This window comes from Sphaeramia orbicularis, chromosome 15 (assembly GCF_902148855.1).
Source record: "Sphaeramia orbicularis chromosome 15, fSphaOr1.1, whole genome shotgun sequence".
Taxonomy (NCBI): domain Eukaryota; kingdom Metazoa; phylum Chordata; class Actinopteri; order Kurtiformes; family Apogonidae; genus Sphaeramia; species Sphaeramia orbicularis.
In genome coordinates, this window is record NC_043971.1 from 41,656,927 (window position 1) to 41,729,015 (window position 72,089).

General features: G+C 39.4%; 1 protein-coding gene across 8 annotated transcripts; it reads left to right on the top strand.

Moving 5' to 3' along the window:
* Positions 1–27,633: 27,633 nt before the first annotated feature.
* On the top strand, positions 27,634–57,066 carry pax2a (paired box 2a). Of its 8 annotated transcripts, none has more exons than XM_030156892.1 (11): positions 27,634–28,180; positions 29,758–29,935; positions 31,066–31,263; positions 34,803–34,888; positions 35,052–35,171; positions 36,122–36,166; positions 44,220–44,395; positions 46,368–46,488; positions 54,287–54,388; positions 55,851–55,937; positions 56,179–57,066. In XM_030156892.1, exons 1-11 carry the CDS (start codon positions 28,138–28,140, stop codon positions 56,253–56,255), a joined length of 1,233 nt encoding a protein of 410 aa, XP_030012752.1. In that variant the 5' UTR covers positions 27,634–28,137; the 3' UTR covers positions 56,256–57,066. The 8 variants fall into 8 exon arrangements, with proteins under 8 accessions (XP_030012752.1, XP_030012750.1, XP_030012754.1 ...); XM_030156890.1 differs by having other exon boundaries at positions 56,198–57,066; XM_030156894.1 differs by having other exon boundaries at positions 29,770–29,935.
* Positions 57,067–72,089: the final 15,023 nt, after the last annotated feature.

The following is a 72,089-nucleotide window of genomic DNA, read 5'->3' on the forward strand; positions in this document are numbered from 1 at the left end:
TTTTTGGAGAAAAGAAACAAGAGAGAAATGGAAAAATATATTATCTATTACTTTCCTCAGATGCAAATATGAGCATATGGGTTTTCAGAAATCTGAAATAGAGCATGTTACAGTATGAAACTGGCACAGAATAACTCATTAGTAATTTCAGTTCCATTGCTCATGAATTTATGTTGATAAGCCACGGCCTTTGAAATGACTCCCTTTTGTTAATTTTGCTTTCTGATTCCAGCTTCTTATCAGCTTTGGGTTTCATTCAAAACTGCATTCCCAAGTCTGGGCCCAAAGCCAGCTGGTACAGTACCTCTACATCACTAAGTTTATTTTCTAGCTGTTTGTAAAGTAACAGAGCAGCTACTGCAGTTATCACTTCACAGTCCCATTTCATTCAGATAATCTAGGCCTCTCAGCACAAGGAGAGATAGCTCAAGGGATCTATCAGCAGGAGGAGCAAAAAAGAGAAGGCCATTATAATGTCATCGCAAGTTATCCAGCTGACCCCGAAAGTCACAGAGATTGAATATTGTCCTCTGTATATGACATGAAGGAGAGGAGAGGAGCGATTGCTGAAGATAGAAAAAGTGAGTGAGACAGAGACAGAAATGTTGATGGGCAGGAAATGAGATGGGGGGAAAAAAAACTTGCAAATAATAACATATTACAACAACATTTACGCAAAACTACAGTATGGTGCAGTGGAACAGATAATGTATAAGCTGCCTGTTAGATTTATACCACAGAGAATAGGCTGGTAAAGATGCACTTTATCTTCAGACATGAAAACAGCCCCTCTGCTCTGGCACTATCCCAACAGGGGCTGCTTGGAAATTGCTGTTTTTACATTTCTGTATCATTTTCCCACAAGGAATATAGATAACAAATGAAATATTCAGCCCCATTGTCTGATTTATTCTTTTTATTATCCACAAATTTCAGCCCGGCAGTCAAAAGGATGCCTTGCCTCATTCAGGGGGCTCTTCTCACTGGGGGCCTGACAACCTATCAAGTCTCCTCGCATAAACAGGTCAGGATCATGTGAACGCTCCAATATGTTATACTTTAAGGTTTCCACCATGCAGAATCTCTAAACAGAAATCGAAAATTACTGAAGAAAAACATCCCAAAGGTATTGTTGCCACCCCTCCTTGTCTCAAAAGCTTTGCGCACACACACACACTGAAATAAGATTCAAATCACCAACATTAAAACCACAAAAGCTGCAAAAAGTAATAACGTCGCCTCATCATGTCAGGCATGTGCGGAAAGGCAGTTGTTTTGATGGTTGCAAAGGAGAAGAGACAGCTGACCAGTTACTGAGACTTCTAACAAAATGAGCCTCGTCAGATATTAGTAATTGACCATTAATGAACTCCATATAATGGCCCACTGAGGAATTCACACAAGGGCCCCGGGGACCAGAGGGCAGCAGGGGAAAAGGGCCTCAAGGCATTAACATACTCCCAAGGCTACAAGCGGCTTTTAAATGGCCAATCAATAAAGAGCATTAGTTCATCGTGGCCTCTGAGGGACCCTGGAGGTGTCTGTTTTTGTGTATTCAGAGGCAACATACAAAGGATGAAAAGACACTTATTCTGTCGAAATAATGAATGTGAGAATCCAAACATAAGCTAAACCTGTTGTTTTTGGAGGTTATTGTATTTTTGACATAGAATGAATGTATGCACCCCAGATGCTGATGTGCATTTCTGCAAACCATGAATATGTCTTTGAAAGAAAAACATGTATATGTCTGCATAAGTGCATATCTGCATCGTAATGTCGAAACCCCTTATGGTGCTTTTCAACTGATTTCTCAGAAATTATATATAGAATGTGTAACTGACACCAGAGCTTTGTTTAATAGAAATGTATACAAACATGAAAAGAAAGAAAAAAAAAGATTCACAATGTGTTAATATTTAAGCAAAAGTGCAAACTGCTTTTTAATCATGAACAAATGACTGAAACCAACTAGAGTCTGAATGTACACCCCCAACCTATTTAACAAAGCTATTCGAACATTTGTTCACAATCTTGCATTTTTTTTGTTTTAAATCAACATTTCTAAACATCTATGTTGTGTTACATTACATTATGTTACATTAAAATGAGCTGTGTTGTGTTATATTGTGTTACATTACGTTACATTGCCTTACGTAACATTGGATTATGACGCACTACATCATGCTACGTTACGTTATATTAAAGTTACGTTAGCTTACATCATGTTAACTCGTGCTACTTTGTGTTGAATTTATATGTAATTTAACAAATTTTAAGGCTACATTTGAGCACTGGTAGCACTTAATTGAGTGATTTTTTAAACAACTACAGTATTAAAACCTAGAGTCAGGATGTGCATTCTTGACCCATTTAGCAGAAAAAAAAATTATTAGACTCTCTTAATATTTTTACACTGTTACATACATTTTGATGTTATAAATCAGCATTTCTTAACATCTATGTTTTGTCACAATGAGCTGCATTGTGTTAAGTTGTGTTACATTGCATTGTGATGCATTATGTCATGTTATGTTACATGACATCATGGCACATTATGTTAGATCATTTGACCTTATGCCATGTTGTGTTTATATGTAATTTAACAGTTTTTTTTTTATGGCTAGGTGTAGGCACTGGCAGATCTTGACTGGGAAAAGATACCAGGGCTTGGTTTAATGGACATTAAAAATGACTTGCATTACATTTAGTAATATTTAAACCAAACCGAAATATTTTCCCAGCCCTTAATCACTAAAAACACTTTTGTTGCCTAAACTTTAAATAAATCTTATGGGAGTCAGGATGCAAACTCTGCTCCCTGGTACCAAAGTCCTGAAATCTGCATAATCAGTATCTGCCCCAATCACCTGAAGGGACAGAAGCAACTGAGACACAAGAATATCAGACCCTTCAACAACAAATGACTGAGATCATATGGATACTGTATCTGTGACTTGCAACAATGTGCAGTGTTTTATCCTGGTTGCTGGTTTGAAAAGTTTCTATCAAATCGTATACACTCATTTTTGGATGTGAAGTCTTATTGTATTACATGTCATGCAACAAACTGTATAGCAGTGTGACATGTGACCTTTAGAAAAAAACTGAATTTACCACAAACCTCAACCTTTCCTCTGTTCTATCTGCTTCCGAAAGATCCTTTTGGTAAAGCAAGACAACATCAACATTTTAACCGCAACTGTAAAACCAGGACAAGGGCATCACAAATATCATGTGACATTTACTGTACATATCCCATTAGATAGCTATGAATAAAGCTAGACCTGCACTGCGCTGAGCAGTTTTATTCTTAATTTTCTCATTTGTGTTATATGGCACAATGAAATGGATATCATTACATAGAATAGCACTATCATACAAATACCACAGTGTGTCCTTGAAGGCGGCATAATAAATGGTTCATCACTGGGAACCAAATGGCAAGTCAAATTTATGGCTACTGATCCCTCTCATCATCAGAGTAAAGTACTCAGTAAAATTTCATTGTAACTTCCAGAGAAATAAATAAATTTGCCCCCTGACCTTGAGGAAAAATCCCCTCCCACCCATGAGATGATGGACCTCTCTGACTCTATCACTCCCTCCTCTCTCTTTCAATCACCTCCATACATCTTACCTTCTTTGATACTGTGTCCCTACATAGATTGTAGGCTAAAGATAGGTGCCCCACCTTCACTCACTCTACACCCCCACCCCATGTGATTTGTGTAGCTCCTCTTCTCCATCTCTGTTGAGACCTCAGCCCCCCTGAGGAGATATACAAAAAAGGGGAGTGAGAATAAAGGGGGAAAAAAAACATATCTCAAGGGTGGGAGGGAGGGAATAGAAAAAGTGTCTAAGTGTTGGGGGGGTGGAGGTGGGACAGGGCGAGAAATGACAGGAGGGGAATATGCAGAAAGTCTCAGTTTAAATCAAGATAAAAGACAAAAATAGAAAATAATAGAGGGAACAAACCCCTGGACGCGGGCTTTCACTAATGGAAACACATGGCTGAGGGCTGAGGTGTTGTCAGCAGTCTGCCTGCACACACTGACATTCCTGCCCGATAATCTGGCCTGCCATAAAATTAGAATAGCAAATACCCCACTGACAGAGATGCATGTCCTCCCTCTCTTGTGCCACCATAAAAAACTCCTGCCGGTGTCTCCGAACGCCACAAACTTCAATTTAAATTTACAGCGCTGCAAAAGGAGAAGTGATATGCATTCAAAAATTTTAATAACCTATTAAGTTATGACTTCAATTTCATTTTATGAATATTTTCCTTGGGGAGCGCTGCCATCACCAGAGAAAGACAGAAATTTAAAAAAGATAAATAGTGCCATTAATCTATAACATTTCTGTCCCATTATTCTTGAAAATGAGAAGTTATTTTTGCTCAGATCGTCATATAATTAGCTCCTTATACTTGACTCACAAGCCAGAAAATCACCATGCTCAAAAATGTGAGGTCTGTCATTTGGCTGAGTGTAAAATCATCATTTGTCTTAATATATTGTCTATCTGACAAGCAGTATTTGAAGTTGATTAGGTTTCAGTGGCAATATTAATAACAACTACTGGATATGAGGGAGGTACAGTACAGTCAGTGCTTTATATCTATAACACGTGACAGAGGTCAGTGAAGATGGCTTTGCTTAAAACAGATTACGGCGCTATAAATTTCCAGATGCTGTTTGGAGCATTCTTCTTTACTGCATAAACAGGTTTTAAGCCACAAAACTATTAAACAAGTCATCACAACTCCACTTTGCAGAGGGTGAATGTGGGAGTGCAGCAGGGTATAATAGCTTTAATCTGTCTGTTGTTTGTCTCATGGGCATTAAACACCATCTTGATATGAGTGAGACTACAGTGCACACAGGAGGGGGTCCTCATAATATTTAATAGGTCATCAAAGGGAATGGGGGGTAGACTGCTGACATTTGCCTGGATAGTTAGGAGAAACCCCAGGAGTTGTCATATGACTCATTACCAGAGCACAGTCGACTTGGTTGCATCATCGTTCAAAGACACTGTCTGGCAGAAAAATCATAATCCAACAGATATAACTGTTCAAGCCACAATGGCCCCATTAACTAGCATGAGATTTTGATTCTTGTTTCCTCCCTGAAAATAGAGACTAATCAGTTAATAAAACTCTATTACTGCCACTGTGAATGAGCTAGTGGCAGCCATTAGTATAAAAAAAAAAATAAAACAAAAACATGAGTACAGCAGCCTGGAAGAATAATAAACCCCAAAGTTGGCTCTGCACTGATGTTAAAATGAGATTGAGGTTTTGACACTTTCGTTCCCAGTGTAACACTCCCTCAAGTGTCTAATCACTGTCTTGACCACTACCTCTGGTCAAAGATTAAAAACTGACGCCCTAAAACCCAAAGGTGGTGATGGGATGACATTTGGAGCTGCAAGATTGTCCATAAAGTGAAAACTAAACTATGATGGTCTGACCAGCTGCTGACCTCCTGAGGCCAGCGGGGCAGCAGGTGTCAGAGCAGGGGAGTGGTACTACAGCTCAACAGGAACTCTGTAGTCTACAGATATACATGTACTGTGCATACAAATACCAGCATAATTAGAATTAGAATCAGAATACTTTATTAACCCCAGGGGGAAGTTGTACGTTACAGTTGCTCCATTCAGATATAATAAAAAGAGGCAGGAAAAGAAATGATTTATACAATATGTTCGAGACAATACACAGTCACGGAAAAATAAATTAGACCATCAAAGTCATCGAAAACAATGGTTATGCAATCGAGTACTAACTCCTGTGTGTATTATGTGACTAAAGCAGACAGAAAAGAAAACATGGAATGTCTAAAAGCACTGTTTTTGGCAGTACAATGCCATAGATATTGATGTAAGAACTGAAGTGATTTTGGTTATTATCAAGAAAACTATATAAAATTTAAGAGCTACATATCAGCTCTTAAATTCAACTCTTATGAGCTGTTTTTGTTGTTATCATTATATCTGTTCAAACAAATGTACCTTTAGTTGTACCAGGCATTAAAACGAACAAGAAATTGAAAAAAATGATGGTCGAATTTTTTCCACGACTATATTATCAATATGATAATTAAAAGAAATATACAGAAATAAGTGTGCAAAATTTGTTATGTTATTAAAATTATGTAGTTATAATTATGTAATTATATATGGAATTAACTGAAAGAATGGAATATTTTTCTTCAGTATTTACAATGTGAGCCATCGCAAACTTAATAATTACATTATGATTCATATTTCTATGGTCAAGACAGTGTGTCTACAAACAAAAACAAGAAAAGCACTCGGAGAGCGCAGACCTCCGCCAGAACAGACCTGCCTTGTGCCAGTATCAACATTTCCTGAAAATCTCATGAAAATCCGTTCGTAACTTTTTGAGTTATCTTGCTAACAAACAAACAAACAAACAAACAAACAAACAAACAACCAAAGCAAAGTGATCATAATACCTCCTGGCGGAGGTAATGAACATATTTAAAAAAAAAAAAAAAAAAACAGCAGTGTTTACAGTGGTATTTATGACCCCAATTTAACAAGTACTTCCTAGTTTTCTTTTTTCTTTTTTCTTGTCCCAGTATATCATGTTTTTGGCAGTGGTCTGTCAATCAAAACACTAACAAAAAACATAAAACATAGTATAATGTTGTGATATAGTGTGGGGTAAAAGGGGTTGTTTTTACTGCCTTTGCACATGCAGATCACAGTGTTTGTGATTCAGTCTGAAATCAAAGCTACAAATGAGCTAACATATTAAAGTTTTATTCACATTACCAACAATAGATCATTTCTTTCTGAAAAAAAAAAAAAAAAAACCCTCACATAATGTTAGCTATGAACATCAGTACACATTGGTTCAATGGTTGCATATTCCACCCGTCATATGTCATACAGTGATACAATAGATTAAAAAAAAACAATGTCATTTAAGTATCTTTCTACTACATTTCTGTGTTGCAAAACACTGAAAAAAAATCAGTCTGCCTTAAAATACTACTGTATTAGCTCCTGCTGCTAAGTGTAAGTCTAAGACATGCAATTTTATTCACTTTCATTGTTCCATCATTACAAATTTATCTTAGTGCTGCATTTATTTTTACACCAGTAATGTGTAGATTTCAACATATAGGAATAAGAACTAGACCTCAAAGTACAGCCTTAAACAAATGGCATACTGGGCAGATTTATATTGTAACGCTGCAGCAGTTTCACTGTCTCTTCGTGAGTGCTGAACCCAAATGTTCCCTTTACCTCCATCCACTGACTATACTCACCAGCCACTTCTACACAGAATTCCCAGAAAAAAAGCAAGATGGTGATCCCACCCTTTTTCCACCAATGACTGATTTCCACAGCCAAGCAAAAGAAGTAACAGAGGTGAGACAGGCTGGAATTTTACAAAGTGGACCTGCGTTCTGGAATCAAAGGGGTGGTGACGCAGCGCAGCATATAGTGTGACATATAACTTGCATGTCAGAAATACCCCGAGCATAGTGGTGTTGCTAACCTCTCCAGAGTTGGCTCGTCTTTCACCGTTCCACAAATTTTAGCATGGATAGAGTCTTCTGCCTGAAGTGACAACAGCTCGCAGATCTCAGCGTCTCTCCAGTTTGACATCCTTCTGGTCACATCGATATGTTTGTTTACTGTACACAGCCCACGCTCATTTTTAAATCCCCCCAGCGCGGGGGTCACACACGCAATACGTCATCAAAACGACACACCTTGGTTTCCTTTTATATAGCATTCTGGAATCATGATTCCACCTTTATCACGGCTCTGTTACTACCTCCAGAGGCATTACAGAGCCGTGATAAAGGTGGAACCAAATGATACCACCATTTCGTTTATACAGGCGTCATTTCGGAATAAAGGCAAAATATTCCCGTAACAGAAGTGCTGTGTAAAAGGGGCTATTCTTTAAAACAACCCTGGTGGACTGTATAGTTTTACACTGTAGCGATCTGGCTCATTTTCTTTATCGAATCTAAGAACCCACTTTCACTTGGTCATCATCTTTGTTGCTGCTGCAAGGAATTCCCATTCCCACAAATCACTTTGTGACAAAATTTTCCGAAAAGGCCCAAGTGACGTTTTGGTTTGTTACATAAACACGTGCACTGTAGTCACTTTTCCATTGACCCTCAAACTGCATTAATATAACTTACGCATAAAAATTTGCCTGACGGAAAAACGACAATTTCACAAAAACTCTTGTTTCTCGATGAAAAGTTTTTGCCCTTGCGAGAGGTGAGGTTTTTTTTTTTTTTTGGCATAGCGAAATTGGCATATGGCAGAAAACTGCAATGAAAAGACCTTTATGCGCAAGTAGAGTCACATGAACAAAAAAAAAACAGATGATGTTACAACTAGCAAAGAAGAAGAGTTTAAAAAAAACATGGTGCGGTATGTGTGGACACATGAGGAAACCCTATCGTTTTTTTATTTAGTACAGCATAGAGGGGCAACAAGCATTCTAGATTCAAAACAACAGATATTTATGTTCACTACCATGTTTAGGGAATGACTTCTCATAACATCTTGTGATAAGAAATAAACAAATCACTGCATTTATGATTTAATGAAAAAAATGACATTATGCACTTCTGTTTTTTCGACATTTAATAAATATTGGTAAAGTTTTGTGCATATGTTCAATGTGTTTATGATGGAATCATTTTTGAAGATGTTCACTATGACGGAAGTGATTCAGGTGCATAAATACAGAAAGACTAATGGATTAGTGATGATTAGGCTATCATTGGGGTTTTACAAGTTTGAAAAAAAAATTGTGATGAAAGTCATACGTTGCTTTAAAGGGGAAACAACGCCACTGGAAAGTGAATAAATTAAACAGGCTATTACATTGAATTAATTAATTAATTAATTTGAATATGAACATTGCTCAAAATATTTGATGTAAGGTAAGAACACAAATCAACAAAATATAGTGTATAATATATGCCTCATGTTTTAATGTGTAAATGTTACAGGTTAAATGTTTAGAATGTATAAACCAATTAAGACTCATTGAATGGACTCAGATCAGCAGCTCAAACCAAGAGTCCAAACCAGCTATTGAAAAGCAGTATTTAGATGTACTGCAAATAAATGGAACAAACTGTCAGTAGAGCTTAGATTTGTCACAAGTCTGGGCTGAAAACATTTGGCTTTTCTTTTTCCTGTAGGTGAACTCTAGGACTTCCACTTCATTCGTAACACACTGTAACTCTGCTGGTATGTATGCCTGGAGCTCTGCATTTCTCAAATCACATTTTTAAAGTTATTTTATTTTTTTCATTTTATGTAGTCTGTACTAAAGTGGTTCCCAACCTTTTTTGGCTTGTGACCCCATTTAAACATCACAAATTTCTGGCGACCCCAGACATTTGAAACTGAGAAATATTTTTGGTTGAAATTAATTTGTTTTTGATCACGTAATAGTTTGCTATTCTGGCAGAATAGATGGCTTTAATAGCAGGGCTCTCAGAACCACTGAAAACATCAGGTGGCCCCAGCGGGTTTCCAATGAGGTGCTTCGAGCCCGCACATGCCAGCCCAAAGCATCCAGCCTGGCCGCGCAATGTCGCACCCGCTGGTTTGGTCATGTCCTCCGCCTCCCTCCTGACCATCCAACAAGAGCCATCCTTCAGTTTGACCCAAAGGCCGCAGACTGGAAACGACCACGAGGCAAGCCCCGCACCCGATGGCTCGACGTCATTGCGGGCGACCTCCAACAACATGGAGTTACTGTGGAGGACGCAGAGCAGCTGGCACAAGGCCGCCAGCGATGGAAAACACTGGTTCGCCTGATCGGCTCAACGCACTGGGATGGGACACCCGCCCCATCGCAGGAGCCCTAGTAGTAGTAGTAGTAGTAATAGTTTGCTACACTATGTTGCAAATAAACATTAATTTTAGAGGACATTTAGTCTATATAGTGTATATTATTAGGGGCGGAGGCAGAAAAGCCAGGTGTAGATTACTGCACAAAGTGAGTATTTTATTTTCCTTGGGCAAGATATGTACAGTCAGTCCAGCTTGGATTTACAAGGCTGACAATTAATACTGAACAAACAAGAACTCAAACTATGAATTATGAAAGAGCTGCAGCATCTGAAACTGACCACAATGAACATTTGAAAGATAAACAGTACCACAGTGCTTCAGCTTCAGAGTTTGTCATGTCTTTTATGTATTGGGATTGTCTCTCTCAACTCAAATTTCAGGCAACCCCATTTGAATTCCAGGCAACCCCATGTGGGGTCCTGACCCCAAGGTTGAAAAACACTGCTGCACTGTATCTTATGTTTTGTTCTGTCATGTTTTTCATTTTAAGCATTGTGTTTTTATTTCCTTCTGGATGTTCCTATTACTTACTTATTACTTACTACCGAGCTGCAAGATTATTACAATATATCGTTAGCCTTATAGCACATTTGCCTAAGTCATATTTTTGGCCAAATTGTAATATCTGCATAAAATGAAGCAGCAGAGTTAGAAAACTTAAGTTTTTATATATATATATATATATATATATATATATATATATATATATATATATATATATATATATATACATATATATGTATATAAAGGCTTAAACCTAAACCTGTCCAGTTTTATAAAAATCCTCAAGGTTTTCAAAAGGTGTAGAAAAGCTACAAAAAAAAAAAAAAACATGTGAAGAGCGAATCCAGCTGTCAAATTCCAGACCCTCAAACTTTGGACAACCCCCAAAGCCCTCTACAAAACAACACCACAGCACTTACATGCCCCTCACACATTGATTCCTCTCCCAAGGGCCCAAACCAATTTCTCTTGTTTTCAGACGCTCTCCGTGCCTGAACCTGCAGTGGCCATCAAAGACATTCATCCATCCGCCCAGGATGACTATGACTGATCTAGCCACCAAACGATCAATTTGTATCTCTCTCTCTTTCGCCTTCATTCTTCTCCTGCTGCCTCTTTGTCTTTCTCTCCCTCTTTCGCTTCTCTTCTCTTTTTCTCTTTTTGTCTCCACTTCATTCTCTTGCTATTTTGTTGATGTGCAGAATATGATGAAAAAGTGAGAGCGTGGGTCACTTTGACACCATGGCATGTGAGAGTAACAATGCAATCAGTATTTGACCTTGGAGAACAGCTAATTTATATGTTCATCTATCTATATTTTTGACACGTGTAACTTTTCATTTCATGTGAAGCCTACAGACCATTCATACAAACAGAAAATCATAATTCTTTATACAGTAAATGCTGTAGGCCCTTCTGACAAAAGAAATCAGAGAAAAAAAAAAAAAACACTGTAAATTAATTCAGTGTGTCTGGGTTGTTCAGTAGTATGTCTCTCCTTCATTCATTAAGCTGTAATTGGACATAATTCTCATCCAGGAATGTAGCATCCTCAGATTCCTCCAAGGCATCCAAGGTGATGATGACGGTGTTAGACGAGAGCTGTTAATCCATCTTGTAATTGCACAGAGCAGACGGCAGGGTTGCTCATGTCTGTGAAAAAGCTGGAGAAAAACATTTGTCACCGGGCATCAACAATAAGAGGCATAATGTGTGTGCAACTACACCTTTTGTATGCATTTGTAATGGCAGTGGGCACATATGTGAGTCTATGTGAATGCTGTTCATGTGGTGTTCTATATGGTTCTGTTATTTTGTCTGCTGATGCTAATGCTGTTTACGTGTGTTTCTGTTCCTGGGGGAGTGGAAGTGGGGGGTCAGGTGGAGGAGGGGGGGGTTCTTTTCCTTGCTATTCACAGACAATTTGTAAGGCCGGCTGTTAAAGCCCGGCCGAAGCCCGTGGAACAGCTGGAGCCCCTCTATGATTGATAAACGTGGCAGCGCGAACTTCATCTCCCCCTGAATGAAGACAAAGGCCCCACAATGCTCAGCCAGTGTGTTACGCCTGCCTGTCGTTAAGTGTGGACTGCGGACCTGCCCCGGTCCTCAGCTGGGGGAGTCGAGGTGCCAGGAGGGAGGTCAGGACCCAAACTAATTACCATTTTATGACAAAATGGTTCTTTTGTCGTCATTATATAATTGATTTACCTTTCAGGGAGAGATCATTATGAAGTGGCTTTGGGAGATTGGGATTAAAAGGGGGCTAAAAGGATCAGCTTCACTTGTACATGTGCTTGATGATACAATAGTAGGTACAAGCATGCATGTCTAAAAAACAGAGATAAGATAGATACATGTAATTAAAAATTTTTTTTCCATTTTAATGTTTTTAAGATGGTATAAATCAAGTAAAATTGTGCTCTTCCAGACCGATCCTGATCCTGTGAGCATCTGTGTGCATCCATGATAAAAAAAGAACAGTCCAGTGAGCATCAATTGTGCATGATTAAATACATATTCCCATGTTGTATCGATCCCAGTACATATCACTATATATTCCACGGTGGGATTCAACAGAGAGATGTTCAAAGGTCTGCTGCTTCAGTGTCGTAAACTTTTGCCTAGTTTGTGACCCATGCAGGACCAGGTCAGTGCGTCATATTAGGGCCAGCTCTGTCAAAGTCAGCATATGGTGATAATTATTGTGTTTGGCTCTGCGTGTGCATCCTACCTAAGGACCTGCTTTTTTGTAACAAAATATACTTGATCCAACTGAAAGGAGACAGATTTTGCAGAAACCATGTGACTTATTTTTGCCTCATAAAACGGACTCATAGATCAATTCTATACATTATTTGCTTTTGCATATAAGCCCTTAGTTGGAGCCATTTTCCTCTCTCTCGAACAAATGATCTTTTGCAAACGTGGGCCCAACTTTCTTTGTCTGACTCAGAGAGCGGTGTAGCCTGGGAACATCCATCCTTGACCTATTTAATGGCTGGGTTCTGTTGAGGACCAGCCGCACAAATTGAAAAGTTTTCAGTCGCTAAGTGAAATGTATGGCTCTGCCTCCAGTCCAGAAAAATTGGGGATTGTTCTATTTTAATTCAAAACTCAATTCCAGACATCCTCCTCCTTGCGACAAAGTGGATTTGAGGCCCATCCATTGCGCTGTGTTTGTTGAGATTTGAGCTGCCACAACGTACAATGAATGAGTGAATATTGATGAATACAAAAGATGAAGCAGGGTCATTTTTTTCTGTTATTGTTCACATGGAGGTGGGGAAAAGAGGAGAGAGCAGGCGCCCTGTGGGTCCCCTGGGAGTGAGGAACCCCTCTCCATATTCAGAATATTCCCTGTGAAGTTCAGAAAGAGATATCAATCTCACTTTGAGGCTCTGGGCCTTCATTTGTTTGTGAGAGCTGTGGAGCGCTGCTCAGATGACTGTGCCAATTCTTCAAATCCCACTTACAGTAGAAATTCACGCAAACACACACAGACACACACCACACACAGCTGAGCATCTGCCACTTTCCCCCAGCCTCTGTGTGTCTCGGGCATCAGCATTTTCAGCAGTGGAGTCTGCACCGTGAGGTCTTGATTGAGGAAGCAGTCGCAGCTCTGTCGGCAGCTGAGAGTTAAGAATAAAAAATACACCGCGGCTGTTTGGGCAGAAGCTGCACAAGTGTATATTGGATAAATGGGTTAGTTTTTCTGTGTCAAATTCTTCTCGGGAAAAGGTGTGGATGTGTATCTGCACTTGTGTGTGCAAAAGAGAAAGAGTGGAGGTACAGCATGCTTTTCTATCCATTCAGCTTTCAGCATAGCTCAATAGTTTTACACTTTATCATGTATTATTTACCTTAAGAAGAGGAGGAAGTCAATGGAGACAGGATTACTAAAATTAAGTGAGCAGTGAAAAGTGTAGTAAGTGAAATTAAAAATAAAATAAAAATACTATTACTACTACTACTACTACTACTAATAATAATAATAATAATAATAATAATAATAATAATAATAATAATAATACTGTAATAATTAGAGGAGAAGATGACTAGGAGAAAAATTAAAGATGAAGACGCTTCATATATACGTGACATATTTTCTTTAAATTGCTTAGAAAATGATGAAAATAACATAAAATGAAACTAAATGAAATCTTACACATTAAAATTATACTGACTAAATAAATATAAAATCATTGAATGATGAAAACACAGATACTTAACCTGTAAGTTATCACTTCTGTTTTTTTCACCCAGTTGTCTGTTTCTATGAGATGGAGGAGGCCCCTGCCCTTATTTGGTGCTCTGGCTGATAATCAGGATCAGATGTAAAATAGCAATTTGAGGGGAACACATGTTCGACTGCCACAGTGGAACGTTACACTGGTGCTCCACATGTAGATGTAAGGCTCTTAGACGCTGACAGTACAGCAAGCAGGGCCAATAATGACTGTAAGAAGTGAAATAATTGCATGCATCCCCACCAGTATAACCATTCTTCACCTCAATGATCACCCCCTCTGTGGATCTGCCGCTCTCTCCCTCTCTCTCATAGTGGGTGTGATGTGTCCTTATGCAGCCTTCAACAAACAGTCACTGTTTCTAGACACAGAATTAAAATACTGAGGTGATTGTTTGCTGGATCTCATTTTATTATTACTATTTTTTGCCCCTAATATTAACTAATATATTATTATTATTATTATTATTATTATTATTATTATTATCATCATCATCATCATCATCATCATCATCATCATCATCATTATTATTATTATTATTATTATTATTATTATTATTATTATTGTTGTTGTTGTTGTTGTTGTTGTTGTTGTTGTTGTTGTTGTTCTTCAGACTACATTTACTTTTAAAACACACACTAAGCAGCTGTTTGTTTGGGGGTTTTTTTTAGAAGTTTTGTCTGAAAACATGTATTGTTACTATCCATTTCTATCTTATTTTACATGACAAATACTAACAATAAGTAAGTAGGCTGATGCTTAAAACACTGAGAAGTGAAACACTGTCATTACTAACTTAAATATTTCTGTCTTAGTAGTAAATTAATGGATTAGAATTGAGTGTTCATATTATGGTCTAAAAGTACTGAATGACAGAATGATTCATTGTTGGTTTTATTTCTTACCAAGAAAAATACATCTACAATGACTGATTGCAGCATTTTGAAGGTTACATAAAACTGTACCCTGGAACTTTACCACCACACTGCATGCAACCTCATTATTTTCAAAACCTCTGTTTTCATCGTCCACACACATAAACAGCCACAGTTTCCATAGTTTTAGACAGCCCAATCTCAAAAAGAGAGGGAAGACATTTTATTTATAAAAACCTCTAAATGCAAACTGGAATTGGCCTCAAAGCCGTTACATTCAGGTGAAAAAACCTTTGGAAAACATTAGGAAAAGGTCATACTCTGGCTTAAATATTATTCAGTATGCTGTGAACATATTTTTTTTTTTGTCAAATACTTGCTGACTTTTTCTGTATTAAGCCAAGCCCTTATTCTAACCAAGTAAGAATCAAAACCCACCTGTACAGTCAAATACTGACACGTTATTTAAATACTTAAGACTTAAATAATAACATGAATTTAATCTCAGATGTTTCAAAATTGCAAAGAAGTGGTGGAAACACTATATCTTAGACCTGTGGTTCCCAACCTTTTTTGGCTCGTGACCCCATTTTAACATCACAAATTTCTGGCGACCCCAGACATTCAAAACACAGACTTCTTTTTTTGCTAAAATGAATTTGTTTTTGATCATGTAATAGTTTGTTATACTATGTTGAAAATAAACATTATTTTTAGATGACATTTAGTTGATATAATGTATATTATTATGGACAAAACTAGAAAAGCCAGGTGTAGATTACTGCACAAAATGAGTATTTTATTTTCCTTGGTCAGGATATGTACAGTCAGTCCAGCTTGGATTTACAAGGCTGACAATTAATACTGAACAAACAAGAACTCAAACTATGAATTATGAAAGAGCTGCAGCATCTGAAACCGATCACAATGAACATTTGAAAGATAAACAGTACCACAGTGCTTCAGTTTCAGCTTCACAGTTTGTCATGTGTTTTATGTATTGGGATTGTCTCTCTCAACTCACCATATATCTTTTATTAGTAAGTTTTTGTTGTTTTTTTTTGTCAATTACTAGAAATTTCAGGTGACCCCATTTGAATTCCAGGCGACCCCACGTGGGGTCCCAGCCCCAAGGTTGAAAAACACTGTCTTAGACAAAACATTGCTGTCAAATCCATTCAAATATATGTTTTGGACCCTCACTAGCTCTATTCTACTGTTCAGAATGTCAGCAAAACATGGAGGTTTTTTGTTTTTTGTTTTTTTTTCCAGTATGAACATTCTTCCAGCATTTCTTCCAGTCTCTCTCATCATTTCCACTCTCCTGAAGACACCAATGTGTCGGGCGTCCAACCTGGCTGTGGTTTGGTTTTAGTAAGGCAATGGGCCATGCAGGCCTTTTTTTCCCACAGTGCGCTTCTGAGTGGAGTCTCTGCCCTCACATGCGTTCAGTTGGGCCTGCTTTACCCACACTATTGATTGCAGGTGATGTTCTGGACTCAGTCCAGCTGACCTCGAGAGGGAGTTAGATACATCATTGTCCGAAGAGGGACCTCTAGAGACCGAGCAGAAGCAGCAGATGAGTTAAGCAGTCTGACTTTGTGACAACGGCTGCATCTGTCAACAAACACATTGGACACTGGCATCCAGACTGCTTTGTGTAGACCCAGAGCTAGACGTTCAATAATTTCAACAGTTAAAAAGGAAATAAGCGGCCCACGGACACACATTCACATTCAGCTGCTGTGTTTCTTTGAACGGCCATCCGTGCACTGTGTCTTCCTCAGCTACTTCACCTTTTTCCGTCTGCCTGCTAATTAGAAATCTTAATATGCAATCATGTTAACATTGGGTCTAATTTGTGCACCATGCATCTTTGTTTCTTACACACCTCACAGCAATTGATGGATATCCAATGAGACGCAGAGTCCCTGCCAAAGGGAGTAGCTCTGCAGCTTGTGACACATCGCTGAGGCTGGGGGAAGTACGCCTTAAATTAATTAACATCGGACCTCTTGTAGCTGCTCACTTCTGTAAACAAACATTTTAATATGCAGTAATTAATTAAATCTGCCAAGCTACTCTGCCCCTCCCATAGATCTTCCTTCACTCTTACTTTCCCCATCTTGTTAAAGAGTTTATTACTGTATGTGCTGTACAAGATGAAGAGTAAATTCACAACTTTGTCCAACACTGTGCCTGCAAACCACAGATTTCTATATGCTCTGGTGTGTAATATTATAATCCTCGTATCTCGTTCTTGACAAGATGAGAAGCTTGTCGGCACTCAGAATTCACATTTCAGATATGGTGAAAGATGTAAGGAGCAAATGTTACTTGGCACTTGTGAGGAATGGACCAATAAATCTTACATTGCACCAGCCCTGCCCCCTTTAATAGCTTCTGGGTTCTAGCAGTGAGAGAACAAGAAGGTACCAAAGCCTCTTGGGCTCCTATGACCAACTGCAATGAATAATGTTTGGTCTGACAGATAGGCACAAATGTGTGCTTTTGACATCCAATATACTGTACTGGTCCTGTGTCTTATTTCAGGATCCCTTAAGGTGTTTCTTTAAGTCTAATTTAGCCTCTTTTATTTTGCTTAAACACTGATAAAAGGAATAACATTTAAAAGTTCAATAGGTGACAATAATGTGGTTGCGCTTGTGCTAGTGCTTGCCACTCATTTATTCTCATTAGCTAACTGCATTTCTAAGCTAACAGCAGCTAGAGTTGCAGACCAGGTGCATTTTTCTGCTGTAGAGAAGAAATGACATTTTGAAAATCGACCCAACTCCTCTACATAAAAACAATATATATTTTGCACAGGCTCTTACCATGGATGTAGGCATCCAAGACATGTGTTAGCATAGAAATGGAGCACAAAACAGTCTGCAAGCCTGCAAACATGTGCAAATGTTTTATACTAAACCTTGATATAATGCAGAACATGAATATACAAATTGCTAAATTTACCGGATAACTTCAAGTACGGTGTTGTCTGAATAAAGTAAGAGCAACATGCTAATTTTGTAAAGTAAACAGCTATTCATTTGTGCCTGCAGGCCAACTATGTTACAGTTGTACTGTGCCAAACATCTATGGATTAAGATTTATTTGGCAAGATTTCTCTTTCAAGATAAATTATTTCAAACACTTCAATAAATCCCTCAAATTATCTACAGTGGATAGTTTTGCATTAATAACAGATAGGGAAAAAAATGAGAACGATTGTACGAGTTTATGGAAATCCACATCAGCAGGGAATGGATGCGGACTCAAGGGGCATCACTGCACAGGTAAGCTGCTTTTGGAGGGTTCATGTAAATCCTAAAGTCCAAAAGTCAATTACTGGGGCATCTCAAGCGTGTGTTACTGAAAGACTCTGATGTTTTATTGAAGAGAGGCTTTAATTCATCAGGCTTCTCAGCAGCTCCCTTTCATGCAGCTTGGAGAGGGAGAGCAAGGTACCTCCTTCAGATGGCCAGTGTCATATATCACACACACACACACACAGAGGGAGAGAGAGAACACACACTAATGCCCAAAAACAACTCTCAGGTGGTCTGCTTCACTCCACTGACCAGACCATTACCCCCTACACACACACTCATGCACACACAGCCTTCTCAATGCAGACCACACAGACTAAACAAGAAATTCTAACTCATCCATTTAGCGATTTGTGCTCGTTATATTCACTAGTTTTACCATTTCTACCATTTCTTGTATACATATTTTTTAACAAGTACACACTATAAAGCATTATTTAAGCATTAACAAATACTGAATTCATGATTTATAAAGCATATTTCTGACACGAATACTCATTAGTATATGGTTTATAAGCACAGTTATAAATGTTTTCCTAATCATTCATAATCCTAATCATTCATCATTCAGTCATGCAGTTTGTTTGATAATCCCATGTGCTATGTCTTTCCTTTGTTAGAATAACTGAGACTTTTGTGAGTCTTTAGGCATTGCCAACCTTTAAATCTCATTTGTAAATGTTTTATATGACATAGATAGTGCACACTTTAGATGAGCTCACACCATATACTTAATTAATGAGTAGTAAGTGCTTTATAACTACCTGAAATAATGAATTCCTGTATTAAGAACTGTTTATAGGACACCTATTGGAAAATAAATGTGTGAGTTCGTATAAAATACACACTAACATATTCACTCACCATTAGTACATGTCTGAATACTGTATGTGCAAGCATAAATGCACATTATAACTGGTTTGAACCTTGTAAGTGATGCAATACTCAATTTTTAAATGCTGAATCCATAATTTATAAAGTATGAAAATACAATCATTAAGCACATTGTAGGTGAGCTTATTAATGATGAGTAAAACCATTATAACTATGCTTATAAACCATATACTAATGGGTATACATGTCAGAATATGCTTTATAAGTAATGAATTCAGTATTTGTTAATGCTTAGCTAATGCTTCATAGTGTGTACTTATTATAAAGTGTTACCAAAATATTTAAATTGGTAGATGATGGTTTCCTCAGTCACTCTGTTGCTGAAACTGTGCAAAAACCAGCTGTTATTACCAACAACATGAACTACATTTTGACAAAGGTGTTTCCACTTGATACTGTCCACGCAGTGACTTTTTTGGACTTCCACCAGAACAAGCTCATTTCCTCACAGCTGGTTTGATGTGGGAAGGTGGGAGTTGCTGTATTATACAGTCATTCCTGTCTGCTGATCACAGCGCATCTCTGTGCTTTACTCCCAGTGGAATATTAATAAACAAACACTCTTTGCAGCCTGACACAGTCGCATCACAGCGGAATGAGTCCTCTGTCTCTAATGTCTCCACAGCTGGAATTAAGGCTCATGGTGGCATTGCCCAGAGTGAGGCGAACAGACAGCTTATTTTTCCACTGTGATTAGCCAAACTGTGCTGCTCATATACAAATGGAAATGGGATGTGCATGAGTGTCCCCCTCTCCTTACCCTCTCTCTTTCTCTCCCTCTCTCTCCCATCTGTCAAGACAATAGATTTTAATCTTTAATCCATGAGCAGCCATTGAATACTAGGGAATTACAAATTACAGATGTTTTACTGTGTTTTTTTTCTCCCAACACCTCCTGCCCGCTGTCTGTCTCCCTGTTCAGGCCCTTCAGCTACCTACTATCAAAATGTTAACACGTAAAGGTTCACTGTGGCACGCAACAAACAAACACGTACCATAGAGAGAGAGGAAAAGAAGAAGAAAAAAAGAGCGAGAGAGCGACAGAGAGACACGCACGTGCACTACACACACTCATTCTGTGCCATCATGGTACCATATGACACTGTCATCATTTGGTAATTAAACCCTTGCTGGCTTTAAATATGAAAAGCTGGCAAGAGTTGATGATGATGATACTGGCTGTCGCTCAGCCCAGATTTCCAACAAACCATCCAGACACCAGGCAGGAAACATATTGTTCAATTGTTGTCTTAGTTTGTCCATCCATTTCTCAGAGAAAAATAAAACTTATACAATCTATGTATGACCATTTACATGCAACGTAGGAATGTGGTAATATTACAGTGTTCTATGTGCCAGAAAATTGGCTTTATCCAATATTTTTGTTATTGTTAACAAATGCCATTAAATAATCTTTTGTAAACCAAGAATAAATTGATACTACTGATACTAATGACACAACATAATCTCACTTTAATACCCTCTTTATGTCCCTCCAATTCCTTTATCAGGCATCTGAATAAGCCCAAAATAGTGGCTTATTATCATTAAGCCAAACTGTTGTTTTGTTTTGTTTTTTTTTTTACTGCATTATTGCCCATTAAATTGGAATGAAATATTTTTAACTCTTCTCATCAAATGATTGTGACAAAGTGCTTTATTCTGAATAAATAAAGTGTAACTGGGACTCATGTGTGTAATCATTGCACCAGGTCAGAGGTGATGACTGATGTGTATAAATAGGAATGAACAGAAGAATTTGACTGAAAACAAAATTGTTCCAATTTTATGAGCAGTAGTGTAGTTGGTCCTCTTTACATATATATTACAATGTTTTTCCTTGCAACAAAACACTGAAAAAAAATTTTCAGTGTATTTTTTTTTTTTAATTAAAACAAAAACCTTAAAAATATGTCTGGTGACATCTTACTGTATAATAAAGCCACAGTAATTCATCTTAAATCATCCTACTAATACAATCCTACTGGCATAAATCACATTATTATATATTTTCTCAAGCTTGTGTTGAGTTTTGTGATGTATATTTGTTATATGCTATTTTGTTTATGTAAAACTGAAGACCATATTCATTTTTTATTGAGCTGTAGATAAATCATGTCCCTCCTAATTTTCATTTTCACAATTTAATCAGTCCTTTATGATGATTTAGACGAGAGTAACAATAGTACTCACCTTTTAAAATCCAAATATATAATACAGATCATGTGTAGTTTAGAAAGAATTAAAGATGATCCAGTAGAACTTACAGAAAAGCACACAGAACTTAGAGAGTTTATTGATGATTAGAAAATACAGTGTCAGTGTTATACTTTAAAAGTGTTTGTTGCCTGAAAGACACTGAATTATGTGACTTCTCTGCCGGTGTATGAAGTGTGATAAATGACGGGCACAGCCTGGTGCATACAGTGGCCTCCGAGTGAGAAGAGGGAGGTGGTGCCAGGGAGGGGAAGGGGTGGGGGGTGGCTGGGTGCAGGAGGGGTGAAGGAGGAAGGTTTATTTAATGTTCAGGCCATGAGCAAGTGGGACACTATTTTTAAAAAGGACAGGGGGGTGGAAGTGGCGGTGGTTTGAAGCTGAAGGGTGGAAGTGCAGGTGAGAACTTTGGCTGTCAGTGGGGAGGAGATGGGATGAGAGAGAGGTTTTTGCAGATACCTTAACATTAACCTGACAACCCCCCCCCCCCCCCCCCCCCCAACCACACACAAACCCTCCCTCCCCCTCCAACTCCCCTCCAACTCCCCTCCTACTCCCCCTCTATCCCTTTCAGGCCCCTGGCAATCTTGGACAGAATAGATACCACTGACCACTCTAATGGACTATGCCATAAGATCTCTCTCCCCCCCCAACCAAAATCACTCCTCTCCCTCAATTTTCAATCTGCCTCTCCTCATAACCCGTAAATGTGGTGTGTGGCTCGGAGAAGAGCTTAGGTTCCATTACTGACAGCCCACACAGCTTTATGGCCACTTAAGCTCCTCGATTTGGGTTCCTCCCATTCGGATGTTCCTGCAGCCCCTCAGCGTGCTGCCTGAGCAGGAAGAGGAGGAAAAACCCTCATCATTAATGCTGAAAATTATAGACGCAGATTCAGCTTTTACTGCTGTATTTTGGATATTTACAACAGTAAACAATGACACAGTCAAAACAAACAGTGGAAGTGTGTGTCTATCACAGTCACCGTAAATTAGCATAAAATAAAATGGTGAGAGAATCTTTCAAGTTATTGGGTTTATCACAAAACACCTTATTTTGATTAGAATTGTCTTCCATGTGTAAAAAAAATAAAAAAATAAAAATAAATTATATATATATATATATATATATATATATATATATATATATATATATATATATATATATTTAAATGTAAAATCACCTAATTTAATCACATTTTAGGCCTATAATAATATTGATGAACTGTTTAACCAGTAAAAATATGCAAATCAAAGCAATATTAATACAATTATAATGTTAGCTCATCCATATTTAGGTGTTAAAAATGCATTTTATGTATAAAACCACTCTTGTTTATATTATTATAGACACAACATCCATGAGCATAATGCACTTTAAAAAAGAGTTAAACTTCAGTCTGCTAGTTCAAGTATATCTTAAGTATGGGAGACAATTTTTCTCATCTCAGATATAAAAAAAAGAGGATTCTGTAATATCCATTACTGGTCCTTGGTCCAGTGGCAGTCTTATTGCCATTTCTGAACTTCAAGCACTGTAAAGAGTCTTATAATGCAAAATGTTTGTTAAATAGCCGATAGAGAAGCTATAATCTTTTAATGTTGAACTTTATAGCTTTAGCACGCTCTGTCGTTCTTGTGGATATTGTAATATTGCATTTTTACTGGTTATTCATCTGTTAATGTTCCAGTTACTAAGTTTTATACTCTCCTTTGCTTTTTTTGTATTCTCTCACACTGTTAAACACACAGACAAAGTTACCTCGTTGAAGTTCATGTATAGGTGTCATACTGTTGTGTAAATGTGGAAGAGCTCAATCTCTTCAGGACATTGGGGAGGATTTTTAAAGTCAGTGCATCCAATGCACATTTTATGAAAAGAAAAAAAAAAACATTTAAAGCATAATCATAAACCCTGTTATGATTAAACTAAAAAAGAAATGCCTTTCATAAAACATGTAAATGTGAAGTGGCTGTTGCCTCAAAGTGCATCAGTGCCATACTTGGGGATGTTTCTGGACAAGTATCAATACATTTATTATTATTTTTATTTTTATTTTATTACAACTTATACCAAAAGTTATAAAGTGTGAAGCATTTCCCTTCATACAGTTTAATGACTGAGTAAACTGGTTCAGATATCAAGCAAGTCAGCAACATCTACCCTGCAAATAAATATTAACTTATTCAATGTTGTAAAATAATATTATTATTTTAAATATAATAAAATATGCATGACATTAACTTAGATTCTAAATAGATTAAATGCTGGTGCTTTTAAAAATAATATAGGCTCTTTAACATTTTACACATCGTGCTTGAATAATATGTATATTAAAGAAAATAATAATACATTTTTTAACCCACTGTAAACAACTTCTAATACAACACCTGCACGCTGCGTGTTCTTTGATTTCTATTTCTCACTTTTTTCCCCCCTTTATCAATTCCTAGCTCATTGGAGCAGGGTTGCTTCCTCTTTTTGTTGTCGCCTAAACCGTTTAGTTTTGGATGATCGGTCAAAGATTCTGACAACCAGCGGGGAGAAGCGCGACGCCCAGCCGGGGAGGGAGCGCAGGAGGCCGGACAGATCTACTGGGCTGCATCGGGGAGACGCACCATTAGACAAGGGAGAGCCATGCCTCACAGCGCTGGTCGATCAGGTAAGGATTTCTCCCTCTGCCTCATACAAATGTCAATGTTTGTCTGCAGGTATGTTGGTTGCACTGTGTGGGCCAAAACTGTGTGAATTCTACAGTTTTCTCCTCATTTTATTTTCTAGCATTTTTGTGAAATAGTTTTCTTCTGAATCAAACAATACATACGTCGCTTTTCCGACATAATGTATAAGCAAATATTTAAACTTTTTGCAGTTTTTATTACTGTATCATGACAGAAAATAGTAAATTATTATTATTATTATTATTATTATTATTATTATTATTATTATTATTATTATTATTATTATTATTGTTGCAGACATCACCTATATGCTTGGGGCGTTACTTGAAAACATAGATCACAATGTAATTCACCTCTCAATTTTGGGCTTAGATGGGAAGATCAATGGAAAACAGTTGTAATGATCTAATTAATTATGGCAAAATTAAAAGCAAGTACAAAATCAATCTGTGATGGTGTCGAGAATAGAGTCAAATTGATATCCATCTGCTCCTGTTATAAAGCACATGAATAAGCAATCTAAGGACGCAGCTGATATCCTGCAGTTTGGCATAGCCTACCCATATGGCTTTGGGTGTCAAGAGACACCAAATCATTGTGGGGTGTTGTAAGTGACTCCCAATATGATGGTGATGCTTTAACTAATAGGAAAAAAGTAGATCCGAGGGGAAATGTACTGAAATGCAGTATTTAAAGTGCTAAAAGAAACCATTCAGTGCAACGAAAGTGCACCGTGACTAGTTCATTACTGACACCTTGACGTCCTCCTAGATTTATTTGTTATTAAAAATTATTTCTCATATCACAAGGCTATTTTATTAAAAAAAAAAAAAAAAATACACCTTATAATTAGACGTGTAACTCAGGTGTGTCTTTGCAGAAAACTTTCAACTATAACATGTGTAACGGTGACCAGGGCACCACACAGAGTTTGTAACCATTAGGTTTATTATATCTATGTGTTATTATTCGTAGCTCTTGATTTACAGGTAAGACTGAGGTGTGACACTGATGTTAAAATATTGTGTGTGGGGAGATCTGCACTGCTGGACGTGGGCTGCCCTACACTCAGGAAAAGACATTAAAAAAAAAATGAAAAAAAATGAAAAAAAAAAAAAGGAGAGGAAAAAAATCGATTGAACGAGCGTTACAGGCCATATGTTTTAAACAAGGAAGGAAAAAGAATTTAGTTTGTCTTCGGTAATAATTCATCCATGCCCTCCCCTCAACACATCTATTATTATTATTATTATTATTATTATTATTATTATTATTATTATTATTATTATTATTATTATTATTATTATGTAAAGTTGGTCTTGAAAAGAAAAGGAAAAGTCTTCAAACAGTAATGACATTAACCAGAGAATTGAGTTTTGATGTGTTCCATATCAATGAAAAACACTAAATGCTTTGGTTTCGGAGCTAAACTGCTTTTATCATTGTTTTAAGTCTTTATATTACAGTGAAACAACCTGTTCTTATGGTGCGTGTGTGCGTGTGTGTGTGTGTGTGTGTGTGTGTGTGTGTGTGTGTGTGTGTGTGTGTGTGTGTGTGTGTGTGTGTGTGTGTGTGTGTGTGTGCGTGTGTGTGTGTGTATGACAACTGGTTCTTTACGGTATAATGCGAGCAAAAATTAAAAGAATTTAAAAAAAAAAAAATCGAAAAGAATAATCGCATTATGTCCATGTTGGCTCCTTTTTTGAGTGGAGGTGAAGTCAGGACTAACAGTTTTCTTAATTATCACGCCATTTGTTTTGCTGTAGCGGTGACACGGGGACGTCATCATAGCGGCTGCGCAGGGATGGAGGTACGGGGGGCAAATCGGGGTGTTGTGTGGGGGAAATAGCAGCAGCTTTAGGGCAAAAGTGCACTGACGTGTGAAATTACAGCCCATGGTGCTACATATTGTACCAGAAGCTCCCTCCCAAAAAAAAGGAGGAAAAGAAAAAAAAAAAAAAAAAAAAAACAGAAACAAAAAGAGGAATCGTCCTCAAACTTGTCCAGAGGGCAGCTGGACGCAACAAGGGCCTCTTGTGTTATTATTATTATTATTATTATTATTATTATTATTATTATTATTATTATTATTATTATTAAATGCGTAAAAGGTGGGTCCACCAATCCTTGGCCCTGTTTGTCTCAGCTTTGTTAACTTCTCTGAGTTCCATCCTTAAAAGTGTCAAAATCAATTACATCGAAATGGTGTTGGAAATAAGTGTAGCTACCTCAGCTAATAAGCAGCCAGATATCTACCCCCAAAAGCAAGTATTTTAACCTTTTCCTGCCGAATAAAGAAAAATAAACTGACAACTTTTTAACAAAGAAAAAAAAATCCTTTCTGGTTGAAGCTTTTCTCTTTTTGTTTTCCTATGGATTGAGTTATACCGGAAGAGATTAAGAGCCTTTAATTCAGCTACAGTGGGCTTATACCCCTAACCTTTGACCCGGCCTAGCCCAGCCTCAGCAGCAGGAGTCAGGATGAGCCTGTGTGTACCTGTCTGTGGGAGCGGAGGAGGATGCCTAACCCTCTGTGTGAGCGCCATCTACAGAGCGAAGCTGCGCACAGGCGGCGATGATGATGATGGTGGTGATGATGATGGTGATGATGGTGATGGCCTGCTGACTCTTCTTCCCTCTGCAGGCTGAGAGCTCATCTCGCACACCTGCTGACTGACCACACAGTCATTAAAAATAAAAAAATAAAAACATATATGACCATAGCTTTAAATAGACACTTTTGGTGCTTTTACAATAAACCAAACTCTAACTCATGTCACTCTGGAAATTAAAGAATCAGTTTGGTTTAAATAGACTTCTTCTGCGTGATTTATGGAAACTGGATTGCAAAAATCACAGTGAGGAAGTGGTGGTTTTTGTTTCACTGCAAAACCGAATGTATTTATAAAAATATGAAGGATTATGACGTGAAAGTAAAGGGCCGTGGAGTCTCAGACACCACCAGTATTTGTCGAAATATCAGTAAAAAAAAAAATTATATTTGTTTTGTCTCATCTCATTTTATAGTGATAAACATCACTTCATTAATGGTGTTTTAAGGTTTCTAAAATGGTTTGGATGTGGGTGTCCCTGTCAGTGTGAGCAGTGCGTCTCTGTCTGGATCCTATGAAAACATTTTAGAAGCGTCTCTTTTTTAAGCAACACACAGCAGCCTGACAGTGTTTTACCTCAGTTCTACCCCCTGCCTTTAATTTCCTTGATTCTTCACCCTAAAGTCTCATCATTTCCCATTTCGTCTCCCTCCCCTTCCTGGCTGTCGGATGCAGGGACCTCCTCATTTGAGCTGCAGGTTTTTACGTGGGCGAATCACAAAGTGTTGGAATCTATTGCCTTTGTCTGACAAGTCATCCATCTCTATGCGAGGGGATCTGTGGGATGGAGGTAGGAGGAGGAGGAGGGGGTGGGGGGGGTGATCTGTGGGACTGCAGCTTTTAGAAACAGACACACAAGGAGAGGGGTTTCATTCTCAGCCCAAAGCTCCGCTCAGGCACAGCCCATTCTGGAGGAGAGGGGGATCCACAGCTCTGTACTCGCCGTGTCCATGTTGTCATCTCCGCCCCTCTCTGATTAAAGCGCACAGCTCAGTCCTCCACACCGGCAGAGGAGACGGATTTTTCGGCTGCAGATTCCCGAACGGACCCGTTGAGGACTCAGCTGCTCCTTTTGTTTTCCCTTATGATGTCCTTTAAACACAAACAGTGAGCCGTTTTGAGCCAATGTTGCCGCTGCCTGTGCGCTCTGCACACGTGTGGGTCATGCTCTGCACCTGACAGTCCTGCACACTCTGACTTTACACTTTCACAGGAGGACAAAAAACTTCGCTTCGCACCTAGAAGTTATTCTCTGCTCCAGCCAGCGGACTCTTTCCAATCGGACTGTTTTACGCCGAAATATCAAACCTTGTTTTTTTTCGCATTTAAAGCTGCACCATCGAGGCGAAACGGCGACCTCAGTCGATTACCTTTCTTTCCTTTGCTATCCCATGGATATTCACTGCAAAGCAGACCCCTTCTCGGCGATGCACCGTGAGTATACTGAGTTAGTTTACAGAGCACACTCAGGTGATAACTGGAAATCCCTGCAAAAATAGAAGAAATTGATCTCATGTCCACATAAAGCAAACAGAAAAAATACACTTGAATCCATTAAGCTTCGTTCCGTCCTGTTATTTTATTAAACTCGAGTTAAAAATTAAAAACGAACCTTTAGTGATTCACCTCAAACATCATCAAACTTTATCCGCTTTTCTTCGAGTAGCCTCTTAAACACATGTATATATAAATGCATATACGTAGTAATAATAATAATAATAATAATAACAATAAATATATGGAAAGGCGCAAAATAATAAAAGACGCTTGTTTTTTAGGAGAATTTGGCCACTTCTAGAACACGTGTCCATCTGGGATGTTTTGTTTTTTCTTGACACTATTTTCAATGGATGACTTTATTGTGAAAACGGGTTTTTATCTAAAATATTAGTTAATATTCCGATACATGTTTTCTGCCATATTTAATCTAAATAGAGACACTATAACTCCTTTATTCCCTCTATTTACGCACAAAGCTTTTATTACCCACTGAAAGGACAGTTTCTGTGGAGAGACAACAGCACGTTGTGTGTAAATGAACGCAAACGTGTCACATTATTCACGTCCCTCACTTTAGATGAAGGCGTTAAAAAATAAAACTGCACATAAAAGACAAGAAACAAACAAACAGAAGCCGCTGCCCATCAACTCTGTCATTTTGTCCACGTTTTACTCCATACGATATGGGTAAAAGAAGACCCGGGCGCTTTATAAATTATTTATTCCTCCTCATTCGCACCATTCGCGTTTGTAATATGAGTTATCAAAGCTCATTTTAATTATTTACAATAATTGTGCAAGGAAAATTAAACAGGTTGAAACGTAATATCAGCGACATGTGTTAGGCTGCAATGTAGGAGCTGCTGCTGGAAAATATTGTCTAACCTGGGTCAATGTGCAGGAAGACTGGAACACTACTTCTGTATTATTATTTCATTTTATGGCGGCTTTTATTTGGAATATTTATTATTGAGGTATTGTTATTTTTATTTTCATTTTAAAGGAAATAGAATATGCAATAAAAGCTGTTTTACACCTTTAGTTTTAATATGTACCCATGATTGCACATTATTATTATTATTATTATTATTATTATTATTATTATTATTATTATTATGGTAGGAAAAATACAATGCTGGTTTAATATATTAAACGTGATTCAGAAGGATGAGGAGATAATAATGAAAACAATAGGAAAAATTAAATGTGCGTCCCCGTGTGTTTATGTGTGTGTGTGTGTGTGTGTGTGTGTGTGTGTGTGTGTGTGTGTGTGTGTATTTTACACGTTAACATTAACCTCAAAAATGCTTTATTTTAAAATACAAAACGTGACTGTTCATGGTAAACAGAGGGGGTAAAAGCAGGTGAAAAGCCCACAGACACACACACACACACATACACACACTCAAACACACCAAGCGAAAGCCCCTGTCGTCCATCCTCCTCCTCCCACCCCTCGTGCGTAAAAATTCTGCAGGTATGTAATGTTATGCTCCCCTGTGCTGCTGTTGTATCCCACGCAGGGCACGGCGGTGTGAACCAGCTCGGCGGGGTGTTTGTGAACGGCAGACCCCTCCCGGACGTGGTGAGGCAGCGGATCGTGGAGCTGGCCCACCAGGGCGTCCGGCCCTGCGACATCTCCAGACAGCTACGGGTCAGTCACGGCTGTGTCAGCAAAATCCTCGGCAGGTAAAAGGGGGGATCCACTATCAACCAGAGCCCTGTATGTGTCAAACATCAATCTTCTAGCTCGTATGCGCACCCAGCTCTATTTCAGCCTCAGTCATCGGTTATATAGGCAGGTCATTTTTTCCCTCTTTTCTTTCTTTCTTTTCTTTTTTTTTCTTGAACACAGCAGTTTTGCGTCCGAGATTTTCTATCCATCAACCAGCAGCCTTGCAAGAAAAAAAAAAAAAGCATCATAATCATGAGATAAATTTCAGGAGGGCAAGTCACAGCTAAACATTAAGGATAAAAAAAATACACCAGAGGAAAATGAGGCTGTATTAATATTATATGAAAGTCTAGGTGATAAAGAAAACACCATAAAGTGGCACCAAATGTGCACTAAAGTCTGTTTTTATATATATATATAGACTATATATAAATATATATATATATTTTGAGTGTCACAATTTCCATGCAGAAATAGGAATAAAGATATAATTTTACGTTCTTGTATTTTTCACAAGTGTAAACTCTGAGAAAGTAGCTCTACTTTATTTTACTTGAGAGCACGAATGTTGAGAGATAATATCTTGAAATATATTTTTTTCAGCTATCAGAGGGCATTTCAGAGGTATTTCATTTCACACACACTGAATGTTTGTCACCAACATTTTCCCAATAATCAGAGGTCATGGTGGCATGTCGTGCATGCTACTATAAGCTCCTGCAGACTGAAATGGGGTCTGACTTGTGCTCTTACATCTAAATTGTCCTTTGTTCCGTCCGTCTCACTGTTTATTGTGATTTTAATTATTAGTTACTGCTTTTCGTTTCTATTAAAAAAAAAAGCCGCTGTTCACCTTCCAGCTGACACTCAAACAGGCCTTTACAGCACACGAACACAGAAATGAACAGAGCAAACCCGATATCATATTTGTAGGTAGATTTTTTTTAATTTTTAATTTTTTTTTACATATATGTTTGTTTTTTTTTCTTTCTTTGCTCTACTGTATACTGAGGAGTCCGGCGGAGATTTGCTTTCACACAGAATACAATAAGACACTTTTCTCACAAATCAAACGTCTGGATGTTGAATTAAAGTCCGCACCACCACCACCATTCAGGAAAAAAAACTCCCTCTGTCCCTGCAGGTACTACGAAACCGGCAGTATTAAACCAGGAGTCATTGGTGGCTCCAAACCAAAGGTTGCAACTCCCAAAGTGGTGGATAAAATTGCAGAATACAAACGCCAGAATCCAACAATGTTCGCATGGGAGATTAGGGACCGACTATTGGCTGAAGGAGTGTGCGACAACGACACTGTCCCCAGCGTTTCATCCATCAACAGGTAGGTGCACTGACTTTTTCACTTATTTATTTTCTTTTATAATATACAGGCTTAGATATTTATACAACAAGAGCGTATTTTATGTGCAAAAAAAACGTATTCCTCCTAAATGTGTGCATGCGTAAAAACCAAAAACGACTGTGCCAAAAACGAAAGAAAGTAATAAGTATAAGAAATAATTAAACATTTCCCTTAATTAATGTCCGAATTTTTACAGACATGGAATTTATTAATACTTAAGGTTGGAAACGGGAATTTTAGCTTTATTCTCCAGTGCTTATAGACAGAGTTTTAACCGTGCCAACCCGGGGTGGTCTCAGAAGTGCAATTCAATCCCCTGTGCGGCCCTCCACAACACAGCCAGCACGGGAGCTGAGGCAGGGGCCACGAAGAAATCACATCTGTCTCGATAAAAACCGATCAATACTGCGTAACCAGATCCAGAGGCAGAGGGAAATACCCAACAAAGTCGTTCAATACGCGGACCACACTGCGACACAGGCGGCAGCAGCCTCTTTATGGCTTTATTGCTCTGTTTTCCAACACGGAGCGTTTACACATCACACATTTTTAATTAATATTTAACCAAACATATTATTATTATTATTATTATTATTATTATTATTATTATTATTATTATTATTATTTAAATATCAGACTTTTAATTACAGAAATGCAGAATATCAGCCAGTCCCAGTCCTAAAACCGTGTTGATCTATGGGTAAATGGACTGTAAAAGAGTTTCTGTTCCACTGAAGCAGCTAAAGCAGACACCCTACACCTTCACCTTTCCACGTGAAGCGGGACAGCCAGTGGACAAAGTATCTTTAGACAGAGGACGGTGAAAAGCCCCGGAGCATGTGTGCAAAGTGAAAAAAGCCCCATAGTGCCTGCGAGTGATGAACTTTGCTTAGGAGGCACTGTTCCAGAGAGCTGGTCATCGGCATTACATTTTAATGAGCTGAAGAGAGTCTCATAACACATCCTGCTAAATGTAGGAGATGATTTTTTTTTTTTAAGGAAAAAAGAAAAAAAGACAGGAAGAAGGGACCTCAGAAATTATGGAAATCATTGGACTTCTACGTGTCTTTTTTACCGTGTTTTCTAATTTCACCTGTTGTTCTTGAACTGAAAGGATTTATTAAAAGTCTTCTGAAGCATTATGTTATAAATTACAATATTTTGTTTCAGTTTTAGCAGTGTGGAGACTTAGCACTCAGACTTTAGCACAGTCTGCGCTTTAATCATTAACACTGGACTTGTGTGCGCAAATCTGTGTTGTTATATTCTGACATGGCTTCTCAAACTTAATTTCAGTCTAAGAGAGAGGGGGGGTGTCTGCACTAAATAAAGGTTAATTCAAATTTACATGCAAAATCTAACAAGGAAAAAAAATAAATATTAAAAAAATATGTTATATATAGCCTAACTTTAACCACAATACCATTGCTCTGTAATTATCCTATCACATGGTTTTTAGATGTAATTTATTTTTACTTCTTGGATTGTTCTTGAATGGATGATTGTGAAAAATGAGGAGGAAGAAGAAAACAGAAGTAAAGGAGGAGGGCTGAGTGAGCTGAAGACACTGCAAGACCCCTGGTGGTCTTTGTGGTTAAGGGTCTGACCTCTGTCCTGTTGACTAAAGAGGATGTCCTGGCTTTAAACACATTTTTCCTGCATGAATTATTAAAGCTTACACAGATACTGGGTTGCACTTTGTTTTGTTGCAGCAGAGTGGAGTTTCCAACCGCTGCACCATCCCCAGTGCCCATAAGGTCCTAAGCAGCTTTCAATCATATTGATTCACATTTTAATATTTCTTTGGGGATATTTTTTTTTCCAACAGCCAAACACCAAAGTCGTTAATTCCCCCCCATCCAAATTGCTTATTCAATATCAACAACATACACTCGAAACAAAGTCCTTGAATTTATGAGGCTCCCTCGAGTCATGAGGTCAGATAACTGTTGTGGTGAGATGTTAGAAATTCAAATAAAATATTGATGGGTGTTTTCTGGAGGAGGCTGCTAGCCTTTGTTGCCCTGCCTGAAGGAGAGAGTATGGAGGACACATGAGATAGTGAGGGGAATGAAAAGAGTCTGATGTACATTTTGCCCCTGAGGAAGTTAACCCATAGCTGCCTGATTCAGAATTGATAGCTTATTGCTAGACGCTGCATGCACATGTAAACGTCACCTGCCTCATCTGCAGTCTGTAAAAGTCTGTTTTTGTCACACCTCTCGAGGCAGAGGGCTTCCATGTGGGATTTCTGTCAGTACACATTGCTGCCTGTTATTCAATGATCTCACATTCGTCTGTCAATCAAAAGATTACCATAGTCATGGTTTAATGTAATGCGATCATGTCCCATAAGAGCTAAAGCCGAGCCTGTGTAAATCCCACTGTATCAGTGTGTTTTGCCAAAAGAATTACAACAATCTTCAAATGTCAAATTATGTCTCAGCCTTAATTTTGTCATCTGTATAACAGTTTTATGTAATGCACATCTTTTTTTTTTTTTTTGTCCAAGTGTACCACTAGATTATAAGACAGTCCATGTGGCGGAGATATCAGCTTGGGCAAATAAGACAGTATTGCTTTCCTGTCGCTTATAATTTATAGATCACCATTTGCATTCGCTGTTCTCCGCTGCAATTCATCGCCAACTTTTCTATCCTGGAGTCCCGATCAATAAGCTGTGATCCTCTGTGAGCCTGGAGGAGCTCTGTGTGTATGTGTGTATGTGTGTGTGTGTGTGTGTGCAACACTGAACATCAGAAAGACCAAAAACTACAACCAGAGAGGTGACCACAGAAATACAGAGAGAAATAGGAAAGATGAATTGAGGAGAGAGGTTTAAAAACAGGGAGAAAGAAAGAGCTGAGAAGGTATGAAAGACTTTCATTGTAAAGTGCAGACAGTAAAATATTGAACACATTGGACAGTGAGGGGAGTGGAAATGAGGAAAAAAAGCAGAGGGAGAAAGAAAGAGTGAGGGTGGGAGTAAGAGGAGTGAAAGATCAGGTTTGAGAGATGGAGAGAGAAAAAGAGAGTGAGAAGAAAAGAGGGAGTGGGGAGCAGGAGAGGGAGATTATTAGAGTTGGCCAGGTAGAGCCAGTGAAGCTGATCATTGAGGTGAATTGATGTGATTTCATGCTTTGTTTGCAAGATCATTCAGACCAAAGTGCAATGAAGACTTTCCCGCCACATCACATCTTACTGGTATGGGGACTTTATCATATTTCTAACCCCAGAATCCAGCTAGATTGAATCCACAATCTCAGGGGGCAGCCCCTATTCAGCTTCACAGAGGAGCAGAGAGATTGCCCCTAAAGCCCCGAGATTGGCTATTTGTGACAGGGCTCCGAATATGAGGATACAAGAAGCGCCCCAAACGATGGAGCACTTGTACATGCACGGGCATAAGTGGACGCGACGTGCTGTGTTTAAGTGTCCCAGAACAGCTGGGCTGGTGTGAAATCTCCATGCTCTGGAAGCAGTATTGATTGATCCGTGTCTGTTGTTCACTTTACCAGGATTATCCGCACCAAAGTCCAGCAGCAATTCCACCCGTCCCCTGATGGATCTGTTACACCACTCTCCACGCCTGGCCACACTATAGGTGAGAGAAAAATGACACTACAAACAGATTGGAAAACATTCAAATGAGGAGTTTATGGAGAGAAAAAAAAAAATCCAGACAGAAAGATCTAAACACACGTGCACGAGTCACAACACACACACAGTGATGTCTGTACACACACTAACTCTACTTTCTCCATCAGTGCCCAGCACCGCCTCCCCCCCTGTGACCAGCGCCTCCAACGATCCCGTAGGATCCTACTCCATCAACGGCATTCTGGGTATCCCCCGCTCCAATGGCGAGAAGAGGAAACGAGACGATGGTAAGGGGAGACACAAGATCCCTTTGTTTTCCATCCTTTTAATTCTCCCCATCACTCGTCTCCTACTTTTCTTGTGTGTGAAGAAGATGGCATTTATGACAGCGCTGCAGCCAAGTGTGTTTCTGTGTGCTGTCTCCAGTGACTTGTTATGTTGTATAGCAGTCAGGGGCGAGTGTTGAGAGTGTGTTGCAATTCAATCAGCATTTTGATGCCCTACGTTTTACCATACGTCTACAGAGCTGCATCTCAATTTTATACTATGTTCAGACATACAGTAGATATCCCATATAGCTGTCATACAACTCTAATCCCCACTTGGTGAGGCATCAGTGCTGTTGCTCTTTGCTTTTATTTCTGTAACATACCAGGCAGCAGAACTGGTTGTTACGATACATCAGTAAACTACAAGTAATTTAACATTGTTCATTTATACGTATATATTTTTACACCATATTTTAAGGATGTGAACTGATAGAAAATATGAATTGCTAAAATATTTTTTCTAAGAGTTTACACTAGACTGCTACTGCAGCACTGGCAAGCAAATAGATCTAGATACACTCAAAGATTAGGTGGAAGCCTATCCGGTCCAAGCCAGAATTTCTCATTCCTAGGAAAGGCAAGAGAGTGGACACACACTGCCTGGGGGCTAATAGATTATCGGTTGTGCAAACAATTGGCTTTTTTAATGCCTATGAATTAACATGTCCCTGGTGGAGGCCTGAACAGGTGTAGGAACAGACCGGTGGAGGCAGGGAGGGGGCTGTGTGTGTCTGTGTGTGCGTGTGTGTGCGTGCATGTGTGTGTGTGTGTGTGTGTGTGTGTGTGATTCTGTGGTGTACATGCATTGCTTTGAGGTGGCTGATGGTGAATGATGTGGTTGAAAAATGATCTCAAAGAGCATTTATCAAAACAGGCCACTTCCTTCTTTTATGTTTCTGTCTCTTTAGTTCTCTGGAGTGGCAACCACTTGGATGGGAGGAAAATAGGACATTGTAAGTTCAAGTTAGACAACCTTCTCTTTTGCTTTGGTCAATCAGATCACAATTTTTTTTCCTTCTCAATTGCTGTTTTTTTTTTTTTTTTCTTTTTTTCTTTTTTTTTTTCAATTTGCTCTTTCAGGGTTATGCAATTATGGGGAAGATGTCAGGAAGATTTTCCAATAAGTAATCTCCAAAGAAATTAAAATAAATTAAGATAAAGTGACTGTGGAAAATCATATTTTCCATGTAATGGCATGCAGTTCGATATACAGTAATGCACAGTGTATCCAAGTTGAATTCTGTTATCAGGCTTATCAAGATAGCTGGCACCACATGCACTTTATTTTATTGTATTTTTGTTGTGTAGTTCATTATTAAAGCAAGTTATTCCGGGTCATTATAAAGTGCTCAAAATTTTATAATTAGTAAAGCATTGTAGCTTCTGCATGATTGCAACTTTAGGGAGTTAACTTGAATTAAAAACAATAGTAGTTTATCTACTAATATGCAGTCAGATTCCCCTTAAATGAGAGAACAAACAAAATGTAATAAAGAAAAAAAATAGTACAAAAAAGTTTTCTTTGCCAGATTTTCTTATCACACACACACAGACACACACACAGTTTGTTTACTTGTTTGAATATTTTACAAATGCCTCACTGAACTCTGTTGCATGTCTGTAAACCCACCAGAGAACGACTTTGGAATGTAAAGCATCACATGTCTGACGCTATCACTAAACATATAACAGGCTTTGCACAGCCATGGTGTCTCGTGTGTCTCGATGCTGCTCGTGGTTTTGATCCTGGTTGTGGCTGAAGTCAGTGGTTGCCCTTTGAGGAAGAAAAAGGTCCCCATTACTGGAGGGCTGTAGAGATAATGTAGTGTGACACGCGTTATGTACACCAGGTCCCCGTAAGATGAGCTTCAGGGACATAGGTGCCATAAGAGCCATTAATCTGTCCTTGTCATGTGTTATTGCAAATTAAAAGTAGCATGTTACACTGGACGGCTTCGAGAGGAGATGAGGGGGAGGAGAAAGAGGAGCAGGAGAGGATGAACCTAGTGTGTTTTGGAGGGGGAGGGGCAAAAGAGAGGTTTTGGGAGGTTCTACAGGAGTTGAGGAAGGATTATAATTTTTGTGTGCACGTACATAGTACACCTGTCTAGGAAAAGGAATGTGCGCATGTGTGTGCATCTGTAACTCTACGGCTTCGGATGCTCCTCACACAGTGAACATAGTGACATTTAAAAGAATTTGCAATTCTGCAGAGAAAAGCTATTAATTCACAAATTAACACCCCACACACACACACACACATATACACACCACCGCCCCCCTCTATCTTGGATGTGCAAGCTATCGAAAAGACAAAAGAAATAGCCTTAAGGGGGGAAAAGAGAGAGCCTCAGCCCTATCTGTGGAGAGATTGGTTTGCATGTCTGCAAGCACCGATACCAATTATGCCAGTGCTGGGAGAATGTGTCTCAATGCACACCCCCTCCTTTGCCCCCCCCCCCCCCACCACCACTCACTCCCACTTCCTCCCACCACCACCACCACCACCACCGCCACCACCCCGAATCTATCCATAGCCAGATTTATTTGTGTATCTCATTACAGGAAATGGAATGTTGTTCCTGCCAAATGCATTAATAGTGAAGTGGGGAAATTAGCCTGTTGTACAGCATGCTCTCACTCAGTCATTTAAACCTATGGTGGAAGTGGAAGCCAAGAAAAAACAGAGAGGAGCCGGGGTTGACAACTGCTGTGACTGTCAAGCGTTATCGTGCAGTGTGGTGGAGGTCCATGCACTCATTTAAAAAGTTTGGTCAGTGCAGTCATTTGTGAAAGATGCTAATTACAATGCGAGACATTTAGTACCTGGTGTAATCTGTGCTGTTTTCAGGAAATAATAATGTTAATTCCACAAGTAGAAAATTACAAAGTGCTAATACTTAGTCCAGTGCTTGGGCAGAGTTTTCAGGTGTCTGTATTCTACTCAGCCACTTAGTTTTTACTTGTACTTCTTATGTTATAACACAGATGTCTGTACTTTCCACTGTTTGTATAATTTTGTAATGCATTTGAGGAAGATTAAAGGTAGAGTTTTATTTGTGCACCTTCTTTACATTTTGACACATTTCAACCTAAAAGTAATGAATAATAACACATTGAAAAGACAATGCATATAACAAACAACAAATACAGTAATATCAACATGACAGACAGCAAAGGGAGACTGGACATGCTTTGAGTTCTGTTGTTGGCATCGTAAACACATTAGAGCAAAGTTAATGTTTGTTATTTTCAGTGTAATGTCTATTATTTTATTTTAAGTTAGAGTGGTTTAATAGTCTTCACATTCTAACTTTGCACACAAAGGGCTGGAAGAAATGCCCTTCAAAGGCCCACTTTTTAGCACATTTCAGAGCCTTTGTCTTTTTACTTTTGTCAAGTAAAAAAGTTGAAACAGTACTTCTACTCTTACCAGTGTGTTAAATGTCATGTGAAAGCCTTGTAAGACATAGAACACCAGGTCTAATTTGTCGTGTTTTCAGGACATATTTGTTCTAATTCAGTGTTTTCCCAGTCTTTTCCACTCTGACTGGCTGCTCCTGACCTTGCTGCCGTGCGCAGACAGGTTGAAGTGACCTAACTGTGTGTTCTTCTCATAGCTGGCTTACCACGTCCTGGATGGAGCCCATGAAGTGGAGCTCTGGGGAGGACAGGCAGTAGGGAGCTACAGTGATAAATTAGATGGAGAAAGCAAAGGTCATAAGTTGTGATTGTAGCGTGGGTGTGGGATGAGTGTGGAAGGAGCTGATGAGTGTGTGAGCACGGAGAAGAGAATAGCAGGTTGTTCATTCATGATATAAAAGAGCGATCTCACACCACAGCAGCCACACTCGTACTAGCAACCGTGTTCAATAGCTTGTGAAAAATGAATACAGTCACTGTTTTGATTTGTTCAAATTTGATATTTGGCCCTTTTGGAGATAGTCCAGTGTGTATCTTTTAACACATATGACCCGGTGCTAGTGTATGGATTTTAACCTGCGCCCACACTGGTTGACTAGTCAAGCCAGTCCATGACAATGAGTCAATAGAGGATCACTTTAGAAAATAAATGCATCCAGAGCGGGAGAGAAAGAAATGGAATCATAAGCACCATGATGGCCCTGATGGGGTGTGAGAGAGAAAAGCCCAGGTTTGAGAGGGGCCACAGAGCGGAACATAAGAGACAAGAAGCTGTTAGGGCCCCGACAGCAGAGGAGGACACAAAAGGGTCCACATTGCATTTCTCCCTCCTCCTCTTTCCCTGCTCTATCTCTGTCGTTCTTCCCCCCTGAACATTTCATTTCTTATCATCCCCCACTTCTTCTTCTACTCCTCCGAGTCTTGGCGGGTTAACCATTTGCATTCAGCAACAATACTACTCACGACCCACGTAGAGTTGTAAACAGTACACAATGAGATCCTTCACAAAAAAATATAAGGAGAGGGAATTCGCTCAATGGAGAGGAATCATGTCAGAGAAAAGTCAATTATGGGCGCCGATGCCGAGAATTAATGGAGCGATGCATTACTCAGCTCGAGAAGGAGGGAGAAAGAGGCGAGAGAAAAGGAGGGATACGTTAATTGCATTTCCACAAATACTCGCCACACAGGGTGGCGACGCTAAACGACAGCCTGGTCCAGAGGAGGCTAGAGGAGGACAAAGAATAAGATATGAAGACACTGCAAATAAAATAGTGCCAACAGAGAGAGAGACTCTGAAACTGCTTCCAAAATAATTTAATATAAACTCTCTAATCTAAATAACATAAGCAAGTGGCTCAAAAATACTATTGACAAGGCCTCAGTGCTGTTGGCAGTGAGTGCAAATATCAAATAACCATCACTTTGCCTGCTGACAGTCAGTACACTGGTTGGTGGTGCTAAATCGAATTAATAAAGCTCTTAAACACGCCACAACATAACAGGATCTTAACAGCCATGGCAGTGTTTCTCTCTCTCTCTCTCTCTCTCTCTCTCTCTCTCTCTCTCTCTCTCTCTCCCCCACCCTTCCCACCTCTCTCCTTTCCGCTTCACAGGTTTCATAAATATAGCTAGCTTACAGGGAAGGAGTGTTCACCCTCTGGGTATACCAGTTTGTTTGTGTTCTGTTTTCTTTTTTTTTTTTTTTCTTCTTTGAGCTCAGCTGCTGCATTTTTAAAAAACATGAACAAATGATCCACAATTTGCGATAGCATCATTTCACCTATCAGTGGAGGACGGATAAGTAAACGATCGACTCGCAGCCTCTGATCTAGGAAACCCCATGTCATTGATTTACGGGGAGAGCCAGGCTGTGTGTAGAGATTCATTTGCCTTTCAAACAAGCCCCCTTCTCTTTCTTGCTCTCTATTCTGAGTTGTCTTATCAGAGGAACAAGGGAGATGAAAGAAGGACATAAAGTGCCACCAAAGGACGTAACATCCCCCTTAGAGACAAAGCAGAACAGAACAGCTTTTGATATCATTGTGGTCTGCATCTCAGTAGCTACTGCTATTGGACTGAGTGTGTGCAAATAGTTGCAAATGTGTGTGTTTGAGTAGTAGTCTTTAAGGCTTACAGCAACATTTTGATCCTCTGATTACCTCTCATAGTAAGTCTTAGTCTTGTCTGTTACTTCTATTTTTTACACAGCTTGACAACCTGTGAGGCAAAGGGTTTGACAAAATCTATAGCTTCTCGACGTAATGAGGTCAAGTAGCACCAGAAGGTTCAGACTGATCAAAGGGAGAATTTATAACAAAGTAAATTCCTGTAGGGATGATGTGTGACTGTCATTGGGGGACCACAGTCTTGTTTTTATCTCAGTTTGTCTCCTCACACTCTGGTGTTAAAACGAAGAGACGCAGTCAGCTGGGGCTGTGGGAGTGATAAGAGAATACCTGCTGAGACACCCAAAGGGGTTGAAGAAACACTGAGAAAATGAAACAGGCCAGTCAATGAGCCCCCCCCCCCCACACACACACACACACACACACACACACACACACACACACAATCTGACAGTCAGGCTTCACACTCCACTTGACACGCTGACTGTCAAAGGACGGATCTGATTTATTGCAGCCAGCTTATGATATATGTCAAACATGAACTTCTAATGGCGAATTTTGAAAATAAATGATTTACTATTATTCCTATTTAAAGGCCAAACTGGTCATTTTTGACCACATAAATTTGATGTATCATATCCATGTGCATAACTGAAGATTTAGAGTTTGAATCTGGGAAAAAAATGTTGTTTTTTATAGCATATAAATAAAACTGCTATTTAATTTAGCTTCAGGTGTTAAAAGATAATAAACACAACCATTAAAGACCATCATAAATATAAAGGTTGATTTAAACCAATTTGCCAAAACTAAATATTGCCATTATATGTGTTTTTTTTGTTTGTTTTTTTTTTGCAAACAATGGATAATATCAACACTTCAGAACCAAAAAAAGGGAAACTTCATCAAATTTTGGGCCATTAATAAGAAAAAATTAAAGTGGTAGGTGAATATAGTTTTCAAGGCACAGTAATGGGTCAAAATGTGAAATTGTATGAATAATTGAGATAAAATTGGATTATTCAAAGGACTGATTGTCCTGGAGCTCTAGTTCTACTTCAGAACATTTTCTGCACATTAGAATACATTCACTTATCCAGTTCCTTCTAGTGTAAGATTTATAAATCAATCATATAAATATACTGTAAACCTATATAGTGACAATTTATCAAATATCTCGAAAGCATGAGTCTAACATAATTTTTGTCATTTATTTACCTATTCATGTCATCAAAGTATATAAGAAATAGTATGTAACGAAGATTCAGCACATTTTATCTCTGAAGCAGAGCTGAAAAAATATATGCTAGCATTCTATTGGGTTTTTTACCACTACAGACAGCATATTTAGTTTTTCCTGCATTTCAACATTCCATGCCTAGGTTTAGGCACTGACAGCATTTGGTCAGGTTTAGGAAAAAACACCAGGGTTGGGTTTACTACAAAAATGTCAATAGAGAACTATTTAGACCAAACCAAAATCTTTTCTCAACCCTAACCAAATTATATTTATTGCTAAAATCTAAAACGTTTTGAGACAAAATGCATAGATTAAAAAAGAAGTAAGGCCATTAAAAAATGAAAAATAAATAAATAAACAAAAAGCAGATTCTTCTGTAACAAATAACGAGATTATAGTTATCTTTAATTGGATAAATAATGTTGTATAGTAATGATATGTAGCTAGGCTTTGGTTTTCCTTACTGAACCTTAGTGAAATAAACATTGAATACATGGTTAAAAACTTCTAAAAAAAAATAAATAAATAAATGTTTTAATAAAAGACATTTTAGATTACATCAAAATTATAAAATTGTACCAAAAAAATATGGTGTGATGGGAATGTTATTTTGCTTGTCTGCAGCCAGTACTGAGTATGGAGAGCATGCCCCTCCACAGTGAATGACAAACACTTGCTATTGATCTAGCTTGCCTCTTCTCAGACCAGCTGATACGAGGTAATTAATGATTCCATTTTCCTCCGTACCACAGACAACAATTGAGTTTCATACATCAACACTAATACTGCCTTGCTACCACAACCCCCAACCCTCCGCTCAAGGGAGAGTCTGAAAATAAACATTTGTTAAAATATTTTGTTGGTGGACAAAACACTGAAGGAAAAAAAACCTCTTAAATGTTAAACATAGTTGATGTCAATACATTCTAGCAATGAAATACACACACCTTACACACACTCATACCTGGTTGCAGTCCTCTATTCCATTGTCTCCATGGATCTATTTCTTGGTGCAAGTCAGGTTCATCCTCTGGCCTCAGCCATTGAAAAAAGGTCAAGCAGCCTAGCAGAATGGCAATAACGCCCCTGAAATGGTACCATCAGTGGAACATGATTGATCAATTGAATTCCATAGCACAGAAAAATGTGGGATTAAGTAGAGTATTATACGCACAATGAGTTGAGGCATGATGTTCATTCCAAGTTCATTTCGCCTCCCTCCTCTGCTGGCGGATCAGGCAATCAATAGCGGCCTTGCATATCATATATCACCGCTGGCTCGCCCAGGAGAGAACATAATCTGCTGCAAATTTAGAATGACAGATTTGTACGGGAGCTAAAGCCCTCATCCGCTGTTGGCGGGGAATAGGGAGGAAGGGAGGGTGGCAGGCAGTAGAGTGGTGGTTCCCAGGTTGCTGGCTAAAGGTTTTAGCTGCAGATTTTTTTCTCTCTCTGTGTTCAGGACTTGATGAGTGTGCAGAGGGAGAGCACTGGGCTCCGTGGCCGAGTTGATAGGGTCAGAGATCAGGAGAACGAGGGAGGCATAGGCTCATTTGTTTATATAGAGTGTGACTGAGTGAGGAAATGCATACGCTTGCCCTCGACGCCCCGTCCTCATTCGGCCCTGAGTACCGTCCCTATACTCCATTCTGGTTTCCAGAAGACAGGCAATATGTGGGGGATGGAGAAAAGAGAGACAGAGAGAGGGAAGGGTAATATGTTCAGGAGGAAATAGTACAGTTAAATAATGGTTCTCCATTTCCCACTGGCAGAATGAGAGGCTCTGTATGTAATCGCCAGGCCGACTTTCTCCCCCTGAAACACACGCTCTTCTTTACAAGTATATATTTGCACTGAAGGTAATCCATCAATTACCATAGACCTATCACATGATGACTGTGCTGATGGTGGCCGTGAGGAAAGGTGTTGGTGGGAGGTGCAGAGCTGCCTCACTGACTGCCTGGATGTGTGTGTGAGGACTCCAGATGAAAAGACAGAGATGCTGCTTGTTCCCCATGAATTTACTACTGCATCTTTGCCATCACTCTCACACCCGTTGAGCTCAAAAATGTTTTTCTCCTCATCCTTATGTCACATTTGCAAGGCTGAAAGACTAATGACAAGCAAATAGACTGGAGCAATGACCTGATGCACAGTGTTGTCACCTCCCCTCCTTTCTCCGTCCTCTTCCCTTTCCTTTATTTCTTTTTCTAGATGGCTCTGATGGCTCAGGTCCAGGCAGCGACTCTCAGGGCAGTGTGGAGAGTTTAAGGAAGCACCTGCGAGCAGACGCCTTCACCCAGCAGCAGCTGGAGGCCCTGGACCGTGTGTTTGAACGCCCTTCTTATCCTGATGTCTTCCCAACTTCAGAGCACATCAAACCTGAGCAGGTTGGCCAAAATATGCTTTTTATATCTCTTCATTGATATTCAGGTCAGCCTCATGTATGTATTTAAATTATATAAGACTACAACTAAATAATTCCAAATGATTTATGATGTTATACAATGAATTAGCAGCAACAGACTAACACAGACAGCAAAAAACCCAGTGCAACTTCTTGCTCAAAGCAACCTACAAGCCTGCAGCCTATTACAGCGGATAACCTTTATTTACATTCATTAGACTGTTAAACAACAAGAGACTATTAATTCTTACATTGAAACTCTATGTGGGTGCCCATGCAACCTTAGCAGTGCCCTAATTGAGTTCATTTTCATCTCTGCGCGATCGCGGGGAATTACAGCGGTGATAAATCAGAGGGACAGCCCCTCAGCCTGCTATACAGGCCCTAATGCAGCTAATTACCAAAGTGATTTCTACGGCAAGATCAATACCAAAACGAATTGGAAATGACTTGCAATCACAAAGAGTGGAGGAGAAGGTATTAAAAAGGCAAGAAGAAGGTGGAGGAGGGGGAGAAAAATGGCGTCAGAATGGTCCAGAAAAATCAGTTTTAATTTAATGTAATATTAATCAGGCCGCTTTCCACTCGTTCTGTGTGCCTCCTTTTTCTCCCTGTTTCCAGCGCCCCCTCCTTTTCTCAAACTGGTGAAAAGGTGGGATATTAGGCTATTAGGGGCTTGTCTGGTGTCTGCATCAAGGCATTAAAAAGCCATTTTGAAGAGGCCAGGCTGAATAGGCCTCATCCCTCCCACACTTCTGGCAGCCATGTGGTCAGGTCATTCAGGCCCCACTGTGCTTGCCACTCGCCCTCCGCCCCAGCCCTGCCCAGCCCTGCCCACAGCCCATCTGCATGACAAAATGGCTCTTGTGCTGCGGAGGCCCAGTGGAATAGAGAGGAACATCCAGCCTAGTGCCAGGGAACAGTTGTAAGCAGACAATTAGAGTTTATCTGGGATAGAGGCAGACAAGACTGGGGTCACCAGCTCGCCCCTGAGGGACCCCCACCGTCCCACTGAGACAAACAGATGCACACATGCACCATCCCGATGCAAACACTTACAGACACAAACGTGTGCACGCGCAGTCGGAGAGGTCAAGAAGTCTCATCTTATTAACAAACAAGATTCATCACATCTGCTGGCAGAGTTTTGATCTGAGACTCAAGAAGACTCAAGAGTTTTCTAGTCGGTACTTCAAAATGAGACACAAAAATGTGGAGTCAACAGAAAACAATGAGGGGGAAAAAAACTACAAAAAAGTAAAACATAACATAAAATATAAAGAAACAAAACTATAAACACTTTTTCTATCATTTAATTTTCTCTTTTTTATTAAGCTTGTTTTATGGATTCTTCCTGGAAGGCAAAGCACAAAGGTTGATTTTGAGGTTGTTCTCCCCTTTAAAAACCACACCACATGTCTCTCCTGTAACAAAGCCCTGAATGTCTCCTCCCTTGACTGGTCACAGGGATGACTGCAGTGGAGCACAAAGAGCCAGCTGACACCCCGTCCTTTCACTCCTTTCCCCAATCCCTCTCTCATCCCTCTCTCCCTTTCTGCCTTTCTCAGCAGACAAGCCCTAATGCATGCATACATCATAGGTCTTGGTAAAGCACGGGGAGTGTGGGGACGGGATGGGGTCGGGGTGGTGGAGATGGGGAAGAATTCAGGAGGAAATATTCAGAAGGAAACACTGAATGGATCACAGACAGCTGCCTCAGATTCACCAGGGCTTCCCCACAGATAGATTTCATACACTCTTCGTCTTCTGGCAGGGAAATCTTTTCAACACCTCGCACCAGAAGCAGGTTTCAATGTTATTCAGCTGCAGATCATGACATAATCTATACCAAAGGGAGATTATATTAATCTGTATGGAGAGTGGGAACTGAAGGCCTCTCAAACATGCACCACTCCACTGACACACTTTTGCATTTGTTGTTTATTTGTCGACAGGCGAATGAATACTCGCTCCCCTCCCTGAACGCTGGCCTGGAAGACGTGAAGCCCAGCCTTTCGACCAGCGCCAGCTCCGACCTCGCCTCCAGTGTCTCCCAGAGCTACTCTGTTGTGACAGGTATGACCAGTCTCATGCCAGATTGATCTTTATAGAATATATGCTGCAGGTCAGACACATCTGACTGTCAGAGCAGAGTGACTGATACTAAACAAACATAATGTACTTAGTTCTGCATCTGCTGCTGTTCTTTGCCATATCATAAGAGTTGAACAGCTCTACAAAAGTTTTTCTTGTTTCTTTTGAACCATACTCATAGTGCAATTGTGCGACGTACTGTAAACTTTTGGCTTCCATAACAACAATCTGCCAAAACATTTCTCAAACATGACTTGATCATATTCCTGGTGTCACAAAATGCATATTCTACAAACGATAAAAGCTTTTTGAGTGCACTTTGGGTGATAACAGTGGTGTCAGGTTATGAACAAGATTGTTTTCTGTATTTACTCATAGCCCACTGTATATTTCTCTTAACTCCCAGTTATACTTTATTACACTGGAAAACACTAACTAATAGCACTGATTATCATTTAGAGGTTTGTGTTGTTGTGTTTGGTATTTAATTTATATTACCTGCTTCTAGGTATTAAGTGTTAAAGATTCCCTCAGGGCATGTTTTAAGAGAAAATAAAAACACTCTCATTTGAATAATATTTACTCCAAAGTGGTTAAATCATATTAAAATTAGTCATAATGACTTCCCATGTTGGAAAATCCATGATATCTGAATATACAAACATACTGCACATTCAATCCCAATTATCACCAAAATATTTGTGACACTTGTCCCTTAATCTGGTGTTTTAGGTGAACACAAGGAACTTTGTACCTTAGATGAGTATGAAAGCAGCAAACAAATATAGTTCTGACAGTATTAAGTCTACACACTGAAGCTCAAAAATATCATAATTGCAATATGAAAGTACTTGATTTTGTCATAATTGTCCGCAAAGTGGAAAGATCATCTCTTAATAATGTCTTATCTGTTGTTGCATCATTATTGAATCATCAACGTTTCTCACTCCCACTTCCTTATGGCTTACTTCAAAAGATATATAAAAAAAGAACCTGTTCTGGGGCACTTTTGAGGCACTCTGTGTTTATTTCTAAGGGACAGACTGAGGCCATATATCATCTGAGCCCATTAAATCCTACAGGCCTTTCACACGGCGCCTCTAACTGGCTATTGTGTTTGCCTGGATTGGCCCGCTAACAGATTGACTGGGAGCACTTCTCATAAGCGACAGCTGCTGTTCTCACCGTGACACGACGTTGTCATCAAAGGCTATGATAGCCTGTTGATTGACAGTGGCTGGAATAGCACAGTGGCTGGCTGACTGCCTCATGCTGTGGAGAGAGAGAGTGAGAGGGGAATGACTGAAATTACAGTTTTCTTCCAACTTACGAAATGGTTGGTGCTTCAACAGTAAGTTCCACTGAGAGCCAACAGGTAATGGCAGGTGCAGTGTATTGAATATCTTGTGGTATTAACTATCTGTATCACATAACCCACCGTGTACTGCACTATAGCTTCTTTCTGTCTGCTGTCAAGGCTGATGGCTGTCTCGTTAATTGAAATATTGTTTCATTGTGGCGGTTGAGGCTTTTTCCCAGGAGAGGTTAGGTTTACTGATGGTCACACTGACTCGAGAATAATATGCCAGCCTTTTAATAAAACTCCCATAATTATGCAGTAGGTATCAAAGTCAATGAGTCCACTGTATGTGTGCGTGTGCGTGTGAGAGAGTAAGTAAAGAGGAGGACAGCATGATTGAAAACTGCAGTGGCCCTTCTCAAATGATCCCTATAGTTTATACCCGAACCCAGGCACAGCGCTATGGGAAAAGAAAGGCCCCTTTTTTATTCCTGAATATGTGGGAGGTAGATTTGCCCCAGAAAGTTGGGCCTCAGGAGAAGAAAGGTGTGTTTTTGTCTTTTATGCTGGGCTCCTCCTATGAAAGCGGTCTCGCTCCAGGGAGCACACTCATAGCAGGTGGCCTCCAAAGCCACCTGGGGGCCTGGGGCCCACCTAAAGTGATACATGTGAGGGCCACAGATTGAATAATGAGGAGGTGAACACACAAAACTTTTCTTGCAGTGGATTATGACAACATACTTTATAAAGCCATTTAAAAATGTGTCTGGGAATCATAAGCACTAAATTAAACTGATACGGTTTAACCAGTAAACTTTTATTACCTTATTTTCTCAGCTAATGCATGAAGCCTCTGATTGGGTGTAGGTTGTTAGTGCATAATATGTTTTTTTCTGCCATTAAGCAAACCCTGCAAATAGGAATGTATGCCAAGTTTTTAAAAAAAAAAAAAAAAAAGGCAAATTATCTCCTTCACTTAGGCTGAGATCCAATTATCAATAAATTATGCTCTCATATTGAATGGAGCAATGAGATTATATTCATTCTTTAAATGTTTTCTGCTCCCAATTAAAATTCATACAGTTATTGATCTTGTTGATTTTTATGTCTTGAAATTTGCATAATCTATTAAAGATGAATGATTAATGAAGCACTTGGTTTCATGTTACAAGGGCGCAAGCGAAAGCAATGTCGGCCATCTTTTGTGTCCTCTGTGTACCACAATGTGTGAAAGAGACAGTTACCTAGGAGGGAGGAGGGCAGCCAAATCAGACAGAGATTTGGGGCACGGAAAAGGCAGCAACGGGAATTAGTGAGGAGCACCTGTCATTTACATGGGATTTTCTCTCCTACAGATAGTAATGCATGGAATTAAATATAATGAAGTCTGTTTAGTGCAAGATATTTCTGTTCAGATTAATGGTTTATACAAACACCCACCACCTTTTAATGATAACTTGATTAGAACCAACCCACAGCATCTTGAAGATCATGCACATTTTCTTGATATTTACTTTATTCACATATGTTTTTATTTGAGAAATATTGGTATGTTGTTGCAGCCACTTAGTAAGCGATTCAGTAGGGTTACACCCAGTGAGGGTTCAGTCGTGTCTGTGCAGACTGGGCCAGATAATCATTCTCAGCAGTGCTTGTGGGGGAGCCAGGTGTAAATGGGCACCCCTCTGACCAACTACAACTCAGCAGATGTGAAAAACCCATGCACATGTCTTGCCTTTTCCTGCTTTTAACCCTAATTTATCATTCTGTCTATACGTTTAAAAGACTAAACTGTACTTATTATCAAGTAGAGGTTTTTAGTCAGATGATCTTCCGTTAAATGAGTATCTCCACCCCACTCTGGGCTTATTTTATAATATGGCAGCAACAGCCACTCTCTGCTGGGAAGCAAACAACAAGCAGCCACCTAACCCGCAGTGCTTGGTGTGTGGCCTGGTGACAAACGGCTTGTCTCAGCTCTGTTAACGCCGGCAGCCTCGAGCTCGGAAATTAATGTTTATATCACCCCCCACAATAGCACACTAACCTTTGAGCACACATTTGATAATGAATGACTTTAAAACCTGTGGATGGGGAATTCAAGCAATTTGGCCGTGCAAATATTCTTTACTCGCTCACAACTCGATGTGGGATGGCTGTTCTTTTGTTCCTTTCTGTTGTAAGTGGTTATAAATGACCACCTCTACAATGCAGAGATTTAACTGGCTGTACTTGTAGCAGACATGAATGTGTCCCTGTCAAGGTAAAATTAATTCTTTGTGGACTCTCTGGATGACTTTGCCATACCAATACAAGAAGGGAGTTTAGCCCTGCTGGGGTAAAGATGAAAAAAGTTCACTGTGAATTGAATGGCAGCCCTCCAAAACAAGAGCTCTAACAGTATATACAGTAATTTGCGCAAGTTCCTCGGTGTATGTTTAAAACCAAAATGCTCACTTGAGAGAAGGCTGATGTAGCTATATCTGGAGGCATCAGTCAGAGGACGCTGTAGGTTCCTAACAGTGCATTTCTATGGTTGATGGGATCTGTAGACATGGTATCACTGGTGGAGACAGATGGTGGAGAACTCTATAGCGTCTCCACTCTTTCTGAGATGTGTTTGCTGGGGAAAAAAGTCCCCAAGGACCTGGAGTTTATCTTTCATCTCCATCATCAGGGCCTGTGATTTGACAGACTCCCTTTACCCAAGCTCTGCCTCGTCTCCAGGACAATAAGCAACACCATGTCTGATTAGTTTCAGAGTTCAGTGGTCTTGAACGCAGTGTTTGTATCGGTTGTTGTTGCGTCGTAACCCCTGTCTGTTTGACAACGGTTGCTCAGGCGATGTGAAAACAGAAGCCCAGCAGTATACAGGCAGATACTCGGATACTGTACATGAAAATAGGCCAAGCTTTGACTCATGTTTGGCATCAGAAAGTATTGTCATGTTGATCATTAGACAAGTGTGTAAGGCTCTGAGTTCAAATGATTTGATAAGGTGATGAAAGAGATTATATGTAGCCTATGCATTATTTATTTTTGCTTGTTTTTGACACAGAACTTCTTGTTTAAGGATAAAAACTGAAGTGGTCTTTTACACATTATAAATACATACATATGTAAAAAATAACTTTACTGATGCCTCGCAAGGAAACAGAAGTGTGAGGGCAGACATATATGAACAGATGAATGATTAAAGAACTTCAAATATTATAAAATACAGGTTTGTATAGTTTAAAAATGTATAAAAGACTTACTAACTTACTATAGAAAAAAATAAACCATGAGAAAATACAATGTCTATCATTTACCGACATAGTAAATTTATTGCATTACATAAAATCATTTGGAAATAATAGTTGACCACAATAAAAACACAAGTTTAACAGAAATAGACATTTACAACGAAAGTCAATTCTCAATAGGAATTAATGTCCAATGAATAAAAATGTTTTTTACAACCTAACAAGCAGAGTATTAATTTGTTCCACAGTGTGGAGGCTCCAACTGCAAAAGTAGGATCTCCTCTAAATTTCAACTGGAAGCACATAACATATGGTATAAGAAACTTTCATGACCAGATAAAATTCAAAACTTGAAAAAAAAAGGCAATTATTACATTATTATTATTATTATTATTGTTTTCTCCAGTTTTATGAAGTGTATATTCATGAACGACAGTGTCTGCATTAGACTTAAAATATTAAAATGAATTCCACAAGTGTATGTTTCAACCTAAGCAGTATATGTGACAAAGTTTTGGTCCACCTAATTAAATGCAAAGTCCACTTACTAGAAAATTTCTGTCTCTACCATGGATTCATGGCAGCTATACTCTTTAATGATTTGTGATTTCAGTTTAACACTTACATTGTTAAACATTGCACAGTTTCTTTGATACTATCAGCCTCATAGAGAGGAAGATATCTGTGTAATTGCACTATCTCCGTCTATATCCACATTAACAGCTGTCACTGAGAGGAAGAAAGAGGAGGCTGGGAGGACAGTGGTACAGATTTTTATGGGAAAGCAGTCAGTTACGTCGCTTGATTCTGTGGTATTAGGTTCATAGGGCTGACAGGGTTGCATCCCCCCTTTCCATAGAACAGGCCTTATCTTAATGAGGAATCGCAACACACAGTCCTGTTGTAAAACAACAATGATGTGGGAAGCAGCTAATGAGGCTATCATGGTGTCGGGAAAGAGCTATCTCTCCCTACAGGCCCCAGCGAACAGAACGGGCTCTGCAGCAGACGTAGAGAGGCCGGAGACAGAGCTCACATTGATTGCATAGGTTTCGAGAGGCAGAGCCGGTGAAATGAAAGATGCCAAGGCTCATCAGCAAAATTAGATCAAAGTGTGGAGTTTTGAACTGTCTGCAGGCCAATTGTTTGGTTATTTGTGGGAGTGATTTTGTTGTGAGAAAGCAGCCGTGAGATTATGTTGTTTGTTTTTCCAAAAACCTTGGGGAAATTTTTTATGCGTTTGAGCTTGATTGATCAGGCGCGATGTGTTGCTGCAACATTTCACTGGTGTACGTTTCCACTTAGTCGAATGAATTACCGCTCAGCGCATATGAGATTATTATTATAAGCTATGTAAATGAACAAATCAACTGCTTATCTGTTTAGAACTCATATAAACTATCTACACTCTATATGGATAAGAACATAAATCTGCACAAGTTTTAAAATTCTTTGTGTTTCTTATTCTTGAAAGATAGTCCAGAGCTTTCCTTTAATTCACGCCAAATGCTTTAGGCTACCTTTAATTCATGTCACAAATCTGCAAAGCATTTGGTGGCCCGTCTCAGACTGATTTATTGCTCCGTTGTAGTGCTCAGCTATGTGTCTGACAAATGTGCAAACTTTCTTTTTCTTTCACTCCTGCTACAGATTTGTCAGCACACAGTATTTGGATTTTCACAGACGTTTTCCTCTTGACTATTTGGTCAGCTACACATTCATCTCATCATGCATCTGAGGAAATGAGTGAGAGACTGTGATTGTCGTGATTGAGTGCATGTCTACATTTTTTTTTTGTTCTTTTTTTTTCACCTGGCAGACCCTCACCCATCCCGTCCGCCTTCCATGTGTGTAAAGCGGGAGCCCCATGAGGCCTCCTTTGCCCCCTTCACCCCCTCTTCTCTTGGAGAGTCTGCTCTAGCTGACATCTTGCCCCACCAGTCCAGCCTCTCTGTAGATGCCTCTACTCCCAGCTACCATGCCCATGGCCCCTGCTACAGCCAGTTTGCCAGCCAGCCTTTTATAGCAGGTACAACCCCAACCAAAGGCCCCTGAACCAGATTAGAATTCTGCTTTATCAGGGAATCCTTGGTTAATTTTTTACTCCATAATTCCACACTTTTCAAAGTGCAAACCTCTCACAAGGTAAAGGCATCTTTCCCGTGATGTTTTGCAGAGAGGAGCCAAACTATCTGCTCGCCTCTCATTAACAACATTAACAACAGCTTTCCATCCATGTTCCGCGTTTTCCTCCGGCTCTAACCCTTTACTTTCCTTGGGTTAACAATACCCATGTGGGCCTCCAGGTCCATCCAGCCTCGTGACAGGCCTGAGGTCTGGGGGCCAGAGCAGGCCACAGTGAGGGGGAGGAGGAACACAGAAATAGCCAGCTGATGCAGAGGCCTGCTTTGGAGCTGAGGCTCTCTGTTCCGGGTGCCCTTTAGTCCAAGCAGGGCCAGCGCTGTCACTGTCAATTACAGGGCTGAATGAAGAGCAGGGAGCAAAGAGCGTTCTCACTGGGCTGATGTTCTTGTCAGTCTTAAAGCATGGGACAGTGCTGGAATATTGTGAAAGGGATCTTATTTGATATTTTCTTCACACTAATCCAAACAGTTCACATTTTCATCAACACCATGTGCAGCCTGGCTCTGTTATGACCTAGGGCAAACTAGGATAACTCCCTATTTGATAACAAGATGATTCACTGTTGAAAGCAGAGTTAACAAAATGTAACTTGCAACTTAATTAAATGTGCTCTTTGGTGACTGTGTGTGCAGATGGATGATTTCTAATCATTTTTTCCATTACTTTCCAAAAGAAATTAAATGTTTTTCAGTGTAACAAACATACATCACATGGTGTTTTCCATAATATTTCACAAAAAACGTGTTTTTAGTGTTTCTTGATGCAGATGATTTAACTAGTATCTTAGTATGGCTGGGACAGGAACAGTCGACATATTGGGGTGATTGATCCATTCTAAACTGACGTTACAAGGTGAAAAGACTTAACCTTTGCTTGTCCTAAATAACTTGAGATTATACACCTTTTATTAGAAAAATGAAAGATTTTATAAAAGTGCAAAAACGTGCTCACCATGCACTTGGTACGAGGAAAATACCATGTTTTTGTCTTTATGACATTCAAACGGACAACCTTTTGTATTTCATTTTTCTGCATATGAGTCTCCATGTAAGTTTTTGTTGGTTTTTCTTTCCCTTTTGTGTGTCTGCAGGTCGAGACATGGCCAGTACCACCTTACCTGGCTACCCACCTCATGTCCCCCCTACAGGACAAGGCAGCTACCCCACCTCCACACTCGCTGGAATGGTTCCTGGTAGGTGGTACTCCTTTTATTTTATGATACCATTAATTATAGCTTTACTCCTTTTATTTTCAGTCGAAAGTCCCCTTCAGTTGATCTTGCTTGGAAAAGGTCAGCTCTAAGCTAAATGAACAGTCAGACTTTTCAGAGAGAGGAGGGGCAGCCTACTTTTGCTCTACACGAGGCAAAAACACACCGACTATTGATGCTGCAGAACCGTTTGCATTACTAGTGCTTCTGACTCATAAGGATTGAAGCAAGCTTGTTATAGCTTTGTTAGACTGCGGTTAGCGTGTGGTTAGCGTCTGCGGACGAGGACATTAGATGAACTCGATAGGCGATCACCACAATCAGTGGCCGTGAGATAGGACAGTTCCTCTCAGTTACACTCCAGCTCCCAGCGCTCATTACTCTCACCGTGTCCACACAAGCGCACTCTCACAAGCCCCGTCAATAAACACTGCTTTTGCTCCTCTCCTTGCCTCCCCGGACACCCAGGGCTGCAGAGCGTATCTCTTTCCCCTCTACTTAACCTGCAGTTCAGGTTCACAGCAAACAGTTAAGGGTCAAAACACAGAGGCGTGGAGGGCCTGTAAATATTTAAATCACTATCTCTCTCAGGGATGAGCTCGAGTTACAGGACCAGCAGTGAGGATGCTATAGCTGCCAGCGTGGGGAGATCTCACCTCCAAACAACTGAAAACACAATTCACTTTACTGCTCAGAGACATGTACCTTTGACACTGACCAGTAATCAACGCAAGGTGAGGTATTTACAAGTGATCCTGGTATGTGTGAGGGCAAAAGTTGGAGATATACAGTACAACAAAGTCAAAGCTGATAAAGCAAATGAAATGAGGGATTCTAAACTGGACTGCATGCCACAATAGGATGTTAATCCAGACATAAACAACAGTAAACACAAAAAAAAATAACAAAAGCCTCATCTTTTGGGTGATTTCTCCTTTTTCATTTGCTGTCAAAGGACTTAGATTTAGTGACCAGCCCCAAACGTTGTTAAAGCAACAGCCATTCTTCAGCAGCTTCATATAAAACTCGGCCTTTATAGTCTCGTAAAAAAAAAAAAAAAAAGAAAAGAAAGAAACCTGTGGACCCACAGCATCGCTCGCTGACATCCCCACAGCTTTTCCAGCAGGACCTGCACCGGGTGGACAAAGAGGGAATGAGAGTGTGAGAGAACCTATTAGGGAGTTTTGAAGCGGAGCATCATCACTTAAAAGCTGGGGGGAGGGGAAAAAAACACTCACTTAAGGAAAGAATAGAGGAAATCCTAAAGACTAACACGGGTTTAATAAAACAATCAATGCACACTTCAAAGGACCTGCAGAGAAAAACTGTAATACACTGCTGCTGGGGCATTTATTACAGCTTAATATTTTATCAAAAAGCTGCCATTCATTTAACTTTTATACATTTTCGCTCATGTTTTTTATTTATTTATTTGGTTTCACAGGAGGAGACTTTTCTGGAAACCCTTATTCTCATCCGCAATACACCACTTACAACGAAGCATGGCGGTTCAGCAATCCAGCGTTACTAAGTAAGTGACTTTGCATTGTTAATTAAAAACACTACAGATCTGACATTAATGGACTTTTATTTAAAGCTCTAGTATTTAGGAAACACTTATTGCCTTATTGCTATGACAATAAATTGAACTTATTAAATAAAAAGTAGAGTTCAGAGCCCTATTCATTCCCTTTCCTCGGAGCATCACTTGTGTTTTTTATCGATGTTTGACCTCGTGGTTTCCAACGGCTCGTTCTTCTGTTAACTTTCAGGTTCCCCTTATTATTATAGTGCCGCATCCCGTGGCTCCGCACCTCCCACTGCTGCCACTGCCTACGACCGCCACTAGTTACCATGGAGACCAGCTCAAACTGCAGGGCCAGGGCTTTGGCCTCCATATTGTCCCCGTCTGAGAAACACTGAGGTCAAAGGGAAGCAAGGTGGAACCCTAAAAGGAACCGGTGACGCAGAGGAAGGATTTGGCGAGGTTGACGCCAGTGCATCTCGATTCAGATGCATCCAGATTCAGCGTTAAAACACTTTTGGGTGAAAAAAAGGTGAACCCGCAGGTGTTGAGACTCCAACCATCACCTTCAGCCCTCACTCTCTCACAGGCCCGAACATTTCCAGAATGACTTTAAGAGATTATATAAATATATATATTATAAAATATAAATTGATGAAAAACAGTGTGAAGAATACCATGTGGAAAAAAATGTTGTGGGTTTTTATTTTTGTTTCTTTATTGCTGTTGTTGTTGTTGTTATTTTATTCATGGATCCTCACATTCCTTTATATGATGAACCACAGTATTTTTCTGCTCTAAAGAGAGAAGTCCAAGGGAGATGGTCCCGTAGCGTGATGATGACTTGAACCAATGTTGTGGATGCCCACTAAATTCTAATGAGATCCTGGTTCCACACTGTAGGGCTGGCTATACTCTGGTGCTTTGACTACATCTGCTCCCACTTCTATGTTCTCAGATACACACAGCATGCCCTGCAGAATTAAATACCCCGTTGACCAATGACAGCATTGTACTCCCTGTGGTAAACAATCAGATGTAAAAATGTAAATCATTTGTCTAAGTATTAAAACCATGGCAACCATACACGTAAATTATTTTTCTCTCACTATTTCTTGTAAAAAAAAAAAAAAAAGTATCAAAGAGAGTAATTTCCTTTATTTCCCAGTCTTGCCCATGCCCATATGTGATTGTCCTTTGCTCTTTGTTTGCACTATAGCCCCAGTTTATTTCATTTATTCGGCACATTCACATAAACTTACATTTAATTAGCTCACCAAGCAAAAATATGAATTGGAAACACAAAAGTTGCATGATGTAAGAGGACAAAAGCACAGACTAAGAGGAGGACTTTTTTTTTTCACGCAAACATTATCTTTAGTGTGAAAGCGCTGCATTCGAGTTTCTGAGGAGTTTGTAAGACACAGTCCTATGGCTAATATGAACAAATGCTCTTAATCCTCCTGGGTTATACTTCATTCAGCTACTTAGTCATACCACTAGATGCCTACACAGTTAAACAAGCTGTACGCAGTTGAGCAAACCAACTGTAAATTAGCTTCAACAATTGCCTTACAAACCTGTTTTTCGACGTAAATTCATTGCCTGTTTAATGGAATTAATTGCCTTTGCAGATGCATACTCGCCACCTCCCTTCATTTACGTTCACCTCTCCTTATAGGGACTGAAAGGAAATACTGATTCAGTTTGCTTTTGGAAATATTTTGTGAATGTACTTTTAACTACATTTGCCAAAGACTTAGTTTGATATTTAATATTTTATTTACAGTATATGTATGCATAAATAAAGCAGTATTATCTTTTAAATGCGTAGTCAACACTGAACATGTATGTCATGACTTTTAAACAGGCAAACAACATGATGCATATGACTGTAATGAAAAAGATGAAATTCAGTGACTTAATATTCCATCGGTTGCAACAAATGCTGCTTTGTAGAATGATTTGTGAATAATGTGAAGACAATTCTTCTCTGTAAATACTATCACACACACACCATTACAGTATCACACTAATGTACTGGCTCCCTTTGTAGATATACAGACTGAAAAAAACATGCATTACATTTGTGTCTTAATGTTATGTTGTGCTCAGAGTAAAGCACAACCACTGTGTTACCTGTGGTCACAGGTTTCAGATGCTAACAACACATAGGTTGTCTTTGTCCTTTTATTTTATTTTCATGATAATGTCATGATGATGTTTTATGTCACTATGCAATGAGTTAAATGGCTTTTCTGTATCATCTTTTATTGTTGGGCTCAGAATAAGTAATCCCCAAGGTTTTCTGGAGGCGTTCATAAAAGTCATAATGTACAAAACGTTCAAAGTGTTCTCTCTGGTTTGATTTTTCCCTCAAATGAAAATGATCAAACTGAAGTCCTTGGCAACAATCAAAGATATTGTCCTGATTGCTGTTAGTAGATGTCGTGATCATTATGTTATTTCAAATTACAGTCATCTGTGCCTCCACATAGAGAAACTCATCCAGCTTATTCTCATTCACCCATTTCTCCACACTCACACTCTTAGCTCTTTTTCTTTCCGACTCTCTGTTTTACACTCATTACCTAAAACTATTAACATCAAGTATCCAAGATGGAGTTCACTCACGTTCAACACGACACACAATCTGATTCCAGGGTTAACCAGATATAAAAGAAAACTGACTGTGGTCCCTCTCTCCCGAAGAAACTCTCCTCTACAAATTGCACTTGGGATTTGCCTATTTCTGTCTACATGTAGCTCGACGTATCCGAAAATGAAATGCTCTTGTGTGCGAGAGCACGAGCAGCCATCATTCAGACCGAGCCTTTGCTTTTGAAAGTGGAGCAACCTCTGAAGGAATGGGTCTTCTAGCTGTTGTAAAGATGATACAGGAGATGTGTCATGGACATAAAAAGGATTTCTGATGAAAATCTATACGGAAAGCCTTGTGGCCTCAATCATTGTTCTCTTTTCAGTTCTGTTCCAATTCTTTTTGTGCACATGAGAAATAAATTCTTTTATATGTCAGTCGTTGACTCTGTGTCCCGCTCATTATTAACCCCATAAGAAAATGATTCAGAGTTCAAGGTTCCTGGAAAGCGTGGCAGATGCCGGTGTATTGATGTTTGGTTTTATGAACAGGAGGCACTCAGACAGGTTACAGCTCTTAAATATGAAACACATGAATGTCGTTTGTGTGCACCAGTTTATGGGCAGACTAGTGTTAATCATATTTACAGTATGATTTTTTTTTCTTTAAAGCAGCCTAGATCTATAATAAAAGAAGCGATAGCAGTTGTGTTAGAGCCTGTGTTCTGTATGCAGAGCTGAGGCGAAAAAGACAGAGAGACAGGGAGAAGTGTGGAAAGGCAAGTGAGCATTGCCTCAGCCTCTGACTCCAGTATATTTAATGATGCATTGGTTTCATTCTGCTATACCACACTGCTGCATCTGCCGTGCCTCTTCTTCTCCACACACTCAACTCTGTAACACACAATCCCATCCAGTTGTAATTCAATTTCTCTGCTTCCTCTGCCTATTGTTTATTTCATGGATCCCCTGTGAAGCATCAAAAGCTGCTGTTTCTGTCAGCCCCTAACTGTCCTATGTGTTTGTCATTCAGGCCTTGTTAAAAGATAAAACACACACACACACACTCACACGCTCACACATACACACTCACGCTCCCTCCTCTCCCAGCTGAGAATTCCCAGTGGTAAAATTATTCCATTTAGATGGGAACTTTTTTGTCACTACCCTGTCTAAATTGGCATATCTGGCTCTCTCGTAGAAACCAATAAACTGTGAACCCGGATGCATCTGTCAGTCAAGCTCATCTTTACTTTAGCAGGGCCGGATGACAACAACAGGAGAAGAGACACACACCAGTAGAATGGGCTGCACTGATTGGCTCTCATCAGTTAGGCATTACGAAAAGCACCTGTCATCCTTGGGGCTTCTCAAACCGGCACAGAGAGGCCCTGCCACGGGGGCCAACAGGCCTCTAGCACCATTTACTGAAACACTTCACCCTCATTGTCAACTTGGCTTGGTGATGCCCTACAGCTAGGCCTCTTTGGCATGATTCATGTCTGTCACTGATAATATATACAGTGAAATAAGGCAATCTGCAAGGGCTACGTGAGCGACACAAGCAATACTAAAGATGTGGACAATGTGGAGTTCTGCAATGTTTATGAAACAAAAACATACATCATTATCTCATAAATATGTGCTTAATAGCATTACAGAGTTTTGTTTTGCTTTTTATCTTTTATTTATTTATTTACTTTATTTTAACTCTATTTAGCCAGGAAGTCCCGTTGAGATTAGGAATCTCTTTTGCAAGGGAGACGTGGCCAAGGTAGCAGCCACACAAAGTCCAAACAACATAAAACACATTCATGACACACAATTAACAGTAAAACACAATAACAAGTGTTCAACCACAAAGGCATCAAGAAAAACAGTGACATTCCTCTGTCACTACATTCTCCATGATATGTTTAAAATCATTTCTAGAAATGAATGCATGTAGTTTTACAGTTTTTTGAAGCTTATTCCACAATCATGGTGCATGGTTGCTTTTGCCGGTGGTCAGAAGATGGCTCAGGTAGATAGATGGTAGTTCTGATTTCAATTCCTGTAATATTTTAGGTTTATGCAATAATTTTTGTTCGGGTTAGGAAAAGATCTGAGTTCATTTTGAATAAGACTAAATACTCTGAGTCTTCAATCAGTCCTTTAGTGTCATTCCCAAATCTTAACCAATTGTGGTCAGTATATCAACCTAATCATAAGAATCACTGACTGGTTCAATATATCACTCCGTAAATCTATAAGCATAATTAAATACTTACATATAGACATAATTTCTGCTTATATCTAACAATAAACATCATTAAATAGTTACATACGAATATAATTCCTGCTTAGGTCTAATTAATCATCATTAGTTATATATAAACATAATTTATTTCTACATTTACCCATAAAATTATCCATAGTTTCTTATGAATTATTGTCGCAGCTGAGTTGAAAGTCATTTGTTGAATCTCAAAGTTTCTACAGATTGAATACATTATAATACAAATATACAGTACTGTGCAAAAGTCTAGCCTTGTTGTTTTTGAGGGTTGACATGAACATATATATTTATTTATCATCTCTTTTCTTCAGATATAATAAAAAAATACATAAAATATTAGCACAGCCTTAAAAGACACACAAAAACTGGACTAAATACATTATAAAGGTTAAAGTGAGCATTTAGTGTGACCCCTGACCCCATGACAAGAAGCAGCACAAACAGTTAGAAATATCTGATATGTGTTGAATGAAACCTGGTATACAACATCACAAATTTTATAATAATAACATAACATAAAAATAATAATGCATCTCATATTGTCTGAACAAAAGGGTTAAAGACATGTTAAGCTCAAAGAAAGGTCACATCAAATACTACCTCTCTGGTTTATAGAGGCTGTTTTTTTCCCTTAAACTACTGTTTTTACTGCTGTACACACTTAGCATATATTGTATATATGTACCAGTAGTATCTTAATATAGACACTGAGAAATGCATCATGTGTGGTCATTAGAACTTTACTAAACCAACAAATCTAATGTTGTGCACAGTACTTTATATCTTTTTATATATGTACAGTATAGAACATTACTTTGTCTATTCATGGCACTAGCACTAATAACTTTATTTCTTACTACGTTTTTGTTAAATTCTTACCATCCTCCGATTCCTCCTATTTTATCTTTAAGCAAAAAAAACAAATCCACTCTAATATTCAATGTAATTATGTCTGATTCATGTAAACATCCCTGAGTTGACCATAAAGCAGGAGTCTAGGTGTCAACCCAGTGCATCACTGTTGGAAGATGAGGACTGATGGTGGTCCGGTGGTGACGTCCTGTCATCTGCCTGCATGGGAGCCTGTCATCAGCCTCATCATGTGGCTGTCATAGTTGATGTAGGCAAGGGGAGAGGCCAACCCTGCTGTGTCAATCAGCGAGCCCTCATTAGAAGCAGCTTTAATTAGTGGCTGCACAGGCGCTGTGCTGTTCATAACGGTGTCTTCGTTAACTCTGTTAATCCCAAATGGATTAGAGTGGGGTAGAGGGAAGAGGTGTTTATACAGTAGACAAGAGGGAGTCTAATATGTAAGTCCACTGTCCTGTATGTGTGTCTCATTAAAAGTCTGTAAATGAATGAGGTTTTGGGAGAACACATAAACAGCTCCTGTGAGGCAGCAACTATGTGTTTATAATCCAGACCCGAAGCCTTTAAAAATGACGGCATGTGAAAATAAGTCATACATATCATATACTAATAATCACCCCAAGATTATTTCATTGTGGCAGGGTAGTCAGAGAGTTCAGACCCGGTCTCTGATGATCCTGATCCTGACAGAACAATGATTATGAGGTTATTTTCACTGTCTGTGGGTGAGACCATCCAGGCGACAAGAACATGACTTTGTGATGTTTGTAATGAGTGAGCATTGATTGACTCAACATGGCCTAAAGAGGTTTTCACCGAGCTCAAAGGATGCTTGAGCCCCGTGTGCATTCTGTACTGTAAAATAGTTTGCAATTAGAATAATGAGCAGTCAGAGAGCTGTCTGGAGAAATGCTGCGTTTCTCAACCCAGGCCTCATCTGCCAACTATATGCTATTATACCATTCCCCATCCCTGTTAGATCAGTCAGCAGTGCAGAGCAATTTCCCTTCAGGAGCTAAATTATCGTTTTGAATGGCCATTGTGTGACACATTGTGTAATTAAGCACTAAATATGCCTCGCTACCTGATTATGTCACTCTCCAAAAGGGCTGAGAAGCTGTGGGGTGAGGGCTGAGGGGTCTGTTTGTGTGTGCAACTCAAGTGGTAGGGAGGGATTTAGGGTCGAGGAGGAAGTGTACGGGGCTGCAACAAAAGGTCAAAATTGTGCAAAATGGGCTAGCACTGACCTGTGTGCCCCCTTCAAGCTGAGAGAGCGTCTTCTGTCTGTCTGTCTGACAGAAGCTCAGCCTGAGGGGAGCTGATTTGTTTGAGTCCCAACTGTTTGGTTAAACAGCGCAACAAGACGGCGTAGCTTGAGTAGGAAGAAGAGACGAAGCAAAGAGGGGAGAATGAAAAGTGGGAGGGCACAATCACCAACCCCCACCACCTCTGACTGGCTCCCCACGCCGCCACACACACACACACACACACACACACACACACACACACACACCCTGACGCCTCCACACCCCTCCCCTACCCAACACCCAGTCACTGTCAGGCCAAACACATGATGAATTGCCCTGTCAACAGAATTCATTCAGGGACCAATTAATTCAGCAGAAATGAACTAGAGCCATCAGTCGCTGAAAAACTCAGTGCAAAGAGAGCAAAGTAGCCCCACTTCAGAAAACGAGGAAGCGAGGGAGGGAACGGGGGAGAGAGACGGGGTGGAGAGTGTAGGGCAAGAGAGAAGAGAGGGGAGAGCAAGAAAGAAAAGGAGAGGGAGAGAGAGCGTGGTGGAAGTTAGTCTGACAGAAATTGGTCATTTAATGCTTTAGCGCACTGGAGACAGCCCCTGTCATAGACGAAGGCATGGCAGGGGCTCCCCTGGTATTTTATTTATTAATTATCCTATGCAGCAAGGGGCTTTTAACTGTCTCAGTCCGGCCCCGTCAGCCTGACTCCCTGTCATTTTCTCTCTACAAACAGATCCTTTAACACCGTGCTCCAGGTTAATGGAGACAAAGCCAATATCCAACCATGCTTGCCTTCTCCCCCAAATACAGTATTCATCTGTACCTTATCCAGGTAATTATGTCTCAGACGATCTCCTAAATATGTCGTTGGGATGCTAATAAACCACTTTAGAGCTGGCGTGCAGAACATGTCTGACCTTTTCAACTCACTGCTTCATGGTGGCTACGCCTACTGAGGAGGGCAGCAATTATTTACATCTTAGTGTGAACTGCATATAATTAGGAATAAACACAGCCCCCCAAATTTTAACCATAGCTGCATAAATTATTCAGCTTAAGGACAGAGTCATGATCATAATTTGTTGATACGTAACAGGATTTCATGTACTTTTGAAGGGATATTACTCCTATAATTCACATATTTGTCACCTCAAATTTTCCATCTCTCTTTCCTTACCAGTTTTGACAAAAATCGGCAGAACTCTGCTTGCCAGAAGCTGTTTTGTTGCTGGTGACAAATTAGCGCTGTGAAGGGCGATATCAACACCAGCTAATTAAGGTGTCGTGTGATTTTGGGCTCCAGATCAAGAATCTGCTGATTCATCCCACGGGTGATTATGGTGTCCATATGGTCAATGTACAGCGAGCCACGCTGGGAAACACTATCAGCCCGCTGCGGCGCCGGCTTTGCCAAAAGTTTGATCTTGTCTTTTGTGGCGGTGTTGGGTGGTGTTCATCAGGGATCTGAATTATTAACGGCATCTTTTCTTTAAGCTTGGGATCCTCTAGTGGAAAACACAGGATGAGGGGCAGCTGGGAGGCTGCCTGCAACTGGCTGCCACTCTTCTCTGACATCAGGAAGTGAAATTCAACGCTGTTTCCACTGTCGATCACCGATGGGGCTGTGCACCTTGGATGCCCCCTTCTTAGTGTCACTTGTTTTTAAAGAATTATCTCGCCTCATCTGAAACATGAAGGTGACTTAAGGATACATTTTAGGTGGTTTTAGTATCAGATTTACCAGCATTCATGACACTGAATGTATTTATATCATTAAAAATGTAACAATTCACACACACACAGGCACACACTCTACATACCGATAACTATTTGGTTTCTTGTGGCTGAATGGCGAGTAATTACTTTCGGTTCAGGTGAGCGGCGTTCTTTTCCTATCTCTCTGTCTCATTCCTCCCAATTCAGTCCTTTACTGTAGTGCTAAGCACAGTGAAAATACACCTAATAGACAACACTGGCACACAACCCAAGTGAACCTGACAAATGGAACAGAAAAGCTAACGGAGAAGAAAGAGGTGCTTAGGCCAACTGTCACAGGTAAAGTGCTTTCCTGATTTCTGTTTACTTACCATGCTTGAAACTTGACTTGTTTTCCTACAGCTTACTGAGGAGACTGTCTGTGAGTCAGCTGCTTGTCTCTCAGCGAAAATGCTACTTCTGCTTTACATTTGATTAGAAAAAAGTAGCTGCAGCTAAAGCTATATTAATTTGATCAACTCGGGAAAAACTTTTTTATGTTTTACAGATTTAATTTAACTGAAAAGTCTGTCATGTTTTGCACTTAAAGTGTGACAGATTCAACCAGGATGGGGTGGTGTGGGATGGGCTGGGAGGGGGGGTGGGTACCTTATTAAGGGAAATGCAAACTACTCCTGTTGCTCTAACACAGCCCCCTCTGGTTCTCAGCAAACTCCCTTAAAACTGCTGCAATACACAACATGGAAAGACTCATATATTCTCCTCACATGAAGTGAAATAAATTAAAAGAGTAGCAGGATGGGAGTGAAACCTACAGAAAGAAGAAACTGCATATGAACAGAGAGGAGATGTGCTGTAGAATATAATTAATTAAATGAGACTAATTAGGAACACGAGAGCAGGTGCCAGGCTATGAGCTGACAGGGAAGACAGCGAGACAACATGCCAGCACAAAAAAAAAAAAAAAAAAAGAAAAGAAAAGCACAGTCTCACACACAAGCACAGGCAAACACACGTGCACACATGCACACAAACATACACAGCTGCGGTTATGAGGGTGTATCGTGACAGGCATGGGGACAAAACAACTTTCTGCGTTTTGTCATGTGAAACCCCGCAGGAATACTCATGACAGGAAGCAGAGACCCAGGCACCGTGGGGGTCTCTTGCCTTTGTCTCACACACATTCTCTTTATTATTTTGTTCTGCAATGGTGGAAGGAAGTTTGCACAAGCCAAGGATTTCTCTCCCCTAATTATTTCTGCACTTGCTCAAGACTGCAAGCAAGTCTCCTTTTTCTTCTTTACTTAGACCTGTTAAAATGCCTCTCACACTGCTGCTTCAGTCCAGTATATGTGTGATGTCTTATATCTGATCATTCAGAGATTGACTGGTTAAAAAAAAAAAAATCCAAACAGGCACATTCCATAATTACCAGGGGTGTCAAAAGTATTCACATTCATTGCTCAGGTAGAAGTATAGATACTAGGGTTTAAAAAGACTTCTGTAGAAGTTGAAGTATCAACTCAAGCTTTTTACTCAAGTAAAAGTGTAAAAGTACTGGTTTCAAAATTACTTAAAGTATAAAAGTAAATGTAAGGAGAAAAAAAATGCCATTAGGACAAAAGCTTAGGTGGTGCCACAGGGGCCTACAATGCACTACCCCACCTCCCCAAAAAACATTTTTCTAAAGGCCATAATGACTATAATGTTGTATTAAAATGTTAGTGTTGAAACATTTGGGATGCACTAGTCTACCTGTTTCAGCTGCATGTATGCCCATTGAAAATGAGTGCATTTGAATACAATGCTAATGTATTAAAGTACCACATATGTGTACGACTGAGCATTAACATATGTTTCATGGGGTGGAAGATATGATGACTAGTTGAATATAAGTATTGGAATGGTGCAAAAAAGTCAAACTTCAGAAGCATGTTATCAATAACCTTTATTGGAATGTAAATGTATATTCAAGATTAGAAGCAGGAATCTGTGAGGGCAACAGATGTAAGATAACAAAACTGGACAAGAAAATTAATGTACCCAGGGCAGGCTTAGTAACAGTTACCCTTGTATGGCTGTCTATATACAATAGAGTGGTTGGGACATTTCAATCGAGTTCTCTTGAGTCTCTGCCACAGATATCTTCATACTAGGCTACATACGTCTGCTGTGTTCTTGGTGGTGTGTGATGTGATTAGTGTCATGTGCAGGTGCAATGGATCACGTACAAACCAATAGGATGTCGGAATGGTATATGTTTAGACTTCTCATCCAACCACAATCATATTCACTCTATGGCACGATTTATCTGGATAGTTTTTTTTGTTTGTTTGTTTGGTTTTTTTTTTTTTGGTTTTTTTGAATGAAGCCAGAATGAAATAAAGCCAAAATGAAATAGGAGTAATAAGGCTATTTTTAAAATGTAAGGGGTAGAAGTTAAAAGTCAGCTGAAAAATAATTACTCTAGTAATGTATAGATAACCAAAATTTATGCTTAAGTAAGGTAACAAAGTATTTGTACTTCGTTACTTGACACCTCTGATAATTACTGGTATAATATAAAAATATAAAGATCCATCAGTTGGTAAATTAGGAAATGTGAAATTTTAGATGTTTAATGGAACAAAGGCTATCAGTGGAAAATATCAAATGTTTGTAAGTGTTCCCACTGCAGTTTTACAATAGGGATGAATTTTTCACTGCTTCCTAAATCTTGTCAATTTAACGTAAGCTAGAAAAGGTCTAGATATGACCATGCCATGGTAATAAAGACGTTTTAATGTTTAAAGAGAGTGCCTTGGAGTTTTTCTTCCAGCTTGGTATTAACCTATGCTAGCTTGTTACTTGCAAACTTTCAGACACAACAGACTTTTCACACAGCAGACATTTGCGTTACTGGTAACATTAACAATGGCTCATGCACCTCCATATTTTAATAAAATGTTCATGTGACCTTTGGTTTACAAAATATGTCTGTACACACTACAATTTGCCATTTCTGGTGGAGTTTAAAATAATATTGGACTCACTAAATGCAAGTTACAAACTTAAATTAACTTAAAAGTCAAACTGTAATCCTCTGCAGGTCAAACATTACCTTATACACCTACTGGATTTGTATTCAATGGTTCAAGTGTGGATTCATTATTTAAAGTAACATTACACATGGATTAATTGGGGTGTGACAACATTGCTTTCTGATCTTTTTGTCTTTCCTGTCCACATATGTATACAAACCAGAGTTGTTCAAAATCTTCATTTTGGAAAACTTTTTTTTTTTGTTCTCTCTTTTTAAGGCCTGCAACACTGTTTACATGAGGACAAGAGTCACAAACATACAGAAAAATATCTATCTTGCAAAATATGCATAGTAGCATTAGTGCATTAGTGTAGCATTAGCATTAGTATAGCTAGCTGGTCATTCCAATGAACCATCATGTACAATTCCAAGGCCTGAAACAGACAAAACTGAATGCAATATTGCCATTATTAGTAAAACAAATGACATCTTTGTGTTTTCTGCCCTAAAAAGACAACATGTTGTGGAAAAGGTATATTGTCTGATTTACAAAGTGCTTGAAGACTGTAAGCTATTTTTGAGTAGTACATACTTAAAATGCGAAGCAAGATTACATATTTATTACATAAATTACCTAGGAATAGGTGTAATGACTACATGCAATGACAAAAGGGAAGTTTGTTGGTGATCAGTGTTATTGATTTGATCATTTTATAAGAATTTTGACTGATTTTGAAGTGCAACAGAGGTGATGAAAGATGTAAGTGTCAAATTTGGAAAGACAATGTTAATCCAATTTATCATAAAAGCTATGGTTGTGGCTTCAGTGAAACAAGGCGAGAATGTTTTGCTGAGCGTAGCCTGTCAAAGCAGCAAACTTTTCCTCATCCATCAGTCACAACCATCAAGGTTCTATTCCCAACTTTCCTCCAGAAAACACACAACACAACAGCACTTAGGAGGATACAAGGTCCTGCAGCCAAGACTCTGCGAAGCGGACAGCTCAATATTTAGCCTTAGTGCAGCTTGTCAATGCAACACCAAACTCGAGACAGAAAGAGATGGGGGTGGGTATGGGGAAGGCTTTTTTAATTATCTGTGGTTGGGTCGGACTGTGCATCATCATTAGAGAGACTAAATAGCAGTGGTCACTGACTCAGGTAGTGGTAAACGGCACAATTAACAAGCTGAGGAGGGAGAACTGTATTCAATTTGAAAGCCTTCTCTCCTAATCCATCTCCAGTGATCAGCAGTGCTGCTGAGCTACGCCCTTTTACATTCAATTACATTAATCAGGTTATTACCCAGCAAAAAGTCAACATTTTAATCAAGAACTGGCAAAGTAGGGCAGGACATTATAGTCAGACAGGCCTAAGTGACAGTCAGAAAGGAAGGAGTTACGATAATCTACTGAATATAATCTTAGAAAACGATGCAGCGTGGAAACAGACATTCATATAAGCCTACAATGCATATGTTTAGTTTTTTTTGTTTGTTTTTTTTATCTTTCTCTAAACACTCATTTATTTTCAATCACGTATGGATTTGTATAACTCCGATGTATTGTCATGCATTAGTGGAAACCTTGCGAATGTGTCCAACACATGTTAAGAATGATTGTTTTTTTGTTTATTTCTTACACCTCTGGGCTGCAAATCCTCTTGAATATAATCCCCGCAATAGGTATTGTACGTACAGCAGGTGTGTGAGAAATATGAAAACACAACAGCAGGTTTCACATCAGAATAACTATCCTCACACTTCCCATAAATCCTTTCATGTTGCTCTTTATGAAAACTCCACAAAATGTGTTTCAGAGGCCATTATTCTCATCTAGATGGAAACAACTTGTCTAAATGTATGTATACCGATCCACAGTGTGTGGGGGGGATTATTCCATTCACAGCAGAAAAAAGCCAATTTATATGAATATGTGCTTACTTCACAACCAGTTCAAGTTGACTTTGCTGACTGATTGCTGACTGCACACACAAAGTGAATCTAATTTAGAAGAACCTCTGGCTAAGCAGTAGTTTCTCACCCATTTTCTCCCACTAACAGGGAAGAAATCAATTCTCGGGCATCTATGACATTCAAGAGATGTTTGTGTGGTTTTTGTTTATTTATTTTTTTAATTTCCACACCTCTTTTTTTTTTCTTTTTTTGCGTTTTTGGCTTGTTAGGAGTTCTGTGATGGCTGACCCAGGGAATGGGCTGTGATTAATGGAGGGAAATTCTTGTTGTCCAGCCCATAATGAGAGAAGACAGAGGTGAGAACAGCTCAATAGGAGAGATAACCACTCTTTGATCCAAACGGTCATGCAGAACCTGTACTTGCTGTATCGTCAGAAAGTGCACTGTCAAACAACTCGCTTTTTAGATCCATAAACTTTGAGATGGGGGGGGGGATAAAATAAATTACATTAATTTGTAAGCCAATTTGAGTTTTCTCGAAGTTTGCTAATAATACAAAGTGCAAATGATAACAAACTGTCTGCTCTTTAAGCGTATTGTTTCTGGATCAAAGCCTACAGATGATTTCAATACAATAATTGACTTCTTACACTCAGTTACACACAAACGTGGCCCGGCGATATGGCGTCTTCGCACATTTTCAAAAATATTAAACTGTCTAAATGCCATTTCTGAATCTGCACTAACAAGACCCATCTCAACTTAAGATGTCTTGTTAAATTGAGACCTCGTTCCCCAGTGGACTTAAATGTAAAACATATCTCTCCCCTTGACAAGCAATGTTAATCCATTTAGTGTAACGAACTAACATGTCCCTAATTAAAATATGCCTTTTAATGATACATACTGACATCCTGGAAAACACTGTCACGCTTCCCTCCTTTAATACAGGAATATGCTAATTGGTTCAGTAACACTGGTGTTCAAATCCCAAGGCTACCACCACATCCTCAGGGAGTGTTGGTCTATTGAAACCTCTGCTGAAAAAAAAGGCCTTTTAATGGCTGGCTCTTGCAGACAATTTTTTTTTTTTTTTCTTTTCTTTGCAGGAATGGAATGGAAAGAAAAGGTGAGGACGTTTTTCGGGGACTGAGATTGTTGATTTCCATTCATTTACAGACATTCAATTTACCATTCAGGAACCTTCAGCCAGGCTCAGTCCACCACCTCACCTATAGGCCAGATAGAGAGCATCAAGCTTCCCCTGGCAGCTCATTTAAAACAAATCAGACTGATTGCTGAGTTGCTGCACACACAAGGCCCAGGTGATAAAGCAATTAAAGCCCTCTAATTCTTCAGTTCAGAAAGGGCCAGTAGGTAATTAACTATATATAATGAAATCCTTTTGTTACCGCTTCTTTTCTCCACCTTTGATTTTTGTTTCCTGCTGAGCGCGGCTGTTCGTTTGATGGGTGGCGGGGAACAGGTTCGTGTGGGCGGGGTCTGCGGCCCTCTGAGGCAGGGACGCCGGACTAGAGGAGGGCTTTAGTTAATAGGCTCTCTCTGGACAGATGAGGTCCATTAAGAGGTTAATTCAAAAATGAATAGAGGACAGGGAAAAAGATGGAGATAGGAAGACGACTTTGCATGACTGATCCAAATCATGCAGCTCACAGACGACAAAATGCAAAAACAACAGTCATGCTTTAAATGAAGAGTCTTATAATGAGCAGTAGTTACAAGTAATGAGAACTTTATTCTCCTTATGAAATGTTTAACATTAAAGGCTTATGTGTTCTGTGTCATAGTTAGAATAGTAATATGCAGATATAAAGGTATTTCTGAGCAGTATCTGTGTGATCTTGAAAAAATTAATCTTGTTTTCATGTAATTTTCAGAAAGTATTTTGTTGGAATATGAAGAGTCTTGGTTTGTTTTGGTTGTCCGGAGCTGATATATTTGCATGGCTTTTTAATGTGGACACCTACCGGGTGGGGAAGCAAAATTTACAATGAACATTTAGTTGTTTTTTCTCAGCAGGCACTATGTCAATTGTTTTGAAACCAAACATATATTGATGTCATAATCATACCTAACACTATTATCCATACCTTTTCGGAAACTTTTGCCCATATGAGTAATCAGGAAAGCAAACGTCAAAGAGTGTGTGATTTGCTGAATGCACTCGTCACACCAAAGGAGATTTTTAAAAATAGTTGGAGTGTCCATAAAGACTGTTTATAATGGAAAGAAGAGAATGACTATGAGCAAAACTATTACGAGAAAGTCTGGAAGATACTATTAAAGAAGAATGGGAGAAGTTGTCACCTAAATATTTGAGGAACACTTGCGCAAGTTTCAGGAAGCGTGTGAAGGCAGTTATTGAGAAAGACGGAGGACACATAGAATAAAAATATTTTCTATTATGTAAATTTTCTTATGGCAAATAAATTCTCATGACTTTCAATAAACTAATTGGTCATACACTGTCTTTCAAT

Coding starts and splice junctions, on each gene's coding strand:
- pax2a (XM_030156890.1), top strand. CDS start 28,138: ATGGATATTCACTGCAAAGCAGACCCCTTCTCGGCGATGCACC. Junction 36,167..44,219: donor TGGGAGGAAAATAGGACATT/GTAAGTTCAAGT, acceptor TTCTTTTTCTAG/ATGGCTCTGATGGCTCAGGT. Junction 55,938..56,197: donor CAGCAATCCAGCGTTACTAA/GTAAGTGACTTT, acceptor TTATTATTATAG/TGCCGCATCCCGTGGCTCCG.